At 36.0% G+C, this 72,089-nt stretch overlaps 1 protein-coding gene across 3 annotated transcripts; it reads left to right on the top strand.

The window, feature by feature from the left end:
* The first annotated feature begins 16,517 nt into the window (after positions 1 to 16,517).
* Positions 16,518 to 38,219, top strand: LOC111148429 (solute carrier family 25 member 46). Of its 3 annotated transcripts, none has more exons than XM_022504958.1 (8): positions 16,518 to 16,527; positions 20,124 to 20,166; positions 21,745 to 21,802; positions 24,161 to 24,238; positions 24,694 to 24,794; positions 31,762 to 31,818; positions 33,042 to 33,099; positions 36,039 to 38,219. In XM_022504958.1, the coding sequence occupies exons 1-8, from the start codon at positions 16,518 to 16,520 to the stop codon at positions 36,615 to 36,617; spliced, it is 984 nt and encodes a 327-aa protein (XP_022360666.1). In that variant the 3' UTR covers positions 36,618 to 38,219. The 3 variants fall into 3 exon arrangements, with proteins under 3 accessions (XP_022360666.1, XP_022360664.1, XP_022360665.1); XM_022504956.1 differs by lacking the exon at positions 16,518 to 16,527 and adding an exon at positions 17,338 to 17,700; XM_022504957.1 differs by lacking the exon at positions 16,518 to 16,527 and adding an exon at positions 17,338 to 17,700 and having other exon boundaries at positions 36,282 to 38,219.
* Positions 38,220 to 72,089: the final 33,870 nt, after the last annotated feature.

Raw genomic sequence — 72,089 nt, forward strand, 5'->3', positions numbered from 1 at the left:
GGAATTTCACAATACTTAGAACTAAATGATAATAAAAACATTACATATAAAACCATATTTAATAGGTAATAGGCAATTGCTTCTCAGTAATAAAAAGCAAACTACTGCTGCATGCACCAAAAATACATTGAGTGAAAGAACCAAACACAAAAGTACATACTGTATGATTCCAAATACATGAAGTTTAAGAACAGGCAAAGCTATTCCATGGCGATAGTCTGTAGGAGGATGAGACGTGGGGCTGGAGACTAAATGGAAGGTACAGATGGAAATGTTAGATACTGGAGGTGCCAAAGTGACTATAAATATGTATCAAAACTCAGTGTAGCAGACCACATTTTTTTAAAATGATACAACAATATCTCCTATACTGTATGTTGTCTGCAGTGTGGCCTTGTCACTCCCTCTCAAGAGATGGAATCTAAATTTACTCTCTCCATGAATCTGGGCCTAACTTAGTGACTTGCTGGACTGACAGGGGTACAGAAGCAAAACTGTGGCACAATGAAAGCACACTATAAAAAAGCTTTGTTGCTTCCTTCTAGGTCTCCTAAGGATGTTCTCTCAGAGTCTAGCCACCATGATGGGAAGCCAACATCACATGGAAAGCCATGCATAAGAGCTCTGGTTGATGGCTCCAGCTGAGTACCCAGCCAGGCCACCAGCTGACAGCAAGCAGCAACTGCCAGGCATGTGAGTGAGCCATTTTGGACGTCCAGCCCAGCCAAGTCTTTGTTTGACTAGAGCCTCAGCTGACATCCAACTGAAATCACAGGAGAGACCCCAAATGAGAGTTACCCAACTGTCTATAATCAAGTCCAGGACCATGAGAGTAGATTTTTAAAAAATTGTTTAAGCCACTAAGTTTTAGAACGGTTGTGACCAGAAATAGAGACCCAGAATACTCATTGAATTGTACAATGAACCTTCATGCATTTCACTACAAATTTTACCTCAATAAAAATAAGATTGTAAGAGAACATATCACATTAGAATTAAATTTACTGACATAAAAGAGAAGTAAAAATGACAATGGCTCGGACAAGATAGAAGTGTATTTCTCTGATGTTAAACATCCTTTTAAATCCAAAGCTTAAAAAAAATAAATAAATAAATAAAAATAAATAAATCCAAAGCTTGACAATTTGGGATCTGTTTGGCAGCTTCACACTCACAAGAAACCAAGGCTGCATCTAAATCTTCCTTTCATGGTCATTGTCAGGCCCCACCTTGTTCTGGGTTTTTCACTGGCTTGTGTGGCATCAAAACAATGGGGAGGCACTATTTGTCGCTATGTTGTATTGATTCCCATCTTCAAAGGAGATCTGTTAATCAAGCCTCCTTCTAAGCCCTTCTGTCATTCTCCCAAATCAGGAAAGCATTACCCTGTCCTAAACTAATACCATAACTTCTTATCTTCCAGTCTCCTTCTGATCTCTCTTCCTCTAGCCTCATCTTTTACATGACTGCCAGAGTAACTTTTCCAAATATAAATCTCCTGATCATTGCCCAGACCCTCTCTCCTGTTCAAACCCTTTAACATAGACCTACCACCAACAATAAAATCCAGTCAGACTGGGGAATATTCAGATTGCTGGAGCATAAAGTTTGAGTATATGGATTATGTCAACATCAACTGTGTTTTTTTAAATCGCTCATTATTTTACTTGCCACTGAAAAATTAAATTATATTTATCAGTTATAAATCTTAATTACAGATATTTTGTGCCAAGTGTGATGGGAACTGGATTATCTCATCCATTCTGGACCCTTTACTTATAAACAACCAATATATCTATTTTATCAAGTGGCATGAGAGGAAAAGTGAAGAGATATAAAACCATGTCCCTTTTGGAAATAGTTGAAAGACTAAACATGTTTAATTTGTAAAGGAGAATTATGAATGATAAAGTATGACAGATGCCTCTTAAATATGATAGCTTTATATATTTTAAGACTTCTCACTTTTTGTTTGTACTTCTCTATTCCAAGGAGAGTTATATATATCATATATATATATCATATATGTATATACATACATATATATATGTCATATATGTATGATATAGGAAGAAAGCCTATATATATATATATATATATATATATATATATATATATATATAATTTTAGCTTTCTGCTTGGAGAAATTCAGGCAAGAAAGGAAGAAAGGAAGAAGCCTATATATATATATAGGCTTTGCCTGAATTTCTCCAAGCAGAAAGCTAAAACTGCCTTTAGTTTCTGGCTCCACCCCATCTTAAAAAAGCAAAAACAAAAAATTAAGCTCATTGAAGAGATAACACTGGGTGCCCTGTAAGGAGGGAAAAAGCTTTGGGGTGTGTGGAGAATGATGTTTCCTGGAAGGTAACAAAGGTCATTCAAAGCCATCTCCTTTCTTGTAGCAGCATCCCCTGGAGGTGACCGTACCATTGAAGAAATGTCGGGGTATGTCTGGGTACTGCATCTTGAGAGACTGGATCCCACAGTATAACAGAGGCATAAAAATCTTTTACCAGTCTCATTGTGGCCCAGAAAGGATGCCAAAACAGAGAGGACCACACAGATGTGACAACTGCTCCAATGCCCCATGGTGACTCTAACACTTTCATGATGTGTAAGTACCTAGGACCTTTGTATAACAGGACAGGGCAGGGACAAGACTAATCAAAACTAAGAATGAATATCTAACCAGTCAAGCACAACAGAGGCTTGGAGTATACATAGTCAATTTAGGCAAAGTACAGAAATATTTCTTGCAATACATAAGTCTATTGACTATGATTCATAACTAGTACACATATTTTAACTTTGTAGTAGAATGTAAGATAATTATTCATAATTAATATGAAATAGGGATATTCAAGATACTGAAAACTAAAGTGTTTAAAGTATTTACAGATGATTTATAAAACCTTGGACAATGAGGAAAATGAACTAAAAAGTACCATTAAAGTTTAAACAGGAACTACTTTCATGCATCACTCATCAATCACTTATTTACTAACTTATTCAGGAAAATTGCAATGGTCTAATATTTAAATAATAAAGTCTTGATCTGACTGAAATTCCTTAAATCTCTTTTACTCACCTTGAAAGGATTTGAATCTAAAATGTAATCAGAGGATATGAAATGGAGAATCACACACATACACTATCAGGCAAATGAAACTCAAGAAATGGGAGACCAGTTCCCCTATAAATGGCTGGGGAACTTATTTCACCACCAACAAACATCCCCCAAGAATCTTTCCTCATCCTAAAGTCAGTGTACTTACTGCTTGGAGTCCAGCCAGACTCCAGTCTCCTCCTTCTCTGTACTCCACTACCATAAATACAGTCCACCCAAAACCTTCAACAAATGGCCTGTAGTTTGCTATAGTTTGTGTTTCCCAAACTGCAATTCTTTTACTATTCCTGAGTTAACTCAGTTTCTGGTAGTTTGAGTTTACCCCAGTTTACTTCTTTATTTAGGTTGACATTCATCATAGGAAGCCATTTGGCTTTGATACAAACTAATGTGATCAATGGTCTGTAAAAAAATTGGAAAAATTGATGTAATTGTCCATGAATTCTTTTATTGGGTTCATGTTTATGCCAGTACTTTTTTATTCATTTGCAACATTCAATATAGAAGATGAAATTTTAAAAAGCACACACACACACACACACACACGTACCAACATACAAGCTAGAAATAGAAGCTAGAAATAAGCTAGAAATGGTTTTTGACCATTTTATATTTAGCATTGTCAAACAATACTCACATTATTCATTGTAAGTGGTTGCCAGTTAGGGAATTCAATTTGGTTCAGTTTTCCCAAAAAATAAAAGTGCTAATGATGTCTGAGCTTTCTGTGTTTAAAAGATAATTAAAATATGGTCTCTTCCTCAAGAAATTATAATCTGGAGAAAAAAGATGGGCCTGTAAACCAACATTATCACATTTCAAGATGCTGAATTCTATGAAAGAACTCCAGGTAATTTTAGAGGAGGAAAACTGCCCAAGAAAAATATTTGGTAAATATTACATTCTATAAATATATACCAAGATCTGAAAAACAGTGAAATTTTAATTTAAATATGATAAGATATGTTTTCCACCTATCTGTCTCTTGACAGGATTCTTTATTTTATCTGAGTTCAAATAATGTAAATGTCTTTACTTAATGAGTAGAATACTTAAAAATTGGAAGTACTTAACACAATAGAATTTCATTGCAGCCCCAAACTATGAAATAATATGGTGGCCTGTAATTGTTCTCTTAGTAACTCAAAACAAGCATAAATCAAAATCTTAAGGTCATTCCTGAAGGAGCAAAAAAATCATTAGAGAAGAAACAGGAATCAAAGAAAAAATGGAGTGGTGCCTGAGCATCTGACTTTGGCTCAGGTCATGATCTCTCTTCCATGTGAGACGGAACTCTGCACGAGGCTCCCCACTACTCAGTGAGAAGTCTGCTTGTTCCTCAGCTCCTCCCCCCAGTCATGCATATTCTCTCTCTCTCAAATAATTAAAACCTTTTTGTAAAAAAAGAAAGAAAGAATGGAACAAAATCTCTGAAGAAAGACAAATTTTGGATAGAAAGAGCCAAGAAAAATAAATCAGATTATGAAAACTAAAAGCTAAAAACCAATAAAGATATAAAACATATAAAATGATGCTAAGCTTTCCAAATAGGGGAACTGCCTGATTGGTGGCTCAATAAACAAAATGGAATTGACCATGAAAAAATGAACACTGAACGTGAGTATCGATATTCAGAAGACAGACTACCGAAATGTAAAAAGCTTCATGGTGTAAAATGTCTTAATACATGCATAAAAAATTTTTTTAAGTTTATTTATTTATTTATTTATTTGAGAGAGAGAGAGAGTAAACATGAATGGGGGAGAGGCAAAGAGAGAAGGACAGAGAATCTCAAGCAGACTCCCTGCTGAGTGCGGAGCTTAAATCAAGACTCCATCTCAAAATCCTGAGATCACAAACTGAGCCAAAACCAAGACTCAGTCACCTAGGTACCCCTGCATGAAAAAATTTCTGCTGAAAATTACATTGATGAATTTTCTAAGGTGATATCTGCTGCAAACCTTAGTTCTGAACCTGATGAAAGAGTTCTGTATTGCTGCTATGTTCTGGAAGAAATTAACCATGGCTGGGGAAAGGAAAACTGCAGGTTTTAAGGACACTAACGCTGGTTGGCTGTTCTTAGGGTCCTAATGTTGTAGGATGAACTTGGCAGTAATTAGAAAAACCCAATGTCCACAGAATGTGAAGGATATACTCGATCTGTTTATGCATCACTGAGTAAACAAAGAAGTCTGAATAGCCAGAGAAGTAGATGAGTGACCTAAGAGCTGAATGACCACTACACCAGGTGCGTGAAGTTATTATAGCAATCTGTACAAGAGGAAAAATGTAAAATTTATTCTTCTCAATAACTGTTCTCTGTATCTCCTCCTGGACTATAAAAGGCATTTGTTCAATATTTGTTCTTACCACTTATGCAATGTAACACTTGTGATAAACACATGTGGCCATGAAATTTTATATCCTATAAATTTAAATATAAACTTGTCTTAACTGTGGATTTGCTGATGCAGAGATCCAAGAATCTAAAAAGATGTGATGAGTTCAGCCTTAATTATGCCATTAATGTCAATTACAAATGTATGTATAGACACATATTTCCAATTCTCTTGAGTATGGACAAGGAGTGAAATTATAGGATCTTGTGATAATTCCATATTTAACCATCTGAGGAATTGCCAGATTGTTTTCCAAAGGGCTACACTATTTTACCTTCTCACCAGCAGTGCCTAAGGACTCTAATTTCTCCACACACTCACCAACACTTGTCTTTTTATTTTTAAGTTTATTTAAGTAATCTCTACTATACCAAATGTGGAGCTCAAACTCACAACCCCAAGATTAAGAGTTGTGTGCTTCTCTGACTGAGCCAGCCAAGCACATCAAAACTTGTCTTTTTAACTACAAATATCCAAACGGGTATGAAAAGGTTTTATTTGAATTTTCCTGATGGCTAATGATATTGAGAATTTTTTCATCTGCTTAGTAGTCATTTGTATATTTCCTTTGAAGAAATGTCTGTTCAGATCCTTTGCCCATTTTTAATTGGGTTGTCTTTTATTAATGAGTTATAATTATTTTTTATATCTTCTAGATACAAATCCTTTATCAAATGTGTGATTCCCTGACATTTTCTCCCATTCTGTGAGTTATCCTTTCACTTTTTTGATTGGTATCCTTTGAAGCACTAAAGTTTGTAATAATGATGACACATTGGGTCTGTTATTTCTTTGATTGTATGTGCTTTTGTTGTCATATCCTAGAGACCATTTCCTAAATCAGAGTCACAAAGATTTAGGTCTATGTTTTCTTTTAAGGGTTTTTATAATTTTAACTCTTACATTTAGCTCTTTGATCTGAGTTAATTTCTGTATATAGTGTGAGATAGGGTTCCAACTTCATTCTCTTGCATGTGATTTTTGTATATTGATCTTGTATACTGCAACTAGGCTGAGCTTCTTTATTAGACCTAATAGTCTGTTAGTTAATTCTTTAGCATTTTCTATAAATAGCATCATGACATCTACAAATTGAGATTGTTTTACATTTAAAAAAAAACAAATCTAATTGTTTTTATGGAAATATAAGCAAAAAAAAAAGAGTACAGTTTTTAGTTTTGAATAATAATTCCCATATATGTTTTGTGGAATACAGATTCTTGGGATATAATTACCTCCTAAAAGGTTTTGTTGTGAAATAAGTTTGGGAAATACTACACTAAACAAAATTAAATAGGTTTGCATACCCTAAGATCTCTAGGAGTAGTTAACATCCACCTGTGCACTGCAAATCTCCCTAAGTAGCAGCACAATATATAATTTTTTCTACACTTGACCAGGAAAAACCTTTAGAACACTATCTCCTAGAGTCACATGCATGAAACATTTTGGGAAATTCTAATTGATATCACTAAACTATTTTTAGCACTTGTGACCATGCCCCTTACTAGAAATTCTGGATGGACAATTAACTTCAAGAAAGGAACACTTACCAAATTAATCATCCTAATGAATGGTTCTGATAATGAATCAGAAGGTCAATAAGACAAGAGCATTAGTCATCAAGATAAGGACTCATACAAAATAATTCTTACTGAAATAAAAATCTGGTACTCACCTTGAATCTAAAGATTTATGTGGAGCAGCAAAACAAAAAATGTTTACAAATTGCAGAAATATGTTTCAAACAGCTCCAGCAAGCTGTCCAAGTGCTTGGCGGTTCATCCGCAACTTGGAGTAGACCCAAAATTATAAAAAAAAAAAAGAGAGAGAGAGAGAGAGAGAGTTTTTTAACATTAAGCCCTAGTGTATTTTTTAAGCTGATTAAAACAATGTTGGAAAAGTACACTTTAAAAGACAATTTTGGAGAACTAGACAATATTAAAATTGTATCGAGCCTTTGGGTAGGTAGCATGATAAAAGAATACAATATTTAGACTGTAACCTTAAACATCAAAGGATAATTTGATTGGGGACATCTGGGTGGCTCAGTGGGTTGACCTGCTCTTGGTTTCAGGTGTCCTGTATCTTACAGTGGTGAGATGGGTGGGGTGGGGAGGAGGTGCCTTGGCCTCTGCCCTTGGCAGGTAGTCTTGGAGATTCTCTTCCTCTGCCCCTCCCCCCACTCACATATGCACTCTCTCTCTCACACACATAAATAAATAAATAAATCTTTTTAAAAAATAATAATTTGGTCAAAGACCACCAAAAAGATAGAATCCATTCAGACACATTGTTAAAATAAGGTAAATAAGGTGATCCTAGTATCACCTTACTCCACATATACACACAGATTTTTCCTAATCAACAGCTCATACCTTTTTCTCAAGATTAATTGCCTTTTAAAACTCTTATTTCACATCATCAAGATACCCCCCAACACACACACACACACACACACACACACACACACACACAGCGCCACACACTTCTCCAAACTTCTGAACTTTCTCTTTTTAAGATCAAAAGAGTTTGCGTATAAAAAAAAAGGCGTGGGGCGGGAGAATTCACCAACTCTATAAAGACTTGAACACTGTCCAGCAAGGCTAAAGGTTGCCAGGAGAACAAGTAAATCCAGTCCGGAAAAAGTAAGAGTTTCCCCAATGATATTAAGAAAGTTACCCCACCTCCTTTAGTATCCCCAGGAAAAAAAAGCCATTTCCTTATGAAATAACTGGAGGCTGATTCCCCCACCTTCTCCCTCCCTGCCTTGGCGGGAGTTTCCGCACTGGATTGCTGAGATTTCTTCCGAGGGGCGGGAGTTGGGGGTCCGGGCGAGGGGCATGAGTAATAGAAGCTCCTTCCAACAGCCAGAGCTATAGAATCCTGGAACAAGGCTCAGCACACCCATTTGTAGGTCTTTGTGGGGCTCCAGGCCGCCCCCATGGTGGATGTGACCGCCTGAGCCCTCAAATCCTCCGAAGCGGGACTCACCAAGGTTCTCGAGGTCGCTGGGGAATGAGGCTGGTTGCTAAGGACGCTGAGGGAATCAAGGAGCCTGAAGGTTGCTCTTTCAGCGGCTGGGCTTAGCCAATCAGAACGTGTAAATGCAATTCCACATTCCCTTCCCCTCCTTCACTACGTGTGTGTTTAGTTTCCAACGAATAGATGCAATGATGTGTGAAAGACATCATTAGCTTTAAAATACAATCATAAAGCCCAGAGTAATGATTCGTTTTAAATTCTGTACATACGTTGGCTACGCAGCCAGTAGCTCCGGGGAGAAAGGGTTTGTAATCACTCTACTTCTTTTACAGGGCAAGAGGACACACTTGTCTCTCTGTGAGATAATGGGGTTCTGCCTCCAAGCCTCCAACCCTTGTGACCTCCCATATAGCCCTGCTCCAGGGACCCACCCACATCTGGTCAAGGGAAGGTGCAACATACAGTACAAATCTCATGAGAAGGCAAACACATAAAGGCTTGAAGTAGAGTGATTACAAAGGCAGTGCTTTTTAGTGGCTCCTCAACGTCTAAATGTGTCCTCCAAAAACTTTGCCTGCCCCCAAATCTAAATTTAAAAAATAAAAACAACATGATTGCTATATAAAGGTAGCTGTGTCTTCTAATCCAATTGCTATTTCTAAGCTCCTTTTACATAGGATATCTAAACCTGCCAATGTTCTCTGCAGTTAGGACAGTGAGTAATCAAAGCAACCACAGTGTTCTGCACGTACTAAGAACAAGAGGGAGAATTTAAACACAAAAGAATGCCTAATTTCTTAAAAAGATTTTATTCACTTGACAGAGAGAGAGAGAAAGAGAGCACAGGCAGGGGGAGTGGCAGCAGGCAGAGGGAAAGGGAGACGCAGGCTCCCCACTGAGCAGGGAGCCTGATGTGGGGCTCCATGTGGGACTCCATGTGGGACTCAATCCCAGGACCATGACCAGAGCTTAAGGTAGATGCCTAACTGACTGAGTCACCCAGATGCCCCAAGAATGCCTAATTTTTAAAGATAGGATCCAATAAAAATAATTTAAATCCCTATAAAATTCCTACCTATCCATGGGTGAGGAATGTCAAATATTCTACAAATGTTCACAAATGTTTCAATGGAAATATATGGAACAGTGGAAACAATATGGAAGAGCAATTCTGATCAAATTCAAAGCTAATATGCAGGTATTGTCCTGGTGAAATAACTGCCTTTAAAAAATTAATAACTTCAAAAGAGAATTTAACTGATTCAAACTTGAAATACATCAATCCTGAATTATTTCTGTTTATAATAAGCACCAAATAAGTCTTTTGATTTTTTTTAGTATATTTGATATTTAAAACAGAAATTATTGGCCCAAACCCACAGAATGTACAACACCAAAAATTAACTTTAATATAAACTGCAGACTTTGGATGATTATAATGTGTTAGTGGAAGTCTATCAACTGTAACAAACGACTACCCTGATGGAGGATGTTGATAATCAGGAGCTATGTATGTGTGAGGTTAGGGAGTACCTGGGGGATCTCTGTACCTTCCTGTTAATTTTGCTATGAACTCTAAAAATAATACTTTTTTGTAAATAGTCATTTAATTCTAAAAAATGATAAAGTTTAAAAAAACAGAAATTACAATATCAGATCACAGGCTTTTCTGAAATACTTTCCTCCTAGTAGATCAGTAAGTTGAGAGTAAGAACAAAAGTGAAATTGAGAAACACTATAAAAGATGTATCTCAGAAAGCAAATCTTAAGAGTGCCAACTTCACAGAATGTGTTCTAAAAAGGGAAAACAAAGACATAAATAATAATAAAGAACAGCAGGGGAAAAACCTCTTTGATCAAAAAAAAAAATTTTGAGACAGCAATCAAGAGTGCTTACCATATTCCAGCCATAGCAACATTTTTCTAGATATGAGACAAGGAAACAAAAGCAAAAATTAACTATTGGGACTTCATTAAAATAAAAACCTTCTGCACAGCAAAGGAAACAATCAACAACAACAAAAAAGATAACCTATAAATGGGAGAAGATAAATGTAAATGACACATCTGATAAAGGGTTAGTATCCAAAAATATAAAAAGAATGTAAACAACATCCAAAAACAAAAACTCCAATTAAAATAAGCAAAAGCTATGTATAGACATGTTTCCAAAGAATATAACCAGATGGCCAAAGATGCTGAACATCACTTATTATCAAGGCAATGCAAATCAAAACCACAATGAGATATCACCTCACACCTGTCAGAATGGCTAAGCTCAAGAACACAAGAAACAAGCAGTATTGGCAAGGATGGGGAGAAAAGGGAACCTTGTGCACTGTCAGTGGGAGTGCAAACTGGTGCAGCCACTGTGGAAAATAAGTAGGATGCTCCTCAAAAAATTAAATATAATACTACCCTATGATCCAGTAATTCCATTTTACATTTCCATTTTAATTCCAAATTACTGGAATAATATGAAAACACCAATAATATGGAATATTTGGATATAATATTCCAAATAATATTCCAAATAATATGAAAACACCAGTTTGAAAAGATATCTGCACCCCTATGTTCATTGTAGTGTTATTTATAATAGCCAAAGTATGGAAGCAGACCAAGTGTCCATCAATAAATGAGTGGATAAAGAAGGTGTGATGTATATATCACATTATTTGCATATAATGGAATACTACTGAGCCATAAAAAAGAATGAGATCTTGCCCTTGCAACAATATAGACGGATCTAGAAGGTATAATGCTAAGTGAAATAAACCAATCAGAGAAAGACAAAAAACATGTGATTTCACTCATATGTGGAATTTAAGAAACAAAACAAACGAAAAAAGTAGAAAAAAGACAAACAAACAAAAAAAGACTCTTAAATATACAGAATAAATTGATAGTTACCAGAGGGGAGGTGGATGGGGGCGATGGGTTGAAATAAGGGAAAAAAAAAAAAGGAGTGCTTACCATACTCCAAATAAAATGAGTATGGAAAGACTGCAGCACATAAAAATAACTAAATTTTTTTTAATTTCCTGAGATCTAGAAAAAATACTAGAAGCATTAAAAATACAAAGTGTTAAACAGATTACTCACAACAAAAAAAATGTTGGATTAAAAACTCTTCACATTTAAAAATCAGCTGATTCTGTAGAGCATTCCTAAAAAAAGTAGCTCGTCATGAATTCTATATGGAAGACAGCTAAGGGCATGTTTATATAAGGGAGAATCCACAAATTCTTCTCCTACTCCTCTATACTTTAAGATGAAACTATTCAAACCACACAAAGAGCACACCACTTAGACATTAATCAAAGTTAAGAACTCAAAAATGCAGAAGTTGTAACTGGAAACATCTGATGTTAAGCTCTGAAACCAGATATACCTAAACAATTAATTTTCCCTTGGCCACAAAATGAAAAAGACAAAAAATTTTTTTGAAAGAGACATGTTTTTAGCTTTTGTAATCCAGATTCAAGTAAAGAAGTGTGAGAAAGGAATAGGGGCAGTCCTCAATTTTCATAAGGACATGTAAAATAAAGATGTTACATTATTGTTACGTGGAGGAATTCAGTTAGATCCAAAATTCATACTGTACACTAAATGATGGATCTCAAAAAATAGAAATATAAAACATGTTTTTGTAAGCAAACACTTAGTGACATAAATATAGACCTTGGCAAGTAGAAACCATGAATCACTGAAGGAAATATTTCATAGACTATAAAAAAAAATCTAACCTCTTAAAGTTACCATATAAATTATATGTGAATACATTTCAAATCCCACAGAGTGAGCGTGTGTGTGTGTGTGTGTGTGTGCGTGCATGCATGTGTATATTTTAGAAGAATGAGAGTGAAGAATGAAACGTTTTTTTAAGTTCATTTGGAAGAATAATGGGCAGATTAGCCAAGAAAATTACAAAAAAGAAGAAAGGATGTGAGGGTGTGGCTTAATACATATTAAAACTTATTGTGAAAATTTTTTCTTGGTCCATATATACATTTGAAATAAATAATTTCAATATCTTCAAATTCCATCCTTGAAAAAATATATAGTTGCATCATGGTAGCTAACAGGGTGACTTGCCATAGTAGTCCTTAATAAATATTGCTGGGTGAATTCCTGCATAAAAATGTAAATGATTTGGGGCGCCTGGGTGTCTCAGTGGGTTAAAGCCTCTGCCTTCCGCTTGGTCATGATCCCAGGGTCCTGGGATCGAGCCATGAGGCTCTCTGCTCGGCGGGGAGCCTGCTTCCCCTCTCTCTCTCTGCCTACTTGTAATCTCTGCCTGTCAAATAAATAAAATCTTTAAAAAAATGTAAATGATTTTATCTGGTGAGCTAAATTCAGTTTATGAATTTCTGAGTAAAATATTAATATAAATGAATGACCTGCTTCTTTTGTACTTTAGCAGGTCATATCATTTTTTGCCAATTCTTGAAGACTGTCAAAATAATCTATATTCTTCACTTGTATTTCAACTTAAGTCTGACTGAATAATGACTGGACTTTTAAAAACACATACTAAGCTATTTCAGGACTATAACTATTTCTATCATATGAGTTTTTCCAAAGCAAACTAATCCTTCAAATTGATTTACTAAGGGAAAAGGCAAAAAGAAATTATCCATATTTTTCTATTAATAATACAATTTTGTGAAATTTTTCCTAATTTTTTATATTTGATGCCTTCAGTGTACTCCATCCACTCATTGTTATGTAATAGTTTAATTGTGCTTGTTTAAAAATATGAACACAAATTGTTCGATAACCTCCCTTTAGAAGATGGAGCCAAATTCTTTCTACTTAGTGTTGGCTTGGATTTAGTGACTCACTTCTAGAGATTAGAACGTGACAGAAGTGATGAAGTAGAATTACGTCATAAAGACAGTGTAGGATACTCTTTGCTTTCTCTCGAATCATTTCTTCAGGGAAAAAGTCACCTGTCACTTTAGAAGGACACTCCAGAGTTCTATGGAGAGGTGGTCCTGGGTGGCTTAGGTCAGTTAAGCATCTGACCCTTGATTTCGGCTCAGGTCATGATCTCAGGATTGTGAGAGTGAGCCCCGAGTCAGGCTCTGTGCTGGGTGTGGAACCTGCTTAAGATTCACTCTCTCCCTCTCCCTCTGTCCTCCTCTTCCCTTACCCTCTCTCTCGCTCACATGCTCAAGCTCTCTCTCTCTCTCAAAAGAAAAAAAAGTTCTATGGAGAGCTCTACGTAGCAAGGAATTAAGACCTCCTGACAGCAAATCAGCAAGAAAAGGAGGCATTGTTTCCACAATTAACTGAATGAATTATCTTGGAAGTGACTCCTCCAGTCCCAGTCAAACCCAGTTAAGTCTAAAATAACTGCACCTCAAATTGAAGTCTTGACAGCAATGTCATGAGAGACACAGACCCCCCGTGCATGCCTGAAACTGTGATAGTACCAAATCCCATATACGCTTTTTTCTTCCTATACATACATTCTCATGATAAAGTTTAATTTATAAATTAAGCACAGCAAGAAATTAACAACAGTAGTTAATAATAAAATAGAACAATTACACTATAATAAGAGTTTTGTGAATGTGGTCTCTCTCTCAAAATATCTTCCTGTCCAGTACTCACCCTTCTTCTTGTGAGGATGTGAGGTGATAAAAGGCCTACATGATGAGATAAAGTGAGATAAATGCCATAGGCATCGTGATGAAGCATTAGGCTACTATTGGTCTTCTGACTATACTTCAGAAGGAGGATCATCTGTTCCTGGCCTGCAGTTTACTGTGGGAAACAGAAAAGCAAAGGCAACTGAAAACCTGGGAAAGGGAAACCATAGATTAGGAGGCACTTCTCTACTGTCTCCTACCTGAGCCACTTACAGTGGTCTACTCAATAGAGGCTTCCACCTTTGCCCCATAGGGAAGTCACATTGGTCCTTCAAAAACTGCATTAGGGTCATCTCATTCCTCATCTCAGGAAAGCCCTGCTAAATCTGTCCCGTATTCTCTTTCTGCTCTCAGTGAGCCCTTGCTCACTAACTACCTAGCTTGTCACCAGGACTTTACACTTACTTCTGCCTTGAAAATATTTCTTCCAGATATTCACACAGGGCTCATTCCTTCACTTCATTTAAGTTTGTTTAAAATATCTTCCTCATGGAGGACATCCTTGACCAACCAATCTAAAAAACACTGCCTCTACCACTGACTTGATTGTATTAAATATATCATGTGTCATTATTTGACATTGCATTATGTTTGTTTCATTATCTGACATGATTTATTTATCTATTAGTCATCTCCTAACTAGAATATGAGTTCTAACAATGTAAGGATTTTGGCTTATTTATCATTCTAACTTCATTGCTTAGAACATTAACTGTACGGAGGATAGGTGCTCAATAAATATACTTTGCTTAAAGGACCATATAGAGAATCATTTTAATTAATAATTAATGGATAATCACTTGATATTTGGTATCCTGACAATTTTTCCTGTTATGAGCAATTATGTCATGAACATGTGCATAAGTAAATATATATACCTTATATTTGTTTCCTAAGATTTAAGAGTCAAAGATTATCATTTTTACAGTTTTTTAGACATTTTGTCAAATAGCCCTCCAAGAAAAAGTTGTTATATTTTATGCCACACTAGAAATGAATGACAGCCATTTTCTTCTCACATTGCATGACAATGTACATTTTCCCTTTTAAACATTGTCTTTTTTTTTTTAAGATGTTATTTATTTATTTGACAGAGAGAGATCACAAGTAGATGGAGAGGCAAGGCAGAGAGAGAGAGGGAAGCAGGCTTCCTGCCGAGCAGAGAGCCCGATGTGGGACTCGATCCCAGGACCCCGAGATCACGACCTGAGCCGAAGGCAGCGGCTTAACCCACTGAGCCACCCAGGCGCCCCAAACATTGTCTTTTAAATAGGGAAATATAGCTATTAAGTTTTCCTTTCTTCAATTACTGGCAGACATTTTTTCACATAAAATGCTGAGGCATTTATTTTATTTCAAAACGGCGGGCATTTTTTTTATGACTTGCCTCTTCATGTTATTTGCTTATATTTCTACTGACATACCCTTAATTATTGCTAAGAGCTTTTTTACAATAAAGTGACTCATTGTCTTTATCATGTTAAAACGTAGTTTTTCCTAGTTTGTGATTTTTTTTTCAATTTTGATTACTATGTTTTCCCTTATTTATTTGCATACAGAAATTTAAATTTTATATGGTCAAATTGATTAGTCTTTCCATACATGGTTTTTGACATTTCTGTCACTTTTAGAAAGTTTGCCAACTATTTGAAAAATAACCCCTTATTATTTTCTCCCAATATTCAATCTTTTTAAAAGTAAAGAAAAAAATACAATTTATTGCAGCTGGAATTTATGTGGGGGTGAGCTGTGAGGAGGGGCTGTTATTGTTTCCTCCCCTCAACTGGCAACCCTGCTGTCCTTCTTTTACTAATTCATCTTTTCTTCATTGATGTGGATGAGAAACTGTGAGATGCTATGGTTTTTATATTAAAAGTGCACACACATGCATAAACACAGGCCTTTCTCTCCTTCTCCTTTTAAGAAACAAGTTTAGGACCTGAGCCAAATGCGTCTTTAATTCAATCATTTCTAAGGAACAGAGAAATATTTTGTATTGCCATGCTCAGTAATTAATTTGATATTAATTTGGTATTAGTACTTGAGTAATACTGGATACTATATATATATATAATATTATATATCTAGTAATACCAGATACTCAATACCCAATTGTATTGAGAGACTCAATACAATTGCCTAAGCCACATACCAACCCAATGAATGACGTTATCGCTTCAAAGAAAGGGTCGCGTCTGGTTGATTAAGAATCGTGTGTCAAGATTCTCTTCTGAAAGCCCTCAGAATCCTGGACGTCCAGTGGGGAAGTAGGGACACAGGAAGAATCCATGGAAGGCTCGATCAAGTCTAGGGAGAAGGACTTTGCCCGAAGAGCCCATGGAGCCCATGAAAACAGGTAGTAGAGGACTCTGTTCAGAAGTCCTCTTAGTTGTTCAACTAGGATGTCAATCCTGAACAGTATCACTAGACTTTAAAGACACTAAGTGACTTAGATGCACTAGGAAAAAGAAAAAATTACAACTGTTTGTAGCCTCGGAAAAGCAAAATGCTTAATTCCTAAATCCTGAGAGCAGTTTACATTCGTGGGGGAGCGGACGGGGAAAGGAGGTTTTCTCCACAGACGGTCTTTTGTAATGCTTGCTCTAGCTGTCCATAGTACTTTTTAGTTCACTGGGCAGAACCAGCTCTCTCAATAGAACCTAGCTAAAACTCTATTAAGTGCGGGAGGCAAAGCTACAGAGACGTTACCAACACCCCGCAACTCTAAAGTCTAATCGCTGCCTTGCAGCGGGCGAGGCACTAGACCAGTGAGGAAAAGAGAAGACCTAGATCTGAGGCCTTTGAGCGCAGCAGGACATTTCTGGCTGAGATCTCAGTGAGTCAGCTCCACCGACGCCTCACGTCCCTCGATAAAACGTCTTTATTCGACATCCGCTTATCCAGGCTGTCCTTCCCACCCCAGTTCCTTGGCATCTCTTTGGTACAATGTTCCATTAACCCCACAGTCATTTTTCCACCTCCTCCAGACAGCGATTTTCTTGAAGGATTGGTCCTAGGTTACCGCCGCGTCTCCGTAGCAACGCTCTCTCTCACCAGACCGCCGGAAAAGGTTATGATCACGTGCTCGCCGAACTTCCGTGTTTGCAACGTGACTTCCGGTTGTCAGATCGCTCCAGACGCGGCGGGGGGCCGGGAAGAAGCCGAGTGGCCGGAGGTCGCGGTGGCCCCAGTGGTCGTGGGCTCCGGGTGGGCTCGCGTCATCCTGCCCCGTCTGCGATGCATCCGCGGCGCCCGGACGGATTCGATGGCTTGGGCTATCGGGGCGGTGCCCGGGATGAGCAGGGTTTTGGCGGCGCTTTCCCTGCCAGGTCCTTCAGCTCCGCGTCGGACCTGAGCCACTGGGTGACCACTCCCCCAGACATCCCCGGTAGCCGCAACCTGCACTGGGGCGAAAAGAGCCCGCCCTACGGCGTACCCGGCCCCTCCACCCCGCTCGAGGGCCCCGCGGAGGAACCGTTTCCCGGCGGCAGCAGCGGCGGCGGTGGCGGCGTGCCGGGACAGAGCACCGGTGAGGGACTTGGGAGCGAGGCAGGGGTGGGTGGAGTGGCGGGGCCGCGGCCCGCGGCTTGCAGACCGCGGAAGCCGCGCCGAGGGTCCCGCCTCCGGTGTCGCTGGACCTATCGCGCGCCACACCCTTTGCCCTCCTTTCGTCCTCTGCCCTTGCAGCGGGCCTGCTCCCCTCTTCCTTGCACAAACCTTTCCTCCCGGATCACCTCGGAACAGACACCTGCCTTAGCTCTGGGCTGCGTGGTAGGAGCTTCGAAGGGGTTTGGTGTGTGACATCCCATGGCCTAAATCAAGAAGGAAGGAAATTGGATTATTTGTTGTTTATTGGGAATTATGTGAACAATACCTAGTTCACTGACACCATTATTGCCTTGAATTAATAATGGTAACTTTGGGTTCTGTAAAGTTTTTCAGCATTGGCAGGCTTCGATTCAAACCTGACTGTACCACTCTCAAAAGCTAAGACATTTTGTTAACCTCTGAGAGCCTTGCGTCTTTCCACCTTTAAGGTGGCTAGAAGAATAATTCATAGTTTGTTTTTGGTTTTTTTAAGGTTAAATAAAATGAAGTGTAAGTAATGCCTTGTATAGTATGGAGCACGTAGTAAGCTAAAAAAAAAATATATTCGTTTCCTTCCTTTTCTCTTTTAATCATAGGAGTTTTGTCTGTTTTCTAGACTCTCAAACTGTACTCCTATATTTTCCCATCGCCTATTTCTCACCTAAAAACTCCACTAAGAAGTAAAAAACACTGAGACAATGTCAAGACGTTGGAATCAGGACATAATTATTCACTGTAGAATGTCAGAAGACCTGTGTTTTAATTATAACACTGTGATCTAAATATTCTCAACTTTTTGTTTATTCACAAAATGGAAATAATCACTGCCTCTTCCCATTTTGAAATCATGAGAATAATAGACTAGACCATTAAATATTAAGTATATTCTAGATGTGTTCATTTGCATTTATTTATGTGTACTTGGAAGTACAATAATTTTTATTTGATTTAACTTGGAGGAATAGATTTTAAATATCACCTAAGAGCAAATGAGGAGGAGGAGGAGGATCTTACACAGTGTTATACAGTTTGTTTTTTCACCCTCTCTAGTTTTCTTTCTGTGGTCCCAAAGGAGTACTGGAAAGTTAAAAGTAATTCAAAATGCATATATGATTGCTACACAGTTAACTTCTTAGGCAGTAAAGCTGATATTTTTATCTTTTTATAATTTGTGCTTTAGTGGTTAGAGTGAGGAGGAACTCTTAAAACCAGGGGATGTTTGCAGCAGTTAAAAGGTTGGCAGTGGTAATTTTGCAAGGAGAATTGAAGACTGAGAGACTTAGTTAACTTACACAGTTAATAAACCTTTCTAACACTTTGCAGAAAATATCACTGGCATTTTCTGTTAATATACATGCAAAAAGGGAAAAGCTGAAAGGAGGAAAGTATCTTAATTGGCAAAAGAACCTTCTGTCTGGCTTGTACATTTTTCAAGGCAAGGGTTAACAAAATAGTTTCCCCAGGGACATGTTTACATGGCCTTATTCTGACTGTAAGGAAATAGTGACAGTATGTGAAAGAGCTGAGAGAGAGAAAAGAGGAGGAGAGGAAAAAAAATTATCCCTTGTGAATATTGTATTATAGTAGAAATGTAATGTCTGGCCCCCTGAGGTTGTGGTATTTCACCATCATGATTTTGAGATTTTTAGCCAAGGAGAAATTCTTTTATTTGTTTTGACGTATGCATAGGAGTGTTTCCAGCTGTAAACTTTTCTAATAAGACAATAGAGATGCCATCAGGAGTAGTGCATATGTATCCAGTAGCTTCTCACAGAGATCTATCTAAGCAGTTACTCTCAAAATATTTAAAACTTGTCGAGAAGCGAGCCTCATTTAACCATTTTGATTACCCTAAGTACTCTTTCGATTTAATAATTTTGAGGTGTCTTACTTGCAACTGTTCATTTAACATAGATGTTTTCCATCAATAACAGCAAATGACTAATTTTTCAGATAGGAGGTAAAGTTGTTGGTTAAAAAAATTTAAATTGTTTGTAGTTAGAAGTTGAAAAGTGGTTATCCTTAGTTTCTACCTGCAGACATGTTTGATTTGGCCCACAGTTTTATAATGCTTTTTAAAATAGTTGCTGGTATTTTAAAATTGGGAGATATTATGTAAAAATGACAATATCTCTTTAGAAAAATAACAGTTTAGAAACACTGGGCCCACAGTCCCACATGTCAACAGTGAATTGGAGCTGAAGACCAGGTCTGTCTTGCAGCTTCCCACAGCTTCCCTGGCCCATATCAGAATTTGACTCTAGGACCTAGAATTTAAATAAATATCATGTTAATAAAAGAAAAAAAATTTTTACAGTAAACCTAAATATTGGTTATGAGTAATCTTATTTCTTCCTGTTTTAGAGCAGTTGAATAGATTTGCTGGATTTGGTATTGGCCTTGCAAGGTAATGTTTTTTTCTAATGATTTTTAATTGAAGTTTTTATTTAAAGTGTTTTATTCAGAGTGTTTTAATATAAGATATTAAATGATTAGTATTGCTTCCTTTAGATTGATTCTTTGGAGCAGTAGATTAAATGTTGAATAATATTTTGCAGAAAAAGTTATTTAAAATCTATAACTTCATTTTTTTTTTAGTAAGGATAGAGAATAGTCATTCAATTTATAACCACAAAATAATTTTGTAAGTTATATTTTAATAACTTTCATGTGTCTGCCCAAAAAAATCTGATCTAATCCCCCCCTAAGAGAAAGTTATTTGCATTGAACCTTCCCCTAAACATTCTAATTGTAATATGATATTTAACAACATGGAGTCTGGGTTTTGCTTACAATCAGCATTTAATGACCACCATTATTTTTTTTATTTTTAATGATCATTTTGTGGGGAAAAAAACCTCCAATTTTGATTATGTGATCTCTAATGAATATTATTTCAAAATATATCAGAATTCCACAAAGGGTTATGTTGCATGCCAGGACAACTCATTGTTTTAAAATTTTAATCAAGAAAAAAATTATCTTATTTGCATAAATAAACCTGAGAGTGTTACTGTAAATAGGAGCATAATTGTGAATTAAAATTTTCCTTTTGCTAGAATTAATTTTTCTTTAGCCTCACTGTTAAAAGCTGTTGTTCATTTGATACTTTATTTATTTTAAGGGTTTTTTTTTTTTTTAATTTGACAGAGATCGCAAGTAGGCAGAGAGGCAGGCAGAAAGAGAGGAAGGGAAGCAGGCTCCCTGCCAAGCAGAGAGCCCGATGTGGGGCTCGATCCCAGGACCCTGGGATCATGACCTGAGCCGAAGGCAGAGGCTTTAACCCACTGAGCCACCCAGGCGCCCCTGATTACATTATTTATATGTGTATATGTATACGCCCTGCATGTGCTCTCATGCTTGTACAGCTGTCACTGTTAGTATGTAAGCCTGCAATTGTAATTATTTTGTAGGGAATGCTTTCAGAAGAAATATTTGATATCCAAAATAGTAGTCAATTAATCGTTATTAAAATCCTTATAACTTAATCCCTAATAACTTAAATGCAATGTACATCAAAACTAAAATTTATAGAAGGTGGTTCATGAAGAACAGATGACTCTTCTGATAGGAACTTTGTTCATAGGATATCTTCTGAAAGAAATGGAAAGGAGCATTTAAGTTGTCTAGGAAAGGAGTTTCCCATTTCAGGCATGGAGCTGTAGTTTCATTTTTAGAGTACATGTATTACTATTTTATGTTACTGCCCTTGTTTACCAGTTTACAGATTTGGCTTTAATTCTTTTCATATTGAATTTTGTTGTTCTTAGAATGATTTGCAAATATATCCAGACAATTTTTTTTAACTGTTAGAATGGGAAACAAAATAATGCATGATTCTTCAAGCAAGAATAATTTCAGATACATATTTATTGTAATTTAAGTTTTGGCTATTATGTGTGTGTGTGTGTGTGTGTGTGTGTGTATACACAAAATATATATATATTAATTATATATTTTATATATATAAATTATTCTTTTATAGCCTCTTTACAGAAAATGTACTGGCTCATCCTTGCATTGTTCTACGCCGCCAATGTCAGGTAAATGAACTTTTCTGTTACCTTCTAAACAATAATCCTTACTCTGATTTAAAATACAGAACTCAGATTAATGGCTGAAACTGTATAACTGTTACTCCATGTGAAATGTACCAGAATCTACAATAGATCAGTCTCAAACTTTTTGGTGTTGAAAACTCTTACATCATAAAAAATTTTGGTTTTGAAAGAAGAAGGTGTAACCTGATACGCATATGTATTGAAAATGAAATATTTTATATCTTTTTCAGATAATTGGCAGATTTTCTTCTTTTTTACTTCACCAAAACTTAATAAATAGTAATATATTAAAGGTTATTTGCAGTGAGAAATTTCAAACCATGTGAGTTAACTTTTTGTACTCTCTTACATTAAAATCTATTGATCTATATATGATTCTATAACATCATGTGTTGATTATTGGAAAAATATTGGGACGCCTAGGTAGCTCATTTGGTTAAGTGTCTGCCTTAGGCTTAGGTCATGCTGGTTCCTGGGATCAAGTTCCACAACCGGCTTCTTTCTCAGCAGGGAGCCTGCTTCTCCCTCGGCCTGCTGCTCCCCCTGCTTGTGCTCATGCACGCTTGTGTGCTCTCTCTCTCTCTCACAAATAAAAAAATCTTAAAAAAAAAAAAAAAGAAAAATACTGATTTACTGAGTTCTGTAGATCTTCTAATGTTAAGACATTTGATTATATAGTACTTTTAAAAATTGTCATTAAATCACTACCAATCCCACCAGAAAAGTGTTTCAGTATTGGAAAGTTCTTCATGGTAGATGCAGTTTTTTCAGAATTCTAAATTTTGCTTGTAAAGTCAGATTTATCATTAGCATCCCATAATGCCAGTTTTTTTTTCCTTTAATCAGTAGGCTCACTTTGTTCGTTTTTATTTTTATTTTTTTTAAAGATTTTGTTGTTTGTTTTAGAGAGAGTGAGGAGATGGGTGGGGAGGGCAGGAAAGAGACTCTCAAGCAGACTCCCGGGTGAGTTTAGAGTCCAATGTGGGACTCATCCCATGACCCATGAGATGACCTGAGCCAAAACCTAGAGTCATACGTTTGGTCAACTGAGCCACCCAGCTGCCCCTGCATGTTTTTCTCACATGTTAATAACTGTAGTTTGGTAGTCAGTTTTTGCAGAAAAAATGGTGTTCCATGAAAAAAGTAGCTAGTTTAGCTTGCAACTTCATCAGACAAGTGCTTTTCCTCACAACAGCAGTCTTACTTCATTATGTAACACACAGAATAGTAATTACAAAGATGTATACTTAAGAATCAACATTTTATAAAATTAATGCATTTTACTGTTTCACCAAGACATTCTTAAATGGAAGTGGCTTTTTCCTCCTTCCAAGTGAATGGGATAAAGAATATAATATGTACAAAAATACAGTTTGCTGCCAGCTATCTTGAGTCATGCTAAGGAGTAAGCAGTTTTAGCCACCATTGTTTTGCGCTATTTTTGAAAATGTCAACACAATAAAAAAGACAAGTGATGCCTTAGTATCATTAAGAAGATAATTTTAAACTTGTAGATCCCCCGAATGGCCCCATGGATTAAGTGGACAACACTGTGGTAAAAGCTTCCATAATCTAACTTAATCTTCTTTGAAAATTGAGTTAGAAAATATATAAATAATTACAAATTAAGCTGCTCATGCTTCAGCACCCAAAAAAATAGTCATTAAAAGCACGGATAGTGCAGATAGCCTAGAATAGTGGATTTCAGACATGTATTCTACAAAGCAACAGTATCACATTGTGATTCAGTGTGTACATCTATACAAGTAACGTAAATGTTTTATGAAATAATGGCATTAGAATGTGTGATGCATTCTGATACTTTCTTTTTTGTTATTTTACAAAATATCACCCCCCCTTTACTGATTTCATAATTTACCAATTGTTTATAGTTTACAGTGTAAAAAGGGCTTGGTATTGGGAGACATGAATCTCCCATTCCCTGAGTTCTTCAGTGGCTTCCTGTGTGTTCAATGGCATGAATGTTTGGCTACACCAAATGTAATTCTAGTGTTTATGGAAACATAAATGTCAAACAGCTTGTTCTTCTTTATTATATATTCTACATTACTGTATATATTGTGCATGGGTCTTCTGTGTTGTGTGTGTGTGTGTATATGTATGTATATATATATATATATATATATATAGCCATATATACTGTACTTTTAATAAGTTATTTAAATGTACTTTTAATAGTAGTAATTTTGTTCAGGGTAACTTCTAATGACTTTAGACTTGGACTTTTGTTTATGCTTTGACTCCTTTGTATATCTTTGATGACATTGTTATTTCTTGACAAAACAATAACAAAATAATTTACAACATAATCTTTCATAGGTTAATTATCATGCTCGGCATTACCATCTCACTCCGTTTACAGTCATCAATATCATGTACAGCTTCAACAAAACTCAGGTGAGAATTAGTCTATAGGTTCTATTAAGATTATTTATAGTATAAGTACCATATGGTCTTAGTGGTAATTAAACCAAGAGTAATTCCTTTTAATTTAATTAACAAAAATATTTTAATGCTTGCTCTAAAACTAATGTAACCTGGTAATGACATCTTTTGGTGTCACTGAATAATTAATATATTCACATCATTTTCAAAATTAATTAAATATTAGTATGTTTAATTAGTATTAGAGATGTAGTTAATTGGAATATTCACATTGCCTAAACGTTGGCCACTCAACAAATAATAAAATGATAGGAATTAATGTAGTTGTAGTTATCTACTAAAATGTCTTAAAATAATGCCTTATTGGAAAATATTAGTAAACATTTAATATCAAGTTTTATTAAGACCTTTTTTGTGTTTCTTATTTAGGCATTAATAGAAATAACAATAAATTTTGTTCATTTTAGGGACCGAGGGCCCTTTGGAAAGGAATGGGAAGTACGTTTATTGTCCAGGGAGTCACACTTGGAGCAGAGGGAATAATAAGTGAATTTACACCTTTACCAAGGTACCTTTTTGGCATCTTTTCAATATTAGCTTCGTATTAAATTTAAAAAAAAAAATGATAGTTTCTAAAAATACATTGAATTTGAAAAGTTACCTGAAGTAGCTAAGAGATGAAATAGAGACCAAAGTTAGATACATCTTATTGAATTAGTATGTGATAAAGAAAATGCTTCCTGGTCTAGTATCTATTGAGATAGGTCTCTCAGCTCTTACTGACAACTGTTTCAACAACTGTCTAGTAAGGAACAAACATGAGTATGTGAGCAGTTCTTACTGTTTAAGTAGCCACTTGGGTGAAGGAGACACATGTAAGCAAATTAAAGTTGTACATCAAGATTAGTGCTATAATTAAACAAACCCCATTCAGTGCCCAGGGGATACTTCACATGAAGTTATTGGCAAAGGTTTGAAGAAAGAACTGAAATCTGAGCTATATCTTCAATTATGAGTAGGACTTTGACTTGGCAGAGAAGGAGAGCATTCCAAATAGAAGTGACAGTATGCCCAATTTTATGGAAATTGGAAGGTCTGTGTAATAAAAGTCTTGTGCTTGGAATACTGGACATTTATGGAGTGGAATAATAGGAAAAGCGGCTAAGATGCTAGTGTGAAGCATGGTCATGCCTTTATAAGGGACTTTGGCTTCATTCTCTATGTAATTGGGAATCTAAGGTGTTTGTTTCAATATATGGGTTCTTTGATCAAGGATTTACTCAAGTGGCAGTATAAAATAAAAAAAGTAGACTGGTGTAGCCAGTGACTTGTGGAGAACTGTTAGAGTAATCTAGGCTAGACTGAGAGGGATCTGAAGTATGGAACAGAAAGGGATAGGCATTTCTGAAGTCTAATAGATAAGTGGTGATAGATTGGGAATCAGGGGATGGGAGAAAATTTCCATCAGTGATAGACTTCTAGACTGGAGAATATAAAAAGAAGAATAAGTTGGAGTAGGAAAGAAGATGAGGAATTTATCTTTCAATAGATGAAGTTTGAGATTCCTGCAGGGCAGCTAGGAGGACATTTCTAATATGTAGTTGGCACCATGGATTGGGGTCTTAGAAAAAATTTGAAGCTGGAGGCATAACTTTGGATGTTATGGCATAAAAGTAGCAGTTGAAGCATTAGGATTGGTGAATTTCCCTGAGGACAAAGTGTACACTAAATGACAGAAAGTGGACCAAGGACAGTATCCTTGGTGATGTGTGTAGGCATATGTGTATGTCATGTGTGTATGTGAAGGTGTGTGTGGTAGGAGAGGTAATTGAAGGCAGTTCTAAGAGATACTCACAAAAACCATTGAACATAGTAGTAACCTAGGATAATAGTGTCTTAGAAGCCAAGAGGAGAGAATTAGAATGTAGAATTGTAGATACATTTGGAAGGAGAGGGAAGAGAAATTAGGAAAACTTGCTTCTGGGTCTGTTTACTCTCTGAAATAGAATATTGGGGTCAGAGCAAAAAAGCATGAGAAGAATGATACACATTTGAGACAGTAAATGCATAACAGGAAGGAAACCTTACAAGGAGTATATATGAAAGGAACATTAGTAGGTGATAGTGGAAATCATAAATTTGTTTAGGTACTGTTTGGCAGGACTCTAACTTTGTGTATCAGTGCTGTATGCCAGAGATAGCATCAAAAACTTTGAATGTTTTGTTAATCCAGAGTTAGTCCCTGGCAGAGTGAATTTTTTGGATTGACTAGGAAGTGAGGTAGTCGAAGGTACAGCCACTAGTGTCTCAATCTTAGGATTCAGACTTTGCAGGGAATGAAATGAAGGCAGGAAAGACTGAAATCGGGCTTTTTGCCAACGTAATTGCTTTCAGAGGACTTCATAGAGTTCTTTAACACAGACTTATGAAATGTTAAAATCAAAACAAAACATTTGGCCTATTAAAAGTTTCCCCTCTCATACTTAAGAAATCTGAATTTCTGTCCTTAACTAACTTTATTCACTCTACTGCTTTTTATATCATAGTATAAGATCATAAGTTAGTACTTGTCAACAAGTGTTCTTAAAATTCTCTCACAAACAAAATTTTATAAAGATCTAATAAAATTCAGGGATTTCTATATATTGAAGTGTAAAGAATTTTGTATATTTGTAGTCAGAATACTATTGGTCCTGGCTATACTACTTCTGACTTCTGGGACTTCAGACAGGTAATGCTATTTCTTTAACACAGAGATGAAATAGTAACTTTAACTTAAGGTTTAAGGGAAGGAAAAAAGGAATGGGAATAGGATGGCGCAGAATTTCATTAAATTTTGTTATCTACCTTTCTTACTCTATAGACCTTATAGACATGTCGGTTATATAGGTATGTATTTTCTCTTGGGTCTTATTTTGGGTCTTATTAAGAAGACACAAAAGGCTATCTTTGTTGTATTCTACTGGGATAATTTTTCAGATAAATCCCACTCATTAATTCATTTCCTGAGTACCTACTATATGCTAAGTCCTTTGCTGAAAATCAGGCATACAGTGAGGAGAGGAAACAAAAGGTACCTGTGACCATGAAGCTTACAATCCAGTATAGGGACATCCATTAAGTAAAATAATCCCATTAATGAATAAATAATTACAAACTGAGATGGTGTTCCCAGAAGGAAAAGAAAAGATTCTGTGAGATTAGTAAAGCGTTAGGAACAGTGCCTCTAATAAAATAACGCTTAACCTGACATCTGAGTGCTGATTAGGAGGCTCAGAACAGTTTGTGTGAAGACAGCGTTGCACAGGGAACATGGAGAATTCTGGTAACTTGAGAGAAGGCTCATATGGCTAAAGCTCAGAGAGCAAGAGGGAGAGATGTGTGACAGAATGCTGAAGATACAGGTGAGAGCCAGATTGATGCAGGGCCTTGTAGGCCACTTCAAGGATATTGAAGAGTTTTAAGGAGAGGTCAGTGACATGATCAGATTCATGTTTTTAAAGGGTCATTTTAAATGGAGGTGAGAAGATTTTGGGAGGACCAAAGTAGATAAGAGGACACATGTTCATATTCTGCAACAGTCACCTGGGTGACAAGTAATGGTAGCTAAGACCAGGGTGGCATCTCTTGAGAATGGATCTAAGTGGATTCTTTTGAAATGTGTTTAGGTAAAACAGATGGTATGTAGTGATGGACTAGGGATAGTAGGTGATAGAGGAAGAGCTGTCCTGGATGACTTCTAGGATTTTGGCTTATGTAACTAGATGTCAAATAAAGCCATTCTTCTGAAGTACAGTATAAACTTTAATTCTGTTTTTAGGCAGGGAGAAAGCAAAGTCACAGCAGACAGGGTAGCAAAGCAGTAACCCAAAGTGATTCACAGAAGTTACCACCCGAGGAGAATGAGCTTGGGGGGGTCTCCTACACTGAGGTTCCCTAATTGCACAGCGACCACTAGGTAGAACAGGTGAGACAGTATGGATTCACAAATATTTAGATTTTCATTTTCATTTTGATCACATCTGAAAGAAAAAGAGCAAGTCTGTAGTGCCCATGAAGTCACCAAGCTTAGAGCTTTATGGTATTACTACTTTAAAAGAAAAAGTATGTAACCCAAAATAATCATCTGTGATCTCTTTATCTAGCACCCAGACCCCATTCCAATTTTTCCCCACATCTTCTCCCAAGTGGGGTAAGGGAGACTACATGTACCCTTTACTTTCATAAGTCATTTCTCATTTACATAAGGAACACCTGTAACCAAGGCTCCTTGTGTATTTCAGTCTCACAAAAACCATTTGGTTGACCTCCAACTTCATTTGATGCATCTCACATTTTGTATTGTACCAGTATAAACATCTTACAGTTTCTCCTCATGTTGTCTGTGTCTCCTAACCACTCTTCTGAATTCACTGACTTTGAACATATTCTATTTTAAACACAATGAAATCTTTCTCCAATTCAGTAGATTTCTTTTTGATTAGTAGTTACTGAGCAGGGACCACTAAAAGAGTCCAAGAATAGGGAAGAAAGATCATTAGCTTGATTTTGGACAAGTTCATTTTTAGATGCTTTGCCACACCCAGGTAGAGTTATCAGGAGACAGATGATATACACGGTTGACATGCAGAGAAATCTAAAGTGAAGCTAATGGATTTGGGAGGTTTTTAAAGCATCATCTTGGATAACATTACATTAGGAAGAAGCATAACATATAAAGTAAAAAGAGGGCCTGACCCTTTAGGAACTCTAGAATAGGTGGCTGGCTTAAGAAAATCCTAGTGCAAAGGAGTCAAAAGTAGAGACTAGAGGGGAGGAGGAAAACCAGAACAGTATGTGATAGTGAAATACAGGGACAGAAAATGCTTCAAGAAGGGAGGAAGCCTAGGGCCTGCTGTCTGTTGAAGGGGAAATAAAGTATATCCAGCTCCCAGTGCTCATCACCAGTGCCTTCCTTAACACCCAGCACCTATTGAACCCATCCCCCTGCCCACCTTCCCTCCAGTAACCCTCAGACTTAAAAATGTCCATTGGATGTAGACATAGAGGTCATGGGGACCTTGGCAAGAGCTGTTTTTTAGAGTAATGGGGTAAAAGCCAATTTGGCGTGGGTTCAGAGGTGAATGGGGTGTTAGGACATGGAAAAATAGCAAGCTCAGAAAGTTGGCTGTGCAGAGGAAAGAGGAAGAGAAGTAGCTGGAAGATGGGTTTGGTTGAGGGAAGGTTTTTTTTTTTTTAGGAGTGCAGTTATCTGTACATGTGAAAATGAGAGAGAATGATAAGTAAAGACTTTAAAAATAGAGTTATTTAAAAATTCTGTTGCTTTTTTGTATTGATTATGCATGGAAGCATGTATATCAATCTGTCAAATAGAGAACTATTTTAAGAAAAAGCAAGTCATTTCTCTTTAATTTATTGCTCTTTTTCAAGGGCAGGCTGTGCTTGTGAAAATAGTGAGTTAAATATGTTTACCTATAATGAGATATAAATAATGAATGATTGATAATGAAATATAAAGAGGTTTGATCACAAGTAGATTTTTCATATTATTCTCTTTCCTAAAGTGTTTCAGCGTGCTAATTGAAATTTCTAGAGCTGTGGCAATAGGTTTTACCCACAGATAGAGATACAAGGAAGAGAGTCTCATATTTTTTATACTTGATTCTAAATTTCATTTTTCCCACTTTTAATAATCTTATTGGTGTTAAGAATTGTCAGTAGTAATTAGTATTGTATTCAAAGGCAGAGTAGCCCTGTCCTTACAGAAATACTGATCACAGACCCGTCTGTCTCTAATGTTAATGATGGTTTCGTCCTTAAAATCACTGTTATTAAGCCCTGTGGTAGTACTCTCTGGGGCCATGGTAAGAGTAACAGCAGTACCCAGGCGATTTGCAAACCATGTAGCATATATTGTTTTAGAATCATGAAGTCACTGTCAAAAAGATGGGAAGCCTGATCTTTTTTATATTTTTTCATCCAAATCATTGGTGGTCATTTCAGCTATATTTTTCTGTGGTTGTTAAGGCCTGAAATACTAGTCTTAGTATTAATTTAATAAAAATGCGACCCAGAAGGCTCTCTAAGGTCTTACTGATCAGAATTGGTTGGTCTATTGTCCAAGTTTCTCTGCAGATCTTCCATTCTTTTAGAAATTCTGCGTATCACCCATGTTATAATTGTACTAAATTTGGTTTTAGAGGATTTATTAATGATGATTTTCTACACCTTTTTTAATACAAAATAAATTTATTCCCTGTCTCCTTAGGTTTGTCATATTCAGTCATTTCAAGTAGAAGATGTTTCCTCAGCTCTCTGCTGGGGCCGTGGTGCCATGTGTGCTGGTTTTGTCAAGCACACTGGTTGTAGTTCTCTTTATTTCACACTTTATTTCATTTTACACTTCCCTCTCTCTGCTGTTCGGCCTCTCTCCCTTCTCCCTCTTCTCCCACCCCTTCTACTCTCTCTCTGCTTTCTCAGTTTATTCTGTTTCCTCCTTGACTTTTCCTTTCGCTCTCTCTCCATTCTCCTTTGTCCTTTTTGACTTTTCTCATGGTACAACTTTCTCCTCTTTTAATTTTGCAGCTTGCCTCTCTTCTTTATCTTCTCTTTTTTCTGATTTCCGAGGGTGACCTAAACAGCAGGAAGCACACAGCACGAGACCTTGATCTCAGACCTGGCGCTTTGCCTGTCACCTGAATGTGTCCCTGTGGGTTTTCTGACCTTCCTTTGTCTCATAAGTAAAACAAACTGGACCACACCTGCTCTGCTTACCTCACAGGATGTCTTCCTATATCAAATGGGATGAGAGGAAGTACAGACAGAGTGTACAGACTTCCAAGTCCTAGAAACCAGGGTTTTGGACCCAGTTCCGTCACTAACTAGTTGTATGGCTTTGGGTAGGTTATGAACCCTCTCTCAGCCTATTTCCTCATCTATGAAATTGGGATAACAAAGTCATTGTGAGAGTTAGAAATAACTCCTGCAAAGCACTTTGCACCATGCCTGGCCTTGTAGGTGCTCAGAAAGATATCAGAATATAATAAAGGTCACACAATTAATATCATAATAAAGAAAGGCACTTGGAAAATTTGGTGCTACACAAATGCCACGTTCATTCTGCATTACAGTTACTTAATTGTGTTTTTAAATTCTCATCCTTTTTCATCCGTTATCCTATTCCTTGTCTCCCTTTCCCCATCTCAACTCTCTTTCTTCCTCAGCCTGTCATCTTTATATCTCCTCCTGGAAGTTTTCATGTTCCTCCTTTAAGTATTAAGTTTTTTATAATTAGTGGTAGTTTTTCCTCTTCTGTCAACCCCTTCTTTCAGCACATAGAAAAGTACTTAGTACATTTTTTTCTTTTTAAACCACCATAATTGAAGTGTGTCCCAGAAAAGAACATGTTCACCATTAGAATATATTTCTCCTACAGATTTTTTTTCTTAATTACAATCAATTACCTTTTTGAAAGTCAGACTAATTCAAGATGTTGTAAATAACATGGCTTCTGTTTTATTGAAATTTATTTTTAGGGAGATTTCACATAAATGGAATCCTAAACAAATAGGAGAACACCTTCTACTAAAATCGTAAGTATCAAAAGTGGCACTTATATTGAAAATTTGCATTAATTTTTATAGTATTAGGGCTGAAAAACATCTTAATACAGCAAAGAAAATTAGAGCAATAAAATATTTATGGGACTAGTACTTCAAAAGACAGTTAACGTAGAGTCGAGGAATAAAATCCTGAAATACATATTATCTTTAAAATAGATCTTTCTAAATTTGAAAGGCTGAAATCACAACCTAATTTTTCTCTGTGTTCTTAGGAAGTTAGCAGAGGTCTTCAACTTGTTTAAACCAATTTGCCAGAAAAATTATTATTTTATTATTAAGCAGAAACAAAAACTTATTTGTATAGTGATGAGCAGACTCAAACCTTAGTGTCATTAAAACGGAGTCCTAAAGACACTTCATGATTTTACAACACTGACCACTTTTGTAGATTAGAATTTTACTCTTCACTTTTTAATTTTTTTTGAAGATTGTGAATTGGAAATCCCCCAGCTTGCTGGCTCCCTCTGTGGGACATTCCAGCACATTATTACTTAGTGATGTTCCATTCACCTTGAAAACTACTACTTGCCAGGACCTGGCCCATAGGGTTAGGTAAGTCCCACCTTGATGTTATTTTAAATAACTCTATTTTGCAGGCTTGCAAAGTTGTAATATTACTATGTCTAAGTAGTGATGATAGGAAACAACTTTGCAAAGCTGTACAATATTGTTTTTTAATATAAGGGGACTTCACTCATCATTGAAGACTGGCTTAGCTCTGCTGGGTGGGAAATCTGGGAATGGAAAATGATAATCAATAGGATAATAGTAGAACAGTATACTTGTTCAAATGTCACTAAAAAGGCAAACAGTGGAATGGATCCCTCATCCTAACTTTTAATATCAGATTTATAGGCTATGTTAGCTATATGCAGGTATACAACAAGGTTACATTAGCTGTATGCAGGTTAGACAGTGAATCATAACCAAGCCTACATTTTCCTGGTTTAAAATAAAATCCATTTTCTTTGCAGCCTTTCCCTGTGTTTACTTAAATTTTATCACTAACTGTTCAATAAGGCATCCTACAATTCAGGTCTCCAAAGTATCTTTATGTTAGATATTAATAGTTGAAAACCTTAAATATATTCAGGCTTGAATATAAATTACACTGATATATATAAGTAGATATTCAAAATTTAGCATAAGCATGTTGTTTCAGTATACTGATAAGTTTGTTTTAATTTCTACAGCCTAACTTACATGGTGGCAATGCCTTTTTATTCAGCAAGTCTCATTGAAACAGTACAGGTGAGCTACTTTTTATTGTCATTTTTTAGATAAAAATTTTTTGAATATTCAGTATATTGTTTATATCAGATTCTGATTGTATACCAGAAGAGTTTAAGACACTATCTTTTTAAAATTTTAATCTCTCAAATACCACCCATATCCCAGAGATTGTGTACTAGGTACATTGCTGGTTGTGTATCTTTCCTTTGCAAAATTACGTCACACTTCTAGTTTTAATTCTTTTTATCCATCCCATAGCCAGCTGTATTCTTCATTCAGGTATCTCAGAACCCAGCCAAGAGCTTATTCTGAATACAAAGAATCTGTTTGGTTTTTTCAACTTTTTAAAATCTTTACGAACAACTCAGATGTTTATGGCTTGTCGCCAGACCGTAAATTACTAATTACCTGAGCATAAAACATGCTGGATAATCACCCCAATAGTGAGCAGGTAGTCCCATAGATAGTCTACAAACAGCATTCTTTTTAAATATGCCTTTTAAGGAACATTTGGTACCATGGTGTGTTAAATTCTACAAAGCTAAAGCAATCTCCTGTCAGCTTTTTAGTGTTTTACCATTTCTAACCACATGGTGGCCCTTCAAGTACAGTGTATTAATGTACTTCTTACCATACCATTCCTACAGTTAAAACTATAACCTGAAGATAGTATTAATTTCACATATACTCAAAATCCAACTAATTGTATACCACTTATCTCCTGCCTCCAACACCAGATCTTGTTGCTTATTTCTTGTCTTCAGTATGTATGTGTTTCCTTTGTAAGAACCTCACAGGATTAGCCTTTGATTTTGTAATTATTCTTTTCCATTTAGTTGCTTTTCTGGCCTTATTATTGATTGATTATTTATTTATTTATTTATTTATAATTAACTTAAGTAAAGTTAATGTTTTGCTATGCAAATATACTTTCCTCTCCCCTTGCTTTTGGCATTGTATCAAATGATACGATGTTTGTGTAAGGCTGAGGTTTACAGAGCTATCACTCAATGATATATCCACATTTGACAGATAAGGGGTAAAATAGCAGGAGGGTAGTTATTTAAAGAAAAAATAAGTGGTGTGATATATTGTGGAGAACAGGTCTTAGCTTTAGACAGACCCTTACCAAAATCACATTTCTTTACTTAAGTTTGATCTGTGAGTAAACAAATGTTTTAACCTTTCTAGATCTTAATTTTCTCATCCATAAGATGGGAATAGCATTTTAATAACAGTTATAAAAATTAGATGAGTTATTTATATAAAGTGCCCAGCTCACTGTCAGTTGTTGTTTTTTTTACCCAATATCCAGCCACTGTTTTTTCTTGCTCCAGATTCCAACTGCTGTCTCCTTTTGACTCCTTTTGTGTATTTTCTAGAAGTCTGTCTGTTGCTTCTTAACAGTTTTTCTCTTTTGAGCACGTTCTTTTGATAACCTCTTTCCCATCTTTTCCACGGTCCTCCAAAGTTTTATCCTTGGCTTGCTCTGCTTTTATCCTATAGTCACCATCCTGAAGAACTCATTTACTCTTATGAATCGTTTAAACTCTAATATCTATGTGAATTAAATCATCTTCCCCTCATACTCAACTCATAAAACAGTCTATTCTTAGTACCCTGAAAATTAGCTTCCTTTTGAGCTTCTTCTCCTGTTCCACTCGTGGTACTATTGATATCTGCCCCCAGAGACTCAAAACGTTAGTTCTAATTTTTAAGAAAGTCTTGGTTTTTATGTTTCTTTCATCCTTTATAACCAATTAGTCATATGCCTGCTTAGTTGTAACTCCACCACGCATCTGAGATTTGTCTGTTTCTCCCCATGACAGGCAGCCATTCTCATCCTTTCTTTAGCACACAATCAGCTTACTACATTAGCTTCTTTCTTCCTACTTCATTCATGTTTCAGTGGGTTTTTTCCCTCTTCTGGGAGCTCAGATTTCTGAGAACACTTTTTCTCCTGAAAAATACACATTTATTTACAAATCTCCAACAACTCCCGAAGCTCTTAAAAATGAGTTTCCTGCTGATCTGTTGTCTTTATTAAAAATCTGTGATCTGGCTCCTACATTTTAAGGTCACTGTGTACACTCATGCCATTGTTCTCAGGTTGCAATGTTTATATCCTTTTCTGACCAAGAATCTGTGTTGACTCTCATTCCCTAATGTCACTGTAAAAAGGCAGATACATTGTAGATAGTATTGAGGGAGTGCCTCTGGAAGCCAAGCCTGTTTTCATGTAATACTCTCAGCAGCCTTGTGCATAAAAGGTAGGTGGGACTAATCCCATTTTTATAGAATGGTAAACCAATTCTTAGGAAAAGTAACTAGCCCAAGGTTACATGACAGGTAAGTAATGGGTGGAGGCAGGGTATAAGCCGTTTTTAAGAACTCTAAGCACTTTACAACCTCTTTAGGTGTCCCGTAGCTTTTCAAAATGAGTTCTAAGGAGCTTCTTGAAGATAGAGGAACCAGGTTGTCCTTTCCCCATCTCCTCCCCTGTTTCCCTTCCCAGTGAGAATAGCTCCCAGCTTCACAGCTGTCTGTTAGTTAATTTCATTTGAAAAAAGAATCTAGGAGGGCCTGGGTGGCTAGCTCAGTTGGTTAAGCAGCTGCCTTTGGCTCAGGTCTTGATCCTGGAGTCCCAGGGTCAAGTCCCGCATCAGGCTCCATGTTCAGCAGGGAGTCTGCTTTTCCCTCTGAGCCTCCCCCATCTCATCCTCTCTCTCTCTCTCTCTCTTTCTCTTTCTCTTTCTTTCTCTCAAATAAATAAAATCTTTAAAAAGGAAAAGAAGAAAAAAGAATCTAATGCTTAGATAACTTTCGAAGTGTGCAAGCCATTGATATTTTCCCCCTGTAGTCATAAATTGGGATTTAAAAGGGACCTAATAAGAGCCCTTTCTTCTGGCACAGTAAGCAACTGTTCACTTTTATTCGTTTCATCATTTTTATTTCAGAGTGAGATCATTCGCGATAACACTGGAATTTTGGAATGTGTAAAAGAAGGAATTGGAAGAGTGATTGGCCTCGGAGTGCCTCATAGCAAACGACTGCTCCCACTCCTTTCTTTGATCTTCCCTACGGTGCTGCATGGAGTTCTTCATTACATCATCAGCTCAATCATTCAGAAGTTTGTCCTCCTAATTCTAAAGAGAAAGACTTATAGTAGCCATCTAGCTGAGAGCACTAGTCCAGTGCAGAGTATGTTGGATGCTTATTTTCCAGAACTTATTGCTAACTTTGCTGCCAGTCTTTGCTCTGATGTTATACTTTACCCATTGGAAACAGTCTTGCACCGCCTTCACATTCAAGGAACACGCACAATCATTGACAATACAGACCTTGGCTATGAAGTGCTTCCAATTAACACACAGTACGAGGGAATGAGAGACTGTATCAATACCATAAGGCAGGAGGAAGGAGTGCTTGGTTTTTATAAGGGGTTTGGTGCTGTTATAATACAGTACACGCTGCATGCAGCTGTTCTACAGATTACCAAAATTATTTACTCCACCCTTCTTCAAAATAGCGCTTGAGGTTTAAGTTCCTGGTTAGTCTAAAAGATATAATCTGGATAATTTGTTATGAAATTATGAGGGATAAAAGTGAAGTACTGGGGGGAAAATGGATTCAAAAGTGAAACTGGTAGGGAAAGCCCATGCTGATATATGGACTCTTCATTTTTTAAAAGGCATAGGTACATATTTTGGATGAAAAGTATTCCAAATTCGAAAACTCAGTGAAAGTAACACTCATGCATTGAATTCTAGCCAGTGTAGCACTCATGCTAAACTAAAATCATCCTGGGCAGAAGGAGAAATTTGTCAGCAAACATAAAACAAGATTTCACAGAGCTGAATTTATTCCATCTGACTTAAGAATTTATTAGAAGTTTATTTCACCTTCTAGATTGATACTGCTATGTCATCCTTAATAGAGTATATAGTACCAATATAGTTTACCTTTAAGTAAATAAACTATGTCATCAGTGATAAAGATGGGAAGGACTGGATTTGCCCACGTGTAAGCAGGACTTGAGTTTTAAATTGCATTGTCCCTGTGTAACTTCGTAATGGCTATATATTTATTATATAAAGCCATTTATGTACATACACGGAACTTGGAATTTCCTTCATCTCTACAAATTTTCCACTCTGAGATCAGCTTACTTCATAAAATGAAGTCATGTACTTTCTGCTTAAATGGCAGAACAAAACATTAAAGGACAAGGTACCCAAAAGATTTAAGGCAAACAGTATATTTGTCCATATTCAAACCCAGCATTTCAATGCCAGCAACTGAAAATTCGTTATATGTTTATAAAGTTTGATTTGCTTACCTAGATATGTGAATCATCAGGGCCATTTTTAGAGCCATTCCTAAGAGCAAGAGAGTAAAAAATAATCATGACAACTATTAATGTTTCCATATTTACAAATTGTGTCCTGAAAGGAATGTCGCTTGCCTTATATTTCTGAATGACTTGTCTTAGAGGAGACACAATTAAAATTCATGTGAAAGTGTGTGCCTCTTGCCTTCCATATAGTCATCATTAAATAATGGCTTCAGTTTTTATTAATAGTTTCATTCTCAAACTAGATATACATAAAGGGAAAAGCAAGTTTATTTCTTATCACCTTTTGTTTAAACTTGTTTGAATGAATAATGAAGAAAAAATAAAAACATTAAAGGGTTCGTCCTGCTTTTTGTGGATGAGGAAAAGAAGTAAATCTCAAAAATAATAAGCAAAAACATGGTTGTTGGTATGTTAAAAAAAAAAAATTCTGCCTGTTCCTAAATTGAAGTTGGTGGGTGAGGTTCTTTGTATAATAAAATAATAAGCATTTGACCGATACATCATTAAACATTTTAGAGTTTCATTTCCTCACAGGAGTGATCGCAGTTTTACTACCAACCATTTAGCACATAAGTGCAATGATTTTGCACCAATATTGGCCAACCTAAAACTGAGATTTACTTGCTAAATGTCAGCGTAACAATTAATTTTTGTGATTAATAGTTTTAGAACCAAAAGATGTTATCCAAAAAGTGTCAAACCATATGTAAGTAGCAACTCTGTCTATGATCTTGTGTGGTATGTGTGTGGTTTTTTAAAAATCACTAAAATACATGTTTTCCATTTTTAAATTCCACGAAGAGGGGAAAATAAAATTAAATGCCACTGGTCACATGTTGTATTTTCTGGTTAATCTTTTAGATCATGGTTTGCTTTGCCCTACCTATGACACTTAAATTGTTTTCAGTGCTTTTGAACTGCTAAGTAAATTTTTAGTTGTTTATAATCTGTTCAACTTCTAATCATTTTTATTATAATCAAAGATTGTTCAAATAAGAGTAAACTTCAGAAAATTTCAAGTTTCAGAAAATTTCTAGAAAACAATCTGAATGGAATCAAATATTTACTAATGAGAGTCCATGAGATCATCATGTAGTTAAAAATTAGTTATTTCAAGATTTTTGACAAAAATTAGTGTAAAGATTCAGTTACATAAATCTGTCTCATTATAGAGTCCTTACAAGATAGATAGTCAACCACATACAAGTAAAGTTGGTCTTTTGTCTCTTTGGAGGCAGAATACAAATTAATATTCAAGTTGGGATGTGGCAAGTAAAATACTAATCATTCTTTAGTGCCATTCTAAATTAGTTGAACTATAAAAATCCTTAAAATTCAAGGACTTAGATGCTGGCCAAATATATTTAAATGAATTTAAAAAGGAATAAGTGTAGTGCATATTAGGCACACTCTCCCTTTAAAAATTGCTCTAATTCCTTACCATATACGTGCCAAAGTCAAATATCCATTGGCTACATTTTTTAAAATGATAATAGCTCAGAAAATTTTAATTCATTATGATTAATGATACCATGAATAAGATTCTATTAAAATGTTCCACAGGCCCAATGGTCCTCTTACATAAGCCAGATTTTGGCCATGGAGCTGAAGTGTGATTTGCTTTCTTTACATTGTAGGGTTTCTTTCATCTGAGTCAAATAGTATGAAAGTGATTGAGTTAAAAACTGAAAAACCTGATAAATACTAACTTAGTATGTTAAGTGAATTTATGAATCGATTTAGCACATTTGCATATAAATTTCCCTTGAGCTACCCTTCTCTATTTTATGAGCCCTTGAAAAATAATCCTTAAGTTTTTAAATTTATTGAAGGCTCCAAACTCCCAGCACTAGATATTACAAATATGAAACAAACTGATTTCAAAATGATCAAGATTTGGGGGATCTGGTAACTCAGCCGTTTTCAGAAACAACTGGAGAGTGAAGAGATCTCTCTCACTTTTGCAAACATGCCTGACTACTCACAACTGTCTTTTTAGCACTGGCTTTGTTAACAACTGCACAAAGCATTCACTTTACTGATTGGACATGAATGCTTCAATATTTCTGTGTATTCATATATCTAAAACACACGCTTTGGTATTTGTTTTTTGCAACTGAGATTGTGGAGGATATTCACCCTCAGTTTGATTTCTTCATCTTTTGGGACATGAAAGACTACTCTGCCAGCTCTTTAAAAAAACAGGTTTGAATTAATTATTTTCAATAATATATAAGCAAATAAAATCCCCTTGGCAGCAATTCACATTGCATTGGAATTTGAGTGATACTTTGGCATTTCTGCTTTCTCTTCTCTTCCCGATAATTGCACAGTTCTCTCACTCTCTCTAAGCTGGATGTGTAATGTCTTCTTTCTTTTGAAAAGTCATGGAGTATCATTAATGTGATACCAAGTTGTATAGCAGAGTAACAAAAATTTATGATACTATGAGTCTTTTGCAATATTACCTCAGCTAGAAGAGGTATGTGTGTGTGTGTGTGTGTAAGTTGTTTTTGTCTAGTGTTTCAAATGTTTTCAGCAAATTGTGTAATATGAAAAGTTTCAATAAAATGTTGAAATAAAAACAGTATTTTTCTCTTACTCATGCTAGAGTGCTACTCAGGCCCTTGGTAAAAGAAATGTTATATTTTTGTAGGTAGGAATGAAGATCAGGAAAAATATATGAAGTTAAACTTTTTTCCCCACCATTTAAAATTTTTTTTTATTTTTTTTAAATTTTTTAATTTTTAATTTTTTTAAATTTTTTAAAATTTGTTTAATTTAAAAAATTTTTTTTAATTTTGGCTCACAAGTCACCTACTTTCTAAAATAAGGTTTCATGTGCATTATATTTTGTAGAAGTCTTCCACATTCCCATATTTGCTCCTCACAGCAGCCCTCAGGCATTTTCTGAGTAGTTTTGTTTAGGGAAGAAACAGATACAGGGAGGTTGTGACTTGTCCAGTGTTAAGTAACTAGGGGAGTGATGCCAGCAAGATGGCAAGTGGGCAGTTCCAAACTTCTGTCCCTCTATAGAAACTTAGAAAAAAACAACCAGAAAGTCAGAACCAACTTTGTCAGAACTCTACACAACAAGTTTACAGCAACCAAGTGAATGCAGAATCAAGAAAAAGGCAACTTAATGGTAGGGAAACCTTTGTGGGGTTTTACTTGCCTTTGCCCCCACTGCCTTCCTGGCATCTGTGGTACCCCATGTGCCACTGTGGGACATGGTCCTTGACTCTGGAAGGAATAGAGGAGATATTATTTGCAAGTTAGTGTGTTTATGTGTACTAGCTTCTCTAGGGACTACCTGAAAAACTAATGCAAAGTGCTCATTTGTTTTCCCTAACTGGAGCTCTACTCAGGCCAGAAAAATGGTAAGCATTTCTTGAAAACATTGTAAGGGGATCAGAAAAACCTCAGCCACTTAGGGCAAAGAATGATGGTTGGGACATACAAGAGACTGTCTGAAGCCAGAGAGAGTTGCTCTGGGGAATCAGGGCATTCAAAAGTCATCATGCATGTTAGGGAATTTAGAAAGCTATGCACATACTTGGGACAGGATGCATGCTCAGAAAAGAGCTGAGATGAATCTCAGCTTTCATTACTGCTGAGCTCTAAGCTCAGTGCAAACAGGAAAGAAGAGTGAGGCAGAGTTGTAAACGGCCTGGCTAAGTGTTAAAGGGATGCTCCAACACAGCCAATCCACAAAGTAAAGCAAATATCTAAAGCCAGAAATCGAACCTAGTCTTATATCTAGTTCAGTGTCCCACCACAATGGGACCCCTCAAGATTATTATTAGATAATAATAATTATTAATTATTATAATAACTAATATAAATAATATAAATAACTAATAATATCTGCTCTTCAGGAAAAAACAATAGCTTACGTTTTCAAGCACTTAGTATAATGGCCGATCATTAATAAATGTGTTATTTCATGAATTCCCTACAGCAATCTCATAAAATAGGTCTAACAGTATCCTCATTTTATAAATGCAGGAACTGTAGCTGGGAGTTTAAGAACATTGTCCCATCAAGATCACACATAGTAAGAACAAGAGCTAGGATTGGGCCCAGGACTTGCTCAATTCTTGCCCTCCTTGGCTGGTCACCAGGCTAAGTAAAGTTTGCCTTGCTTTAAATAGTGACATCCAAAAGAAGGACCAAAGGACACCACTGTTCTCATTAATTGATGAATTGCTTCTCAGCTTAATCTGTCCTGGCTCTACAATGGAAGAGGTTTTGGGGAGATCCTCACCATCTCCCTCCCTTCTCAGGTTGGAAACCTCTTTTCCCTCTGTCTTTCAGCTACTGTAGCCTCTTTTTTTTTTATTTCCACTTTTTAACCCAGTGCTATCCAATAGAACTTTGTTTTTTTTTTTAATTAACATATAATGTATTACTTGTTTCAGGGCTACAGGTCTGTGATTCATCAGTCTTACACAATTCACAGCACTCACCATAGCACATACCTTCCCCAATGTCCATCACCCAGCAACCCCCCCCCCCCCCCCCCCCCCCCCCCCCCCCAACCCCGTTTTTTTCCTGAGACCAAGAGTCTCTTAAGGTTTCTCTCCCTCTCTGGTTTCATCTTGTTTCATTTTTCCCTCCCTTCCCCTTTGATCCTCTGTTTTGTTTCTCATATTCTTCAAATCAGTGAGGACATATGATAATTATCGCTCTCTGATTGAATTATTTCGCTTAGCATAATACCCCCCAGTTCCATCCATGTAGTTGCAAATGGCAACATTTCGATCTTTTTGAAGGCTGTGTAATATTCCATTGTATATATACACCACATCTTCTTTTTCCATTCATATGTTGATGGGCATCTGGCTATTTCCATAGTTTGGCTATTGTGGACATTGCTGCTATAAAAATTGGGGTGCATCTGTCCCTTCAGATCACTACATTTGTATCTTTAGGGTAAATACCCAGTAGTGTGACTGCTGGGTCATACAGTAGCTCTATTTCCAACTTTTTGAGGAACCTCCATGCTGTTTTCCAGAGTGGCTACACCAGTTTTCATTCCCACCAACAGTGTAGGAGGGTTCCCCTTTCTCCACACCCTCGCCACCATCTGTCATTTCCTGACTTGTTCATTTTAGCCATTCTGACTGGTGAGAGGAGGTATCTCATTGTGGTTTTGATTTGTATTTCCCTGATGTTGAGTGATGTTGAGCACTTTTTCATGTATCTGTTGGCCATTTGAATGTCTTCTTTGCAGAAATGTCTGTTCATATCTTCTGCTCATTTCTTGATTGGATTAGATACTAGCCCTTTATCTGATACATCATTTGCAAATATCTTCTCCCAGTCTGTTGATTTTGGTGACTGTTTCCTTTGCTGTGCAATAGCTTTTGATCATGATGAAGTCCCAATAGTTCATTTTTGTCCTTGCTTTCTTTGCCTTTGGTGATGTTTCTAGGAAGAAATTGCTGTGGCTGAGGTTGAAGAGGTTGCTGCCTATGTTCTCCTCAAGGATTTGGATGGGTTCCTGTCTCATATTGAGGTCTTTCAACCATTTTGAGTCTATTTTTGTGTATGGTGTAAGGAAATAGTCTGGTTTCATTCTTCTCCATATGGCTGTCCAATTTTCCCAACACCATTTGTTGAAGAGACTGTCTTTATTCCATTGTACATTCTTTCCTGCTTTGTCAAAGATTAGTAGACACATTGATCTATGTGTCTGTTTTTGTCCCAGTACCATACTGTCTTGATGATTGCAGCTTTGTAATAGAGCTTGAAGTCTGGAGTTGTGATGCCACCAACTTTGGTTTTCTTTTTCAACTTTCTTCTATTTGGGGTCTTTTCTGGTTCCATATACATTTTAGGATTATTTGTTCCATTTCATTGAAAAATGCCTATTTTAATAGGGATTGCATTGAATGCGTAGATTGGTCTAGGTAGCATAGACATTTTCACAATATTTGTTCTTCCAGTCCATGAACATGGAATGCTTTTACATTTCTTTGTGCTTTCCTCAATTTCTTCCATGAGTATTCTATAGTTGTTTTTGTTTTTGTTTTGTTTTGTTTTTGTTTGTTTTTTTTTTTCTATAGTTTTTTGAGTACAGATTCATTGCCTCTTTGGTTAGATTTATTCCTAGGCATCTTATGGTTTTGGGTACAACTGTAAATGGGATTGACTTAATTTCTCTTCCTTTTGTCTTATTTTTGGTGTATAGAAATACAACTGATTTCTGTGCATTGATTTTACATCTTGACACTTTACTGAAATCCTGTGTGAGTTCTAGAAGTTTTGGAGTGGAGTGTTTTGGGTTTTCTGCATAAAGTATCACATCATCTGTAAAGAGTGAGACCTTGACTATTTCTTTGCCAATTCTGATGCCTTTTATTTCTTTTTGTTGTCTGACTGCTGAGGCTAGGACTTCTAGCACTATGTTGAATAGCAGTGGTGATAGTGGACATCCCTTCTGTGTTCCTGACCTTAGGGGAAAAGCTCTCAGTTTTCCCCATTGAGAATGATATTTGCTGTGGGTTTTTCATTGGCGGCTTTTATGATATTGAGGTATGTAACCTCTATGCCTACACTGTGAAGAGTTTTGATCAAGAAAGGATGCTGTACTTTGTCATTTTTTTAAATCTATTGAGTGTATCATATTGTTCTTGTGTTTTCTTTTATTAATGTATTATATCACATCAATTGAGTTGCAGATATTGAAGCAAACTTGCAGCCCAGGAATAAATCCCACTTGGTCGTGGTAAATAATCTTTTTAATGTACTTTTGGATCCTATTGCCTAGTATTTTGATGAGAATTTTTGCATCCATATTTATCAGGGATATTGGTCTATAATTCTCTTTTTTGTTGGGGTCCTGGTTTGGGGATCAAAGGATCAAGGTTTTGGGATCAAGGTAATGCTGGCCTCATCAAATGAGTTTGGAAGTTTTCCTTCCTTTCTATCCTTTGGAACAGTTTCAGGAGAATAGGTATTAATTCTTCTTTAAATGTTTGGTAGAATCCTCCTGGGAAGCCGTCTGGCGCTGGGTTCTTGTTTGTTAGGATATTTTTAATGACTGCTTCAATCTCCTTACTGGTTATGGGTCTGTTCAGGTTTTCTATTTCTTCCTGGTTCCGTTCTGGTAGTTTATAAGTCTCTAGGTAAAAATGCTTGCATATCTTCCAGATTGTCAAATTTGCTGGCATGTCATTGCTCATAATATGTTCTTATAATTGTTTGTTTTTCTTTGGTGTTGGTTGTGATCTCTCCTGTTTCATTCATGATTTTATTAATTTCGGTCCTTTCTCTTTTCTTATTGATAAGTCTGGCCAGGGATTTATCACTCTTATTAATTCTTTCAAAGAAAAAGCTCCTAGTTTCTTTGATCTATTCTACTGTTCTTTTGGTTTCTCTTTCATTGATTTCTCCTCTGATCTTTATGATTTCTCTTCTCCTGCTGGGTTTAGGCTTTCTTTGCTGTTTTTTCTCCAGCTCCTTTAGGTGTAGGGTTAGGTTGTGTACTTGAGACCTTTCTTGTTTCTTGAGAAAGGCTTGTATCACTATATACTTTCCTCACATCACTCCCTTTGCTGCATCCCAAAGACTTTGAACAGTTGTGTTTTCATTTTCATTTGTTTCCATGAACTTTTTCAATTCTTCTTTAATTTCCTGGCTGACCCATTTATTCTTTAGTAGGATGCTTTTAGCCTCCATGTATTTGAGTTCTTTCCAACTTTCCTCTTGCGTTTGAGCTCCAGTTTCAAAGCATTGTGGTCTGAAAATATGCAGGGAATGATCCCAATCTTTTGGTACTGTTTGAGACCTGATTTGTGACCCAGGATGTGATCTATTCTGGAGAATGTTCCATATGCATTATTGATGAATGTGTAGTCTGTTGTTTGGGGATGGAATGTTCTGAATATATCTGTGATGTCCATCTGATCCAGTGTGTCATTTAAAGCCTTTATTTCCTTGTTGATCTTTTGCTCAGATGATCTGTCCATTTGGGGGGGGGGTGTTAAAATCCCTTACTGTTATTTTATTATTGTCAATGTGTTTCTTTGATTTTGTTATTAATTGGTTTATATAGTTAGCTGCTCCCATGTTAGGGGCATAGATATTTAAAATTGTTAGATCTTCTTGTTAGACAGACCCTTCTTGTTGGACATGATAGAGTGTCCTTCCTCATCTCCTATTATAATCTTTGGTTAAATTCTAATATATCTTATATAAGGATTGCCATCCCAGCTTTCTTTTGATGTCCATTAGCATGGTAAATTGTTTCCATGCCCTTACTTTATTTTTTTAAATATTTTATTTATTTATTTTACAGAGAGAGATCACAAGTAGGCAGAGAGGCAGGCAAAGAGAGAGAGGGAGAAGCAGGCTCCCTGCTGAGCAGAGAACCTGATCAGGGCTGGGTCCCAGGACCCTGGGATTATGACCTGAGCTGAAGGCAGAGGCTTAACCCACTGAACCACCCAGGTGCCCCAAAAGCCTCCATTTTTTATTGTACCTCATTAATAGCTTTTTTTATTTCAACTTGGTTAGATTTTAGTTCTTTTATTTCTCCAGAAAAGAACTTTGTAGTACCTTCTATGCTTTATCCAAGCCCTGCTAGTATCTTTATAATCATCATTCTGAACTCTAGTTCTGACATCTTACCAATGTCAGATTGCTGGACCAATTGATTAGGTCCCTGGCAGTCAATACTGACTTTTTTTTTTTTTTGAGGTGAGTTTTTCCATTTTATCTTTTTGTCCAGAGAAGAATAGATGAATGAGAGAACAAAATGTTAAAAGTCTAATGACGACCCCAGAAAAAAATACACTAAGTAAATCAGAAGAGACTACAACCAGAGTAAAAGAAGGGACTAAAATATATATATATATATGATCAAGCTGGTGAATAAGACAGAGATACACACTAGATTTTGGGTGTATTTTGGTCTGTTAGAAGAAACTAACTCCCAAAATTTTAAAGAAAGAAAAAAATATATACAAAAATAAGGGTAAATATGATGAAGGGATGGACTGTGACTGTAAAGATGAAATTTTTAAAAAGATTTTAAAAAAGAATTTGATTAAGAAGCTTGTTGAAAAAAGAAAGAAAAAAAATAAAAAAAAAAAAGAAAAAGGAGAAAATGTGATCATGTGGGAGACTAGAACAAACCCATACACTAGATTTAGGGTGTATTTTGGGCTATTAGAAGAGACTGTATCCCAATTTTAAAGAAAGAAAAACTTATATATATATATACAAAAAATAAGGTTAAATAAAACAAAGGGATAGAATATGACTGTAAAAATGAAAATTAAAAAAGATTTTTTTAAAAAAGCCATTGATAAGATGTTGGCTAAAATAGGAAAGAGGAAGTTTTTTTTTTAAAAAAAGAGAATTTTAAAAATTTAACTTTGAAAAACTAAAGAATCATGGAAAAAGCCATGAATTCCATGTGCTGTATTCCCCTAGCGCTGGAGTTTTGCCATTCTCATTGATTGGTAAACTTGTTCTTCGCTGGATGTTCTTACTGATCTTCTGGGGGAGGGCCCTGTTGCAGTGATTCTCAAATGTCTGTGCCCGAGGCAGAACTGCACCAGACTTACCAGGGGCCATGCTAAGCAATCTGCTCGGGTTTGTTCTTGGTAGCTTTTGTTCCCTGAATGCTTTCTGTAGAGCTTTGGAGGATGGGAATGAAGATGAGGCCTCCCAATCTCCAGTCCCAGAACTGCTGAGAGCTCAGGGCCCCACTCCTCAGTGCACCCTCAGAGAAAAGCAGTCAATCTCTCCTGTCTCCCTGGTCTCTAGCTGCACTCTGTGCTCACCTGGCCTGTGACCGAGCATTTCTATCTCTGGCACATGGCCCCATTTGGAGTCAGCAGGTTCTTGCAGCACACTCCTGTGCCACTCCTCCTGGTAGAGAAAGGGTGGGTGTCCCCAGATCTGCCACTTGTGGGGTCTGTGTTCAAAGAGCAGTAACCCAACTATGCCAGGGATCATAGCAACCTCAAGCTGAGATCCCACTCCTCAGCTCCACCTTTGTGGCCAGCTTCTCTGCTCTGATACCTGGTAGCTCTGCCACACTCAGGCACCCCCATTCTTTCTGTAACCCCATGGGTCCTGAAACCACTCTGTCCCCATGAGGGCTCCACCCCCCATTTTACCTCTGGAGTGAAGTCCTTCAGCAGAGCATATGTCTAAAAGTTCTGGTTTTGTGCTCCACTGCTCTTTCATTGCCAGGGGCTGCCTCCTCCCCCACAGTCTATCTTCCCATATATTGCCTCAGATTCACTTCTCTCCAGTGATCACTTTTCTGTTCATAGAATTGCTGCTATTCTTCTCTTTGATCTCCTGTTGAGTTTGTAGGTGTTCAGAATGGTTTGATAATTATCTAGATGAATTCCTGGGACCAGATGAAATATATGACTTGCACACTCCTTATCTCCTTTGTTACTTTTTTAATTCCATCTTTTGTCCATGTCACTGGCTCCAATTTCTGTCACCTTAGAATTTTCTTCTGTTCTAAGGCTTTACTTTTTTGTGCCAAGAACATATCATGTGCAACCATTGTTTCAATTGACTTCTCAACATTCTTCTTTAGCCCTGATTTTTCTCTAAACTCCAAACACATATCTCTAATTATTTCATGCACTTTGTCACTTGTGTTCCATACTATTGCTTTGAATTCAATATATTGAAAGTTAAATTCATTATCTTTTGCAAACTGGTTCTCTCCTTTTGATAATGTTAGGACTTTCCCAAACACATGCAATCAATTTAAAATCATCTTCAATTTCTCCCCAGATATTTCATAGTTAATCAATTATTAAAACTTATCAAAAAGAGCATGGCTTGGAGCCTGGACCACCTGGCTTTGTTCAGGTTCCATGGCATACTAGTCATCTTTCTGAGCCCCAGTTTCCTCCCCTGTGAAAGAAAATAAGGCCTACCTCACTGAAGTTTAAATGAAATAGTGTCTGTAGAATGGATAAGGAAGATGTGGTCCATATACACTATGGAGTATTATGACTCCATCAGAAAGGATGAATACCCAACTTTTGTATCAACATGGACGGGACTGGAAGAGATTATGCTGAGTGAAATAAGTCAAGCAGAGAGAGTCAATTATCATATGGTTTTACTTATTTGTGGAGCATAACAAATAGCATGGAGGACAAGGGGAGATGGAGAGGAGAAGGGAGTTGAGGGAAATTGGAAGGGGAGATGAACCATGAGAGACTATGGACTATGAAAAACAATCTGAGGGTTTTGAAGGGGCGGGGGGGTGGGAGGTTGGGGAAGCCAGGTGGTAAGTATTATGGAGGGCACGTATTGCATGGAGCACTGGGTGTGGTGCATAAACAATGAATTCTGTTACACTGAAAAGAAATAAATAAAAAAAAAGAAAGAAATAGTGTCTGTAAATAACCTGCAATATATTTTTTAAAGATTTTATTTATTTATTTGACAGAGATCACAAGAGTCAGACAGAGTGAGAGGGGGAAGCAGGCTCGCCCATTGCGGGGCTTGATCTCAGGACCTCAGGATCATGATCTGAGCCAAAGGCAGAGGCTTTAACCCACTGAGCCACCCAGGGGCCCTAATAACCTGCAATATTGAAAGCATTCCCCTTTCCAATTTCCTTTTGACCTCTGGAGTTCAAGTTCTCTTTATCTCATAAATGAGTAATAGATTTTCTGTAGAGCCTTACTCTTTGTAACTATCCTTTTATTGACATTGCTTCCTTGCTTAATTGTTTTCATTAACCCCCCAATGTCCTTAAAATTAGTTCCTACTAACCATCCAGGTACTTACGCTTTCCTAGGGGTTTGCCATCTCTTCCCAGGCTTCCTCTGACCACTCAAGGCCCTCTACATGAGCAGCAGCTAGCTTAATCACAGCACTGATACTGCTCTCATTCTTGTCTTTGCATCTTTGCTTGGTTTCTGCTCCATCAAGATTGTATTCTCTCATCTTACCTGTATAAATCCTAACTATCTCTGGGATTCCTAACTCAAATCCTAAGGCACTCCGAGGGCCGATGTTCCTTGAGCACATTTTTTATGCTAAATGCCCTGACATCACAGGAGAGAAGCAGCAAATGAGACACCATCGCATGCACATGGAACTTCTGCCCAGCCTTCTCAAGCTACTCTTACGTAACCAATTCTTCTTTCCTCCTTTGAAGTCTTACAGAAATAATCACCTTTATCATATCTTTTGGCACATAACACGGGTTTCTTATTGAACGACTATGTTTATTATTGTTTCAACAAGACTGTAATCTCCGTCATAGTAATGGCTAAACTTTATTGAGTGTTGGATCTTAGGGGAGAAGAACTTTTCCTTTCTTCCCTTCTAGATTCTTTGGCTGGTTTAATAATTAAATTGGCATGATACAGATTAACAGAAGGAAAACAAATTTAATTTTGTACGTATGGAAGCCCATAAAAAAATAAGACTCAAAGAAGTGATGAAAGCAGGCATCTTTTATACCTTTTAGACAAGGAAACTATTAATAAATTTTTTGAAGAATTGATAAGATGGGGCGCCTGGGTGGCTCAGTGGTTAAAGCCTCTGCTTTTGGCTCAGTTCATGATCCCAGAGTCCTGGGATCGAGCCCTGCATTGGGCTCTCTGCTTGGGATGGAGCCTGCTTCCCCCTCCCCTGCCTGCCTCTCTGCCTACTTGTGATCTCTGTCTGTCAAATAAATAAAATCTTAAAAAAAAAAAAAAAAAAAGCATTGACAAGACACAGACATTTGCACATGGGGTAGTAAATTAGTGAAGAAGTACCAAGGTTTGTTTACACATATCTCTTGGCCCTAAATTCCCTATCTCTGGTGATAAGGATGCTTTCTCCCCTCCTAGAGGGTACTTTCACATGGGAGGTTTATTTCCTACCCTCAGGGGCACAATGGAGGATCAGAGTGTCCTTTCATGAGCTGTTTCTTTCTTTTCTTTTTTTTTTTTTAAGATTTTACTTATTTATTTGACAGAGAGAGACACAGTGAGAGAGGGAACATAAGCAGAGAGGGTGGGAGAGGGAGAAGCAGGCTTTCTGCTGAGCGGGGAGCCTGATGCGGGGCTTGATCCCTGGACCCTGGGATCATGACCTGAGCAGAAGGCAGACCCTTAACGACTGAGCCACCCAGGGACTCCTCATAGTCTGTTTCTTAAGTAACTCTAATTCCAAATAATCTATATGCCATAGTGGAGTGTTTTGGAGGGCATATTCTGTTCCCCTTCAGATGTGTGCTACACACTGTGCTAAATGCTTTACAAATATTATTTATTATTTATAAATTTTACAAATACTATTATTTAATACTTACTGAGACCCCATGAAGGTTATTGCCCTCATTTTATTTTAGATATTACCATATAATCATTAATTATAATATAATTTATTATAATTATAATAATTGCATAATGATTAACATTTGATTATATTAATAATATAATTATTAATAATATAATTAATAATATTACTATATAGTATCTCTCTTTTTTTAACTAATCTCTACACCCAGTGTTGGGCTCGCACTCATGACCCTGAAAGCAAGAGTCACATGCTCTGGGGCACCTGGGTGGCTCAGTCATTAAGCGTCTGCTTTTGGCTCATGGTACCAGGTCATGATACCAGGGATCATGGTATCATGATACCATGGGATCATGGTATCATGGGATAGAGCCCCACATTGGGCTCCTTGCTCAGCGGGAAGCCTGCTTCTCCCTCTCCCACACCCATGGCTTATATTACCTCTCTTGATGTCTCTGTCAAATAAATAAATAAAATCTTAAAAAAAAAAATAACATGCTCTATCTATGGAGCCAGCAAGGCACCCCTGTTACCTCATTTTATAAAAAGAGAAAACTGAAGCTTAAAAATATTCGTGACTTGGTGAAAGTCACATACCTGGCAAGCTTGTGAAGTAACAGAATGTCTGGCAGGCTAACTACAGACTTTGATTCATATTACCTCCCAGACAGTCTTCTTAAGATTCAAAATAAGTTTACCACTCCATTCCTCTCTAGCACCTAGAATATTTCTGGGTACACCTGAGTATTGAAAAATATAAACTGTATTTACTCTAAGCAAGTGGCTTGTTAAGATCATAATTTACAGTGTGGAAGAGGCCCTTTCAATAATTTCAAGTTCTCATACCTAGGAACTGAGTTTGGAACTCCCATGACCACCAGTCTGAAATCTGGCTGTGAGGCTGGATGGAGCCTGTCTACAGAGCTATCTTGAGGAATGCCTCGAAACAAACCTAGACTGTTAAGACTCCTTAAAGAATCTCTTTACCTCCAAATCAGAGTCTACTGGAGTCTGGTTGAAACTTTTTTTAAACAAAAGCATAAGGGTGCTGAACAAAGCCTGTTTTGGGCTATTATGAAATCTTGCTCTCTGATCTAACCTGTTGACAGGGGAAACTTTCCATGCCTCCCTCAAGTACCCAGTGCCCGAGGAAAATATGTGTTTGAAATGCCAAATTCTTTAAATTACTGATGTAGTCACAAGACTCCTGCATCCAACAATGGAAATGTAGGGCCCCCAAGCGTATTTTATGTCTTTAAAAAGACCTGTGATGTGCTACAACTGGTGAGCAGATGACTTTTTTGGGCTAGCTGAAGTCATTCTGAACCAGACAGAAAGCATGGCCTGTATCTTGGGGAAAAGATAAACTGGGCATCATCAAGATTTGGATAATAGAAGAGGTTCATTCTCGGTTACAGCCTTTGTCTAAATTGCTGCTGAAATGTCCATAACGTTGACATCATTCCCGGTCTTTTATAACCTAAGGGGAAATAGAAAAATTGCCTGTTATGTAACTTTGGATGTAACATTTTCTTGAATTACATCCTGAAGCTAAATTAAATTCATTCCCAGAGTAACAAAAATGCTCTGTTGATGATGACTCTGTAAAAATACCTAAGCCCACTTAAAATAAAATCAGAATATTAACAGTGACATGTATCTATGTACACAGTATAACCAAAGAGGGCAACATCTGATAATTCTGCTGATTTTTACTCTTCATTTAAATACTCACCTTCAAAAAATAAGGTAAAAAGCAAGCCACAGACTAGGAGAAAATATGTGCTAAACATGTATCTGATTAAGGACTTGTATCTAAAATACACAAAGAACACTTAAAACTCTATAGTAAAGAAAGTAAATAACTCAATTAAAAGTAATTAAAAGTTTAAAAAGTAAAAGTAGTTAATAAATAGACAAAAGATCTGGACAGATTTACAGATATCTCGCCAGAAAAGGGATATAGATGGCCCAAAAAAAGCATAAAAAAGATGTTAAACATCATATGTCATAGAGATTGCAATGAAAACAGCAAGATAATACTATGTAATTATTAGAAGAGCTAAAATCCAAATCATTAACAATACTAAATGCTGGTGAGGATGTAGAGCTACAGGAACTCTCATTCACTGCTGGTGGGAACGCAAAATGACACAGACACTTTGGAAGAAGGTTTGGCAGTTTTCTTACACAACTACACATACTTGTACCATACAATCAAGGAATCAGGCTACTAGATATTTGCCCAACTGAGATGAAAACTTATGTCCATACAAACACCTGAACACAAATGTTTATAGTGGCTTTACTCATAACTGCCCCAAACTGGAAGCAATGGAAATGTTCTTCAATAAGTGAATGGATAAACAAACTGATATAACCATACAATGGAATATGATTCGGTGATAAAAAAGAAATGGGGTACTAAGACACAAAAAGACATGAAGAGACTTAAATGTTTATTGCTAAATGAAAGAATCCAGTCTGAAAGGCTACATACTATATGATTGCAACTATATGATTTGTGTCCTAACTATATGATTTTGCATGCTAACTATACGATTGCAAATATATGATTTGCATCCTAAAAAGGGAAAACTGCAGAGACACTAAAGGGATCAGTGGTTTCCAGAGGATGGGGAATGGAGAAGAGAGGGAGGGATGAATAAGTGGAGAAAAGGGGATTTTTAGAGCAGTGAAATTATACTGTATGATACTGTAATGGTAGATGCATTACACTATGTCCTTGTAGAAACCTACAAGCTGTCCAACACGAAAAGCAAAGGTAAAGTATGGACTTTAGTTAATAGTAAGACATCAGTATCAGTTCATTAATTATAACAAATGTACCACACTAATGCAAGTTAACAGGGGAAATTGTGGTAGCGAGGAAGAGAAGTATATGGGAACTCTCCCTACCGCTTGCTCTTTTTTTTTTTTTTTTTTTTTGGTAAATCTAAAACTGTTGTTTAAAAAAGTCTCTTAATTAAAAAAGTGCAAATAGTTGTCTCATCCCTCAAAGCGCTTTCTCTAATGCTAATATTTTATATAACCATGGTAAAATTAATAAGAAACAGATAATTAACATTGGAAATATGTTATTAATTAAACCACAGACTTTATTTTAATTCCACTATTTTTTCCACTGATGTCCTTTTCCTGTTCCAGGATACTATCCGGTGTCTCACATTCCATTTAGTTGTAAAAATTTTAGTCTTTCTCTCTCTCTCTCTCTTTCTCTCTCTCCTTTTTTTTTTTTTTTGTCTTTCATGATCTTGACACTTTTGAAGAGTACTGATCAGTTATTTTGTAGCTTGTCCCTTAATTTGGATTGGTCTTAAGTTTTCCCATGATTAAATGAGGTTGTGGGTTTTGGTCAAGAATCCCATAAAAAATGGCACTGTGTCTTTCTTCTTATCAAGGGATTTATGTCAGCATGTCTTCTTAGTGGTGATGTTATCCTTATTTACTTCATTCAGATGGTGTCTGCTGAGTTTTTCTTCTGTAAACTACTGTATTTTCCTTTGTATTTAATATAAGTATCTTGAAAGAGATAACTTTGAAACTACACAAATTCTATTTACTCTGAAATTTTTGCTCGCTAATTATAATATTCATTAGTGTATCCTGCCTCCAAAAATTATTACTGTGATATGTTCCCATTCCTGATTCTCTATTTCTACATTTCCTTTTAAATTTATCAATTGGAAAATTATAAGAGTAATATTTTCTTCTTAGTTGTTTATTTATACCAGAATAAACTCATGCAAGAAGAGCACATTTAATTGTTGAGTCAAAACTCACAAAAAACATATGATATTTATGAATATCTATGCAACAAATAACAGAAACCGACTTTATAAACCAAAAAGCAGTAAAAAAGTAATAAAGATGCAAAAACAGCTACAAGTTAATAATATCAAGTTTCAACATGTCATTCTCAATATATTACAGATCAAGTGAACAAAGTAAGTACTGATGTTAAATATCTAAACAACATACACAATCATGCAGATTTTATGGATATATATCTAATGTTATATCCTGATACTACAGAATAGTTCTTCTAAATATACCATTGGAGCAAAATATATTGATTGACCGTTTATAAAATATTGATCATATATTGGGTTACAAAGTCAACATCTGTAAATTCTGTAATGTAGAAATATTATAAACAATATTTCCTAACCACCATACAATACAAATAGAAATTATTTAAAAAAAATTTTTAAAGACACTTTCACCTAAAATTTTAAAAAATTTTCCACTAAATAGCTCTGGGTAAAAGAGGAAATAAAATCTGAAATAATTATAACAAAATACTAAATATCAAAATCTATGGGATACATTTAAAAGAGTGTCAGAGGAAAACTGATAGTTCTATATACTTCTATCAATTAAATCAAAGAATTAAAATAAAATAAAATTTCAAGCTTAAAAAATAGTAAATGAAAAGGAATCATTAAAGGGAAATCATAATTAAGATAAAGCAAAATTAATGAGATAGAATAAAGAAATAGATTAGATCGAATTTTGGTGAAAAGATTAATAGAATAGACAAACTACAAGAAAATCTGATCAAGAAGCAAAAGATGAAACACAAATATACAAAATGAGAAATAAAAGGCAAACAGTGATACAGAGAAAATTTTAGAAAGCATAAGAAGCAAGTTTGCAGGGCTCTATGCAAATAAATTTGAAAACCTACATAAACTGAATAACTAGTGAAATACAGATTAACAAAAGCAACAGTGTTTGAAAATGGAAACTTACGCCAACTAATTTTAGTAGAGGAAGTTGAGAAGGTTATCAAGGAACAATCCCACAGAAACACAGGCCAGATGGTTTCACAGGAGAATTCTAAGAAATTCTTGAAGACCAGAGGTAGTCACAAGGTTCCATAAATTGTTCCAGAGCACTAAGGGTGAAGGAAAACTTCCTAATCATTTTTATGTAACAGATATAACTGAACCTGGTAGTACAAAAATTATAAACTAATATCATTTATGAATATTTTACAAAATATTTAATAAAATATTGGTAGAGGATAAAACATCACATTAAAGAAAGAGCATGCCATGATCAAGCGGAATTTATTATATGAATCAGGATTGCAGTATTAGAAAACCATTAACATAATACACCATATTAATAAATCTACGGAATAAAACATGCAATTATCTCCATACATGTTGAAAGTTCCTTTGACAGAAATCAATACCCATTTCTAAAAAAAAAAAAATCAAGAAAAAAAGGATTTGATGGATACTCTCTTAACATGATTAAATATATAAACCCATGTTAAACTTAATAAATAACCCCTAGAGATAGTTCCACTCAGAGTAAGAAAAAAGAAAAATGCCCACAAACTTGACCCCATTCTACCTTGTACTGCTGCTGTTAGCTGATGCAAATAGATAAATCAATTAGGGACATAAAAATTGGTTTAAAAGATCTAAAACTATCCATATTTGCAGATGAAATTTTTGTTTGCCTAGAAAACCCTAACATATCAATAATAAAACTTAAAACTCTTAGTTAGGTATTCAGTTCAATAAAAATTAATATCCAGAAATTAATGAGCTTTATACCTTCAAATAGTAAGACATAATGGCAGGGAGAAATATCCCTCTTTCAATAGCAACAAAGAAGATTAAATACTTAAGAACAAAATTAACAAAAATATCCAAAACCCATATGGGTTAAAGAAAAATTTTAAACCACTCCTGAAAAATAAAAAGGTATATATTTTTTTTAAAAAGGCATATTTGATAAAATGGAAAGATTTTTGTTCTTGGATTGGATGACTCAACATTGTAAAGTTATCAATTCTTCTTAAATGACTTCTAAAACTGATGCTTTAGAAGATTTTATGAACACTGACAAGTTTATACTAAAGTTAATATGTAAAAACAAATTTTCAAGCCAAGACAAACCGAAATGGAAAACTCTAAAGGACACATCATCTTACTAAACATTAAAATATATTGTAATATCTCTGGAACTAAAACAATGTAGGGCCAGAGCAGTAAGAGACAAACAGAATATATAAAGCCCAGAAATAGATCCAAGTGCATATGAAAATTTAGCATAAGATAAAGGTGGCATTGCAAATCACTGTGGAGGGGGAAAGATACTATTTAAACAAAATGTGCTGGGCAATAGTTTTACTGCTTAGAAAAAGAAAGTTAAATACATACCTCAGAGCTTCTCAAGAATAAAACTCTAAATGAATCAAAAACCTAAATGTAATAAAGGAAAAAGGAAAAACTAAGCAGTATAAGTATTTTTTTAAAAAGGTGAATTTCTTTATAACCTGGATGTGGGAAAAGTTTCCTAACTGTGATTAAAAATTCAGACCATGAATTTAAGGTTAATGAATGTCACTAATGAGAAATTTTAAACCTACATAACAAATTAAAAAATAAAACCATAAACATGTTCAAAATGACACTAGAAGAAAATATTTGCAACGTAAAGCTGCTATCCCAAATACATGAAAGACTCTTAAAAATGGATGGACTGGGGTGCCTAGGTGGCACAGTTGGTTAAGTGACTGACTTGATTTTGGCTCAGGTCATTATCTCAGAGTGGTGAGATCAAGTCCTACATCAGTCTCTGTGCTCAGCACAGAGTCTGCTTGAGATTCTCTCCCTCTCCTTCCCCCTCTTCCCTTTCCCCTGCTCATGAGCTCTTTCTCTCTCTCTAAAATAAATAAATAAATAAATAAATAAATAAATAAATAAATAATAAAATCGTTTTAAAAGGGGGGGGTATAAGAACGGCCTTTAAGTATGAGATAAAATTTTCACCTACACTCATAGTTACAGACACACAAATTAAAACTACACTGAGATATAATTTCTCATGCATGAAGTTAAGGAAATTTTTAAAGTGTGATATTGTTTGGCTAGGTAATGAGAAAACACACACTCTGGTGCATTTCTGGTAGATACTCAACTGGTACAAGCCTTTTAGAATAGAATTTGGCAATAGCTAACGAAAAATAGATAAGCATTTTCTATTTAACTCAGGGATCCCATGTCATTGTGGCTTCAAAACAGAAGCAAAGGGAGCTTGGGTGGCTCAGTGGGTTAAAGCCTCTGCCTTTGGCTCAGGTAATGGTCCTGGAATCCTGGGATCCTGGGATCGAGCCCCGCCTCAGGCTCTCTGCTCAGCAGGGAGCCTGCTTCACCCCCCACTCCCCGCCTGCCTCTCTGCCTACTTGTGATCTCTCTGTCAAATAAATAAATAAAATCTTAAAAAAAAAAAAAAAAAAAGAAGAAGAAAAGAAAACTAAACTGGGACAACATTTGTATAAAAAAAGGAAATGTTTTTTCTTAAAATCCCCCCAAAGCCTCTCCCTATTATTCCTTGGCTCCAAATGTGTCAAACAGTGACTCCTCACTCCAAGGAATTTGGGGAAGCAGGCAATGCTGTTAGCTGGGAACACTAACACCCTGAGTCTGGTTAGTAAGAGTTGTTACTAAGGGAAAGAGGGAGACTGGGAACTGGGGAGGCAGCTAGGTGTGCCTGCCAGGCTGTGTGTACTTTCCAGAGAGTACTCATCGTCTTCTGATAGCCTTCTTGTATTTGTGGAAAGTCCCACATTCTGAATCCCATCTCAGAAGCCAGAATTCCCTTTTCCAGGATCTCTTGCATCTAAGACTGAGACATGTGACCTAGAATGTGTAGTCAATGTACCTGTGTGAAATTTCAGATCAGAAAATGAAAGAGTACCAGGAAATCCATCTTTAGATGAGGATCTAACCAAAATATTTTGCTTTTCAGGAACAGTGATGATGAAAGAGCATCGCTGTTGTAAACTATGCTGTCGGTTTCCAGTGGTGGCACATTAGGATCACTGCGAAAGCCATGGCCTGGTGTGGCTTATGTGTTAGGCCTCGCTGCACATCCTCTAAGCCTGCTCCTTGGTTCACCCAGGCATGCTGCAGAATGCTAATGTAATTTAATATATTCTCCTTCTGCTTAAACTAGAATTTAAGTGTGCAACATAAATATCATATAATATAAATAATAATCATCTAAACATATAAATGTATATGATAAAATATGTATAAAATAGATGATTATAATTTATATTATATAATATATATAATCTGTTAACTATCCCTCTTAGAATGTGAGTTCATGCGGACAGGAATCTTATCTCTCTTATTCATTTTCTTTTTTTTTTTTTTTAATCTCTCTTTTTCTTCATTTTCTCCCCAGACTCCAGCATAGACCATGGCAGGGACTCAATAAATATTTACTGAATTAGATAATGAATGAGAAAGAAACTTTTCCTTTGATATGTGAGAAAAGAAAAAGGGAAGGCCATAAACTTAGATATGTTTGTAGGTGGGATGGTGGGAAGTTGAAATTCTATAAGAAGTTCTAAATATATCCTACTCTTTATCCTATAGGAATTAGAGTATATAAAACAAAACTAAGCTCTTTCTGATGGCTTGGGATTATCATTATAACTATCAATTGTTTGCTATGCCTCAGTAAGACAAGGATAATACCATATATGCCATCAAGATATCCTATTCACATTAGGTTTTTTTTTTTCCTGTTTCTTTCCAGCTATTACCATGATTACTTCTTGTAATATTTGTACACTTGTCTGATTCCTGACTTTGAGAAGTTTACATGGTATATTGGAGAGAAAATGGGTTTTAGAATTAAATCTATTTTTGAATTCTAGCTATATCCTTTAACACCGTTGTGTCCTTGAGCTTCAATTTCTTCTTTGATAAAATGAAAGTAATAATACCAGATAAACAAAAATGTTGAAAATATTTTTAAAGAGTGTGTAAGGTTGTGGCACATCGTAAATTCTCAACGAAATGTAGATGTTAGAAGAAAGTAGAGCTTAATCATTTTAGAACTCTAAGCATTTTAGCCCATTTCTTTGCTACATCAGGTACCTGATAAATATCTGGGGAATTCCTTCTGCTGTCAATGAATCCGTTTCCTTTTGCTTTCATTACAAGCTGTGTCCTGCTGATGTTTTTGTCAGTTCTAAAAATTACAACTTTTCTCTTTTTCCCATCTCTCATTTCCTTTTTGATTTTCTTTCTCCAGTTACAGGCATTTCTTCATTGCACTGTTGCAGTAAAATTTGATTTGTGTATATATCTCATGAGCCAGTACTTGTCCTAGGTGCAAAATCATGCAGTCATTTTCTCTCTTCTAGTTTCTCCAAATGTCTGTTTGGTTTTGTTTCTTTGCTCCCTCCTCAAGCAGAAGATTTTGTAGTTTGTTTGTTTTTTTGTTTGTTTGTTTGTTTTTGTTTTTTGTTTTTTTTCCCCCTGTGGCTACAGAGGTTATTTGAGAGGTACTTACTCTAAAAATGTTTTGCTGATTGAAGAAGACATTTACAATGAAGCTTCTCCTGATTTCCTATTGAAATACCTCCTAGAGAAATAAAAGGAAAAGAAAACTCAAATTAACAAAAACCAGACTGTCAGTCAACTGATTGTCAGAATCTCAGAGGATTTTCCACTTTATGAAACCTCACAGTATGTTGCATTCAGAGACTGACCCACAGGAAATAAAGTATGAATGTCCAAAAGTAGGTAAGAATACTATCTATTTTTTTACCCCTATTGTCTGCTCAATCCTATATTTGTAGTTTAGTCAAGGAAGGAAACATTATGTGCTGACAAAGTTGCCATGATAACAAAAGGTACAACTGCCAGCAAAAATTCCTACAAAATATTCACATATTTATTCTTGGTAGATAAGTCTATTTGGCTGTATGGACACAAGGAGCTCCTCAAATAGCTTCAGAAGACAAAGTTCTATAATTGGCTTCTCTGAAACCCAAACTTAGGAGCATCAGAAGGTCAGAGGCTATTGTGATCTAATTTGGGATTTAGGCTGATAAACTCAATACAGTTTGAGAATATAGCTTACTTAAAAGCAAATCATCTTTTTGGCATCCTTCAGGTAGATGTGGGTTTATTTTGTTTTACGCGTGTTTGTTTTTCCCTCTACCCACACTCGACCAGCTCCAAGCCCAGCAGCATAAGTACAAAATGTTGGAGGTGGTACCAATGAGCAGCTGAGTTTTGATGCACCTAATTAGTGGTAACAGAGTGTACTAACTGCCTTACTATTTATTTCATCAGTGCTTGGCAAAGATGGATATGCATTTAATTTGAGTTTTTGTAGCTTGTAATGGCCCACTTAGTCACTTAGTTCATTATAACCTTTGTGTGGGTTACCTGGACCAAGATAATTTGTACCTGATGACTTCAGTAATAACATAATTGGAGAAAGATGTGAGATAATAGATGGTTGTGGTTGTGATAATTTATTACACAGCAACTGATAATTAATATCATTAATGATTTTATAATACCTTTTTAAATATTGTTTAAAAACAATAAGTAAAATATTATTGTAAATTGAAAATTATTTTATTGTAAATAAAAATAAATAATTTTATTGTAAGTAAAAACAATAAATATTGTTTCAATTTTTTTTTTACAGTGTAGAAAGAAGATCTGATCAAGAAAGAAGAGTAAACTGCAGTTATTTATGGTCATTCAGAAAAGAAAAAATGAACATCTTATAAACTGCGATGTCTTTTCACTTTAATCATCACACTTAAGCCTCATAAGGGGTCCAGATGGCAGACTAGGAATGTGATAGGTCCAGAAAGGCTTCCTATCTGAGCAATATCATACATCAATCAACCAAACTGGACAGGACCTCCAACTTTCATATATCAACTCCCACAATTCTTGTTGCGAGATTACTCTGCCTCTGCTTACCGTTTCTATCCAACAGTTGGTTGGAAGTCAATTAAATAAGGAAGTGGGGAAGCATTCAAGAGTTTAGCTTTAAGCTATAATACCCAATATAAGAGTGGGAGTTGGAATGAAAGCTCCCAGCAATTATGTCACTTATGCCATTATTTTATAAGAAATTTTATTAAACCAGATAAACTGTCGTATTACGTATAGCCTATGACCTAATAGGCCAATCTCCCATCAACTTTTCATATATCAGCTACTTGGTAAAACTGTTTTTTGTTTCTGGTTTTGTTGAGATATAATTGATGAACAGCATTATATAAGTTTAAAGTGTACAGATTTGACTTACATATATTGTGAAATGATTATACCACAGTAAGTTTAGTTAACATCCATCATCTCATATAGATACAAAAAAAAAAAGAAAAAGGAAAACAAGGTTTTATTCCTGTGATGAAAACTGTTACTATATACTCTCTTAACAACTCTCAAATATACCATACGTCAGTATTAGCTATAGTCATTATGCCGTACATGACATCCCTAACATGACATCCCTAGTACTTATTTATCTCATAACTGGGAGGTTGTACTTTTTGACCAGTTTCATCTGATTCTCCCCTCCCTCCACCCCCTACCACTGGTAACCACAAATCAGATTTTTTTTTCTGTGAGTTTGGGGTTTTTAAAATTTTAATTTCTTAGATTCTGGATATAGGTAAGATCATATGGTGTTTAATTTTATTGCATATTAATAAAAGCACTTAAGACTCAGTTTCTTCAGTATTTGGGAAGGCTTATAGAGCTTACAAAACTTTCTAATGCTGGAGATCAATGGGATGAAACTAACAATCAGTTGAAAAGTCTTATAAACTAACAACCAAGCTGGTCTGGCTTTTACATTCAAGAATGCACCTGTTCTGTTACAGATGAGTTGATATTTGGTTATCTGAGATCTATGTCAATTTGTGAGTCACTAAAAATATTTCTTCATGAACCTTAGTTTCAGTATTGTCTTTAGATGTTTAGGCTAAAGAAAGTATGAGACATCAAAATACTGAGCCATTTGGCATCATTTTACAAATGAGGAAACATTTGGGTGAACAAAATTATTCTTCTCAAGCTAAGAAAGTATTAAAATAGGGTTTTAAAACAAACACCCTTAAAGCAATTGCTTTTCCCTGATTTTCAATTGCTTTACTTTAGTGTTGAAATCACCTGAAATTAGAGATCCTGGCTAGAATGGTAATATCATCGCCCAACATGATATTTGGTGAAAGTCGCTAAACCCCAGTTTCTTTACTATAACAGGGGATTATTAATGCTACAATCTTTCTAGTGTTTTAAAGAGGATCAAATAACTTAATAGCAGTAAATTACAGTAGTATAGTGCCTATGACAAAATTTTCACCAAAAGCTGAAGACCTTTTATTATTTAATAATAGTTTCTTAAATGATAACAATCAGCCAGTGGGACCATATTTTTCCTGCTTCTGAAGAAGCAATCTAGAAAAATGACAGTGAGTGAAAAGGAATGGCGGTTAGAAAAGTAAAAGATAAAATCAGTTATATTTATTAATTTTAATTTGCATTATCTAGGAATAAATCATATCGAACTTTGGAAGGAAACTATGTATTACGCAGCACATAACAGACATTAGAAATATTCTTTTACTCCATGAAATATATTTTCCAAAATATTCACCTAGCACTTAACCTATATATTTTTGAGAACTAGCTACTTTATTTCTTATTTAAGTTGTGAATTACACGACCATCTTTCCTTAGGTGACACTTTGAAATATGAAGCCTGGTTTCCAGTTCCAGTTCTCCTGTTAGAATTTCTGTGCCTTGGGCACCTGGGTGGTTCAGTGGGTTAAGCCGTTGCCTTTGGCTCAGGTCATGATCTCAGAGTACTGGAATCGAGTCCCACATTGGGCTCTCTGCTCAGCAGGGGGCCTGCTTCCCTTCCTCTCTCTCTGCCTGTTTCTTTGCCTACTTGTGATCTCTGTCTGTCAAATAAATAAATAAAATCTTTAAAAAAAAAAAAGAATTTCTGTGCCTTCTGTTCAGTAAGACCTAGATGAAATGCATCCCCTTCGGTCAAGCCTTACTTAAGTCTTTCAGGCACAGGCGGCTTTCTCCCGGGGCTTCCTCAGACAACATTGCACAATTATTCCTGTTACACTGTGTTCTAAACAATTATTTACATACTTCTTTGCTCCACTAGGTGGCAATCAAAACAGAAATCCACAGTTAAAAAAAAATTTTTTTTTATTTCATCTGTCGCAGAGAGGGGCATACATAAATATTAACTAAGGAAATGATGAAAGGAACGAAGTTGATCTTCCACTCTGAAATGGAATACAAAAAAATACGTACACCAAGTCTATATCTATATACCAATGTAGATATACCAAGGTCTATACCAAGAATACCAAGGTCTATATCTATATACCAATGTAGATAGAGATAAAAATTACATGATATTTAGAAAGAAAGACAATCACTCTCCTGCTAGACCTCTGTGGTTACTTTCAATGGTGTGATGAACAGGGCTGAGACTAGTGGTAATTCTCTCTGCTCCCACAGTGACATCTCAGCTGCAACTTTTGGCAATTACTCTTGGCACAGGCTCTCAGCAGCTGTTCCCATCTGCAAGGGCTCTTCTCTGAAATGGCTCCTGCTGGCAGTGGGTTCTATTACCAAACTTCAGGGCAGCAACAACTCTGCCTGCCTTGAAGGACACTGGCTGCCCTTTTCCCTCCCTTGGTACCTGTTCCCTGCTCTCTCACCACCATTTCTAGGGGCAACTTGCAGCAGAGTCCCTACAGAGCAGTTATAGAGTGGAACTGCTCTCTTCAAGAAATAAGTTTAAAGAGACAAAAATAAAAATTCCAAGTTAAAGAATATAGTGCTATATTCTCTATGGTCTACTCCATGATTCCTGAGGTTTGGGCTCCCCCTTTGGAATTGTAACTGCTTGAGGATATTCTACCAACCCTCGGTGACCGGCAGAACACAGTCTACTGGAAGTTTTATTGTCTTACCTTATGTGACAGCACACGTCTCCCCTTTCTTCTTGTGAAAGCACTCTAATATTCTTTTGGGGATGCTTCCCTCGCCTAGTTTCAATGAGTGTGATTGAGGTGAAGAGAGATGACACTTACCAACCCTTTTGTTCAAAGAGTTACACTATGTTGTATGTTGTGCAGATTCTATGTTGATCGAAGCAATAGAATTCCAAGAATTTTATCTATGTATGTATCTATGTATTAAAAAAGATAGATTGTCTTTCTGATGGCCTTGTCAAAGATAAAGGATTATGTAATCTTTAGCTGCTGGTGGCAGTACATGGAAATGGTCTGCTTATGAGAATGTGTGTGTCTGTGTATATGTATAAGAGAGACAAACAGACAGGGAAAGAGAGAGGGAAAGAGAGAGAGAAAGAGAGAATCCTGAAAATAATATTTAAATGCCAGTACATAACCTGCTCTACCCATGGGCTTCTCTGTTACGTAACTTAATAAATTATTTTCATTCTTACTCTTATTATTTGCATAAAGTAGTTATTATTAGGTTTCTGAAACTTATAAACACAATAGCTCAACTAATTGATCAGGAAACTAAGAGACCGATGGAAGCACCAAATCCCACTTCCCCATTTTCTCTGAGTAGCAGCCATACAAACAGGTAGCTAGGATTCGTAGGACAGTTTTATATCAAATATTTCCTCTTATTTTCCCTATCAATATAGTTCTAATTTTCATATTTTATACTTTACTATTTTTTCTAGAAATAAAAGGTAATTATGTCCATAGGACATAAGGACACCAATGAGAACAAGACTGCCTCATATTATTTTGGGCCTTTCAGTATTCTTCTATAAATTTTAAATTACAAAAGGTTTAGTGACAGCTGCTCTTCCACATAGAATTGTTGCAAAATATTAATTAGCATCTGTAAATATATATATACACATATATATGTAGTATATCAGTTTACATAGTATATCAAATAAAAAGGGTATACAAGCATGTAGTTTCAATATTATTATTTCTATGAAAAACTTGGCATTGACTGTGAATTGCTTGTGGATGGCCATGTCTCCCCTCATATAGCAGAAGGCTTAGAAATAGTACCTATGTCCTGACAGCATTTAGCACAGTTTTTGTTGCATATGAAGGGCTTTTGTTGGCTTCTTCATCTGGATATAGTCCTCAAGAACGTTCTAGTTGAGAACCCTTCACTAAAATCAGGTGGTTCCAATATGGAGGAAAAAATTTAAATTATAAATTATAGAATGCTCATCCAAGTAATTCAACTTTCCCAAAAAGTATAAGAAAATTTCCAGAGAAATGAGGTATGTTGTAGGAAAAATAATTCATTGCTCTGTATTTCTGTTTCATTTTACATGTGCAGATGTACTTATATTTATGTGATCTGGTTGGAATTTCATAACAAACCCTTATTTTCTCATTGTCTAGGATGTAAGTGTTCAGAAATGGCCTGTGGAGTCATTTCCTTACTCATGTATAAGTTGAGGTGCCAGGAAAAAAGTTTCAGTCTTTTGGGAAGTCTTCCTGGATCCAGTCATCACTCTTAGAAGAAAGACTATGAGAGGAACACTGAGAACTTAGAGCCCATCCATGTCATCCTCTCTCTTGTCACATGAATAAATCAAGCCTCAAAGAGCATCACTGATGTACTGATGTTCACCTGCTGCTATAACCCATTGTCCTATCTTCCATCAGTCTGTCATCAATTCCACTGCACTGGGCATAATTTGGGCACACATAGATGAGTTTTTTTGTTTTAATAATCACATATTTAACTTACTGTATATTTAAAAATTATAACAATCAAACTTGAGATTTCACAAGTATTAGTACTTAGGGTAAGAATAAGTTTAAGGGGTGCCTGGGTGGCTCAGTGGGTTAAAGCCTCTGCCTTCGGCTCAGGTCGTGATCTCAGGGTCATGGGATTAAGCCTCGCATTGGGCTCTCTGCTCCACAGAAAGCCTGCTTCCTCCTCTCTCTCTGCCTGCCTCTCTGCCTTCTTGTGATCTCTCCTTCTCTCTGTCAAATTAATAAAATCTTAAAAAGAAAAGAATAAGTTTAAAATAGTAGAGAGAGTTGGTATAAGTAGGATTAATGAAAATTAAAATTACATGTGATAGGTATGTGCCTATGGCCAAAAATTATGAATATGATCTGAAAATGGCTAAAATCTGAAAAATAGTTACCTTCATAACATGTGGAATGGCAAAGTATATATGTATATATACTATGAAATAGGAAAAATTCTTACAAAGATACAAACTTGAAATAATTTTGTTTCATTTTGAATAACTGATTCTATCAAAAATCATAGAAGTGCATGAATATATAAAACTGCAAATATGCATTAAGTAAACATTTATTTTTTAAAATTCTCTAATATGTAAGTTCAATTTAGCAGGAATTCCATTTTCTTAAAAATTGTTAGTTCTCTTTTTTTCCAACATACCTTAGCAAAAATAAGTTATTTGGATAACTGAGAGAAATTAAACTTATTCATTAGCTAGTGATTTTTTTTCAACTATAACTTACTCATTTGATTAGTAATTATTAAGGGATCCCCACATAATGGGCACTAGGCATTGGGAATACAACAGTGAATAAAAAGTAAAAATATTTGCTGTCATGGAGTTTACACTAAAGTGAACGAAGAAGGCAATAAAGAATGGTTATGTAATATGTTTTAAAAAATGGTTAAGTACTATCATAAAATATAAAGCAGAGAGGAGTGATAGAAATTAAGCAGAAGAGACCTTTATGTTAAAAAAGGTACAATAGGAACACCTGGATGGCTCAGTCAGTTAGGCATCTGACTCCTGATCTTGGCTCAGGTCTTAATCTCAGTGTTGTGAGTTCAAGCCCCACGTTGCACTCCATGCTGGGTGTGGGGTCTACTTAAACAAACAAACAAACAAACAAAAAGAAAGCCCTATCTGAAGAGACATATGAACAGGGTCCAGATTGAAGTAAGAGAGTGAGCCTTATGAATATCTGGGAAAGAACAATTTGGACAAAAGGAAAAGCAAATACCAATCACTCCATAAACCCAACATCTCATCTTTATCTCTTAAGTAGTATACATTTTGGCCTATGTCTCTTTTGTTTTTTAATTTAAATTCAACTAGCCAAAGTATAGTATACCATTAATTTTTGACATAATGTTCAATTATTCATTAGTCAAATATAACACCTCGTGCTCATCATATCATGTCTCTGTGATTCTCACCAACATGCAACAAAAGTGATTTCCAATCAGTATGTGATATTTAGTAAGAATGCATGACCACTATTTAGTTACAAAGTTCTTTTATGCGTATCATTGTATTTGGTATGCATACCCACCTTGTAGTATAGTAAAAAACACTTTTTATCATCTCTACTTTTTTTTTTTTTAATTTGACAGAGAGCTGGGAGCTTGATGCAGAGCTCAATCCCAGCACCCTGGGATCATGACGTGAGCCAAAGGCAGATGCTTATCTGACTGAGCTACCCAGGTGTTCCTATCATCTCAATTTTTTAAGGTAAAATTAAGCCTTAGAAAAGTTAAGTGATTTCCCTAAAACCATTCAGGTAATAAACAATAAATCCTAACCTCAGACCTAGATCTGATATAGGAAGTCCGGTACAACCCATTAAAGGGTAAAGAAAGAAGGAATGAAAGAAAGGAAAGGAAAGGAGAAAGGGAGAGAGAGGGAGGGAGGAGAGAAGAAGATAGGAGAGGAGAGGAGAGGAGTGGAGAGGAGAGGGGAGGAGAGAGGTAGGAAGGGAGGGAGGGAGGGAAGAAAGGAGAAAAGAAGGAAGGAAGGAAGGGAGAAAGGAATAGAGAGAGAGAAAGAGAGATGGTGGAAGATGGAAGATGGAAGAAAAATGATGTAAGGAAAATCCTAATGTAGTCCAGTCTAGAATAAAAACTTCTAAATTACTTCATCAAAATGCAGAAATTGTGGATGAGGGTGGAAAGAGATGAAAGACATTCAGTGGACTGAGGTGGGAGTGGGGAGAAAGGGGAGTAGTGGAAAGTAAAATATTTTACAGATCTCTCATCCTATTTGCATTGGAAAGAAATGAGGGGAGAGTTTATGTTGTGGAAGAATGCACTTGTACTTTATTTTCAAACACTATTAAAGAAATGGGTGTGGTTATGAGTGTGGGGAGAGGGAAGGTAGACATTAACATAACAGAGGAGTAAAGCAGAATTTTCAATAAGAGAGGGGAGTAAAGGAAAAGAATAACAATTTGATCAAAGTAGCGTAAAGATGGAACTAGAAACAGAGAACAAACTAATATAAATTTAAAATAGCATCCATTGGAAGGAATGAAGGAATGAATAATCATGACTCTATACTGAGAGCAAATAGACTGTGTTCTCCAAACAGAAGAAAAAAGATAGTGAAATTGGCTGTTAAAATAAAAGCTACATGGGCACCTGAGTGGCTCAGTTAGTCAAGCAACTGTCTTTGGCTCAGGTCATGATACGAAAGTCCCAGGATCGAGTCCTGCATCAGGCTCCCTCTTCAGCGGGGAGTCTGCTTCTCCCTCTGACCCTCTCCCCTCTCATGCTTTCTCTCTCTCACTCTTGCTCTCAAATAAATAAAATCTTTAAAATAAATAAATAAATAAATAAACAAAAGCTACATGCTTTTTATAAAACACACACACACACACACACACACACACACAAACACACATACATACTCGCCTAAACTATCATGGTAAAGGTGGGTTAGAAATTAAAGGGAGGGATAGACAAAGAAATCCCAGTTAAATCCAAGCAAAGCAAAAAACATCCAGAATGAAAATATCAATAGTGAAAAAAAATCACTACTTAAAATTTATTATTAAAAGAATGAAACAAAATACAAGTAAGTATAATGATAAAAGACACAATTTATAAAGATACAGCAATTATAACCTCCATCACTCAAAAACATAGCATATTAATATATAAAATCTTTTAAAAAGAGATGTTAAAAATGAAATTTTAGAGGAAGACTTTGAACTATAGATTTAGTATATCAGACTATGTATAAATCCCCTCACTTCTGGTTTAAGGTTAAAAAAATTAGGGGAACGGCATAATTCAGTCAATAATCTTGCCTCTATATAATCTCACGTATATACAGATATGCACATGCATAAGACTTAAGGGACAGTATAAGTTTTAAATCCATTGAATATTTACATAAAATGCACATGTACTTGGCCAAAAAGAAACTTTAACATATTTTTAAAAATCACATTCTCTGACTATAATTTAAAATTAGAAACTAATAATAAAAACTTAATATTTATGAATTTAGAAATATATTCTCAGATAACTCATAAATTAAAGAAGAAATTGAAAAGGAAAAACAAAAACTACCCTAGAAAGCAATAAAAAATTTCATAATAGAATCTTTGGACACAATGAAAGCTATGCCAAAGAGAGAATTTAAAACATGTCTTTAAATGCTTTTATTAAGAAATACCAATAAAAATGAGAAATATGTGAACATTAAAATAATTAAAAACTAGGAATAAATAAAAAAGAACGAAGCTGAAATTTATTAAATACAAAAATAAAAAAACAAAAAAAAGTGATAAATAAATCCTCCCTTGAACTTTTATGTAAATAAGAAAGAGAAAAAGAGGGTGGAGATGAGAGAAGGTGGGATGGAATAGAAGTAGAGAAGGAGCAAGCAAAAGCACAAAAATAAGCAATACTGGGGATCAGAAGATATAACTATTGGAAAGATGCTAATTGTAAGAAAACAAATTTAAAAACCTAAGAAAAAAAATATATTTTCCAGGTAAAATATAAATTATTAGATTAACCCCAGTGTGGAAACCATGAGTAGAACAATTTTCATAGAAAAGACTGGAGGGGCACTTGAGTGGCTCAGTCAGTTAACCATTCAACTCTTGATTTTGGCTCAGGTTACCATCTCAGGGTGCTGAAACCAAGCCCCATGTTGTGCTCTGTGCTGAGTGTGGAGTCTGCTTAAGATTCTCTCTCTCCCTCTCCCTCTCCCTCTACCCCTCCCCCAGCTCGAGCTTTCTCTCTACAAAAAAAAAAAAAAAAAAAGACTGGAAAGGCCATTAAAGACCTATCATAGAAATAGGAACTCAGTGCATAGGAAAAGTATCACACAGACCCAAAATCTGGGGGAAAAAGATTCCCAATAAAGTTGCTTGGAGGAATACTGGTTCAGAAGGGCCATCTTATTCCCTGAAGTAGATGTAGTGCCCAGAACCAAACACATGATCAGAAAAGACCAGAGAGAACCCTAGGACTGCACTTCTGACAGACATGAAGATTCTGGGCTCTAGTCAACCAGTTGATGAAAGCTAAGGCTGTCATAGTGATAAAAGAGTGATCCAACTCACAGCCAAGCTGCACCTGGGTGGCTCAGTAGGTTAAGCATCTGTCTTCAGCTCAGGTTTTATTCCAAAGTCCTGGGATGGAGTCCCATGTCAGGCTCCTTGCTCAGCAGGGAGTCTGCTTCTCCCTCTCTCTCTGCCCTTCCCCTCTTCCTGCTCTATCTCTCTCTCTCAAATAAACAAAATTTTTTAAAAATATTAGAAAGTGGTATTTATGCTCATCTTCTTGGCTCTGAACATTTTAAGAAATATCTGTCAGCTCACTGACTGGCACCTGAGATAACAGACAGACTTCAGTTTTGATCATGACAGGAATACTGTCTTTGCAAAAATAGTTTGGAAAAAAATCACCAAACAGTTTGATGACTGAGGCCCTCAGTGGTTCACAGAGAACCCTGGGATAGAGAGAGAATTTTGTGATAATTCTCTGTGAAATTTTGTGAAAATTTGTGATAATTTTCAACAACACCAATTTTCAACAAAATAACAACAACAACAAAAGTCAAAAGGCATAGAAAGAAAACAGTGAAGTATGGCCCATTCAAAGGAAAACAGTAAATTAACTGTTTAACTAGCCTTAAAGAAGTCCAAACACTAGACTTACCAGATAAATACTAAATCTAGTGTGTCCAATATACTCAAAATGCTAAAGAAGACCATGGACAAGGAACTAAAAGAATTTTAAAAAGTGATATATGTGCAAAATGAGAATATCAATAAAGAGAAATATTATTAAAGGAATCAAAAAGAAACACTGGAAATAATAACTACAATAACTGAAATCAAAAGTTTCCTAGAAGGATTCAACAGCAGGCATGAGCAGTTAAAAAGAATCTGTGAATTTGATGATAAGATAATTGAAATTATCCAGTTTTAGGACAAGAAAGAAAAATGAATGAAGAAAAGTAAAGAATCTGAGGGGGCTGTCAGGGCACTATTATGTAGATCAACATACACTTTTTGGGAATACTAGAAAGAAAAGAGAGAGAGGAAAGTGAAGAAAGAATGTTTTGAAAAATAATGGCTGAAAACCTCCCAAGTTTGATAAAAGACATGACTCTATACATACCAAAAAACTCAACAATCTCTAAGCAGAGATCAACACTCAGACACATTAAAATCAAATAAAAGACATAGAAAAACAGAAAATATCAAAAATCTCAAGAT

Source organism: Enhydra lutris, unplaced genomic scaffold (assembly GCF_002288905.1).
Source record: "Enhydra lutris kenyoni isolate GAN:26980312 unplaced genomic scaffold, ASM228890v2 scaffoldscaffold19, whole genome shotgun sequence".
In the NCBI taxonomy this organism is placed as follows: domain Eukaryota; kingdom Metazoa; phylum Chordata; class Mammalia; order Carnivora; family Mustelidae; genus Enhydra; species Enhydra lutris.

What these genes read in the sequence shown, in the direction of transcription:
- LOC111148429 (XM_022504956.1), top strand. Translation starts at nt 17,409, where the DNA reads ATGCATCCGCGGCGCCCGGACGGATTCGATGGCTTGGGCTATCGGGGC. An exon ending in GAATTTACACCTTTACCAAG is followed by an intron (nt 24,795 to 31,761) that starts GTACCTTTTTGG and finishes ATTTATTTTTAG; the next exon opens with GGAGATTTCACATAAATGGA. An exon ending in GTCTCATTGAAACAGTACAG is followed by an intron (nt 33,100 to 36,038) that starts GTGAGCTACTTT and finishes TTTTTATTTCAG; the next exon opens with AGTGAGATCATTCGCGATAA.